This window comes from Phaseolus vulgaris, chromosome 3 (assembly GCF_000499845.2).
Source record: "Phaseolus vulgaris cultivar G19833 chromosome 3, P. vulgaris v2.0, whole genome shotgun sequence".
Taxonomy (NCBI): Eukaryota; Viridiplantae; Streptophyta; class Magnoliopsida; order Fabales; family Fabaceae; genus Phaseolus; species Phaseolus vulgaris.
The window spans coordinates 48,899,721-48,968,924 of record NC_023757.2 but is presented as its reverse complement, the minus strand read 5'-3'; the positions used below and the strand labels follow the sequence as shown (position 1 = coordinate 48,968,924).

Here is a 69,204-nt window from a genome sequence, read left to right as displayed (position 1 = left end):
ATTAATGTATAATCCTATACAGCATTTACAAATTGATAATTTTTGTGATATATCATTCCCCAAAGAATAAGATATAAATAATTTGTACCTGATATTGATTGCATTAAATTACAGATTATGTATATTCATATGATTTTACACTTAATGTATTTAAAATTAAATTGTACATCAAATTGTTTAATTTCTAAAATAATAACAATAACTTTTTTATCTATTTAAATTTACAAAATTATAATGATTTATACCAATTTATTGTCTAGTATAAAAAATGTGTTGAATACAGATGATTTCCCCCTATTTTGTCGTTAAAATGTATAACTATGTGGATTAAAGTAACTGTAACAATATAGTTCTTAATTTGAACATTCAAACTAATAATATAATTTTGATTTAATTAACTTATTCGTCTCTACATGGTAAAAAAAAAATGTTTATGTGACAGAAAGAGTGTGTTTATGTGAAGAAAGATGTGAAATTGATAGTTATTATTATTATTACTATTATTATTGTTATTATTATTAATAAAAAAATAAAAAATAATAATAATATTAACATTAATAATAATAATAATAATATTAATAATAATAACTTTCAATCTTACATCTCTCTCCACATAAACACACTCTCCCTACCACATAAACACTCTTCTGTCTCATAGATATTTTCTCTCTCTCTCTCACGTATGCAACACCTGCCCTTAGGTGGAATTTAACGAAAATGATCAATTTGGATACATTTTAAAAAATATAAGGACCAAATTGATTTTTTTTAAAATCGCGGTACTAAATCGAATATTGACTCTAAAAACGAATAAGATAATTAAATCTATAATTTTATATTTTCATTCAAATATATACTAGATTCATTTCACGAACACAAAAATGTATAAGAAAAATTAATATTCCATATATATATATATAACATATTCTTTTTAATAATATTTTTTTAATTTATTTATAACGGATTTTTTTTTATAATAAATATAATTCTAAATATTTTCTATGACTAATATTTCTTATATAAATTGTACATATATTTAAATTATATCTATATGACAATATGTTTATAAAGTTATTTTTTAAGACACAAATATTATTATAACGTCACATTTAATTCTTGTGCTAATATATATGGTAGTTGTATATAGTATATGTATTCCACTTTATTATTAATTTTATTATTATTGATATTAATATCATTATTATTATTATTATCATTATTTTTGTTGTATTTACTATTAAAATAAATAAATACAAGTCCAAGGAGATATTGTTTTTGTGATGCAGTCACAAAAAATCATCTAATGATGTGTGATAGAAGTTTATCTTTTTAAATTTCTAACAATGAAATAACTGTTAAAGAACTTTTAAGTTTCAATTCCGTGGCAATGAAGAAGAAAGATGAAAGCTGTTGAAAGATAAATAATTGTTTGAATAAAGAATAAAAAGTACTTTTATAATGCAACACAAGGTCACTTTACTCACTATTAACAACATAACTTTTTCAATGGAAAGAACTAAAACCATGATGAAGACTAGAAGGATTAAAACAATAATTTTTTTAGTGTAGAAGCTAAACGACAAATATTGTGTCATTACCAAATTTAAAATTAGTGGAAGTACATGAACTAAATCGTAAATTGCAACAGATGTCAACTTCTTTTAATGATGTTGTTTTTCTTACATATGGATAAAAATATGAGATTTTTTAAGTTTATGGATTAAAGAGTATTGGTGCCCAATGAGTAATTTTTTCTTTAATATTATTGTGATAACTAAGAATTATAAATTTTAATAATATAAATATTATGTTAATTAAGATTAAAAAATTTGTAAATAGTTCCTTTCATGCCAAGGGTTGGAGATTTCAACTCGTAAGACTAAAATGTTATAAATTGAACCATTTTATTGTTTGATCGACAAAAAGATCTACCAAGATTTTAGTTTTATCATTAAAAAATTTGAGAATAAATTATTGTCTCCCCAATCGAAAGATCTATCATAAAGTTAGCCTTTTTTCTTAAAGAGTTTAAAACTCTATGTGCTTAATGTTTGGTTTGGACAAAAAATAAATAAAATGAAATATAAAAAATTTAAATTAAGAGAAAGATAATAAAAAAAAATGAAAATTTTATATGTTGTAAAAAAGAAAAATAAAATAAAAGTGAGTTTTTTTTATGAAATACGCATTATACCCTTTTCATTTAATTTTATTTAAACTTTAATTTTAAAACATATTTTGAATAAACAAACTTGCATTTATAAGATCTTCCTACTATTGTCTTCAATCATTTTATCTGAAAAGTTAATAATCACCAACATTCATTTATATCCTTTAACTTAAAAAAATATTAGAATAAAATATAATTAAATATTACAAATATTATATAATCAGTCATTTAATTTTTTTCCAATTTTTCAATATATATATATATTATAAGATTAATGTTAGATATCACTATGAAGCCTGATATCTCAATTAGACTGACATCCTAAACTTCATCAATCATGTGTCATCTGTAAGGATTGAGAAAAATAGTCTTAGAGTAGAAATGGTACAATTAAAATGGCACCTGAATATTTTATTATTAAAGTGAAAAAGCTATATAAATAGAAATTTAGTTATTCAGGTTTCATTTTAAAAAGAACTATTATCTCTCTAAAAACTCCTTTTTCCTTTCCTCTGCCTTCTCTCTAAAATCCCGACCTCCTCGCTCATCTGTTTGACGATCGGAGTCCACCATTGGACTCCTGGCAGCAAGATCTACAATATTGACCGATCAGAATCTTTCATAGAGTATGTTCATTTTTGTTCCCTTTTCCCTTTCCTCTCCCTTCTTTCTTAGATTCTGACCTCCTCTTTCGTCAGTTTGATGATCAGAGTCTGCCATTGGACTCCTGGCAGTGAAATCTACAAGATTGACCGATCAAAATCTTAGATAGAGTAAGTTCATTTTTGGCTCTTTTTCCTTTGAGTTAGTTTTGAGTTGGTTGGGTGGCCTTTCAATTTAAGTTTGCATGTGAGGTTTTTATCTTCAGAATTAGTCTTTGTTAGCTCAGGGTCCTAGTGATGTAGTTAGATTTGTGATCAGGACTCTGTGGTGCAGGTTAGGGTATCCTTAAGCTTTTGGTGGGTTTGGAGCTCTTAGTGAGCATCTGCTAAAGTCCAGGTAAGGGAAGCTAGTTTAAAATCTTCAATAGAACCCTATGTTAGAAGATTTGAATGTGAGTGTGACGTGGTCACCAATTCCAAATTTTGTTGCAAGATTTCTTGTTTTGAGTAGATTGTATTGAAATTGAAAGTGTTGTGATTGAGAATTGGTTGTTTGATTTAAATGGTTGTAGAATTAGAAATCATATATATGTATAGATGGAGATAATAACTCAATGATTCAATGAGAGTGATTGTATCATGCTGAACAGGAACTACCAATGTAATGTGTAGATTTATAATTTATGAATCGAATGAGATGTTGATTTATAATCTGATAGGTATATTAAGTTATGCAGAATTTTCTGCATATTTCGCCCAAGCTAGCAAGTTCTAGCTCAAGCTAGAAAATTATGGGTGCTCTCTGGAGGATTTTATCTCAAGCTAGCGAATTCTAGCTCAAGCTAAAATTCTGGGTGCTCTCTAGAGGATTTTAGCTCAAGCTAGCGAATTCTAGCTCAAGCTAAAATTTTGGGTGCTCTCTGGAGGATTTTAGCCCAAGCTAGCGAATTTTAGCTCAAGCTAAAATTTTGGGTGCTCTCTGGTGGATTTTAGCTCAAGCTAGCGAATTCTAGCTCAAGCTAAAGTCTAAAAAAAATAATAATAATAATAATAAATAAAAATAAAATATATATTAAACTAATTTTTATTTGCTTTTAAAAGATTGATTTATTTATTTCTATATTTTTTTTTATAAAGTATGTAAACTTTTATTTCATGTATAGTTAATTGAAAATCTCTTTAATTAGACATTTATATGATTAGTCAATGAATTGTTGTGTATTTTGGAAATTTTTAAACATTGGTATGATTTGATTGTTTGATGGTGGATATTTTGAGGTTCAAAATATGAATTCTAATCAAGACATAGTATTTTCAGGAAAGAAAATACCGTGTTAAGATTGTTTAGGATGTGCATTGACTAGGGATTCGTCTAGAAGGAGATATCCTGACTCTCCTGAGATAATGGAATCATATAGATGAAGTTATTCAGGTGGTGAGAGTCGAAGGAGGTTCATATGAATGGGTAAGTTGTTTGAAAGATAATTAACTTGACCTGTTATACGAATTAACCCTGTCATACTAGGAGAGAGATGATATTGAGATTAATTATGCGCATAGCTGTGTGGATTTCACAGTGATGTAGTATGACAGGTGCAGATCTCTGAGTCTAAGTCAACACACGAGTCTTCCGGAAGTAGAGTCAAATATCTATTTGTTATGAGTCAGTAGAAGTCTGACATAAGAAAGATGAATATTGAAATTGTTGATAGACACTTGATGGTTATGTGAAATGCATGAGAAATGATGAATTTATGTGGATGTTTAAACTCATATTTGTGTTATAAGTTTTAAAAATACCTAGCTTACCCTTTGTTTTGTTTTGTGGTTGTTTTTCTTTGATCTGTGATGATCGTGTATTTTACACGGGAGCAGATGATGTTACAGGTGATAAAGTTTCTCGGTGAGAAGATGGATAATGGAAAATGTTTATTTTTCTTTTGAAATTTTGTTTTAAATTTTATGTAAATGTTTCAAGTCTTATGAAGAGAGAGATAATTTGAAACATTATAATAATGAAATTTTAGACATATTTGTATTATGTTTATATATTTATTTTAATATTTCATACAGATTATGGTTATAGATATGGGAAAATATAGGGATGTTACATCATCACATGAAAAATAATATAAAATGAAAAAAAAAACAAATATATATGAATATGTCAACTATTTGATGTTTATATAAATGACTGAAATAGTTTCCTTTGAATAACCTTACGAATAAAATAACAATCAATATTATATGTATGGATCTCATGATGGAGGGAATAAAAACAATATGTATGACAAATTTTCATCAAAGAAGATCATAGTCTATCAATTAAAACTTCACAATATTTGAGTGAGATTGTTGTAGCCAAACTACTTCACTGACCATTGATGACATGACATGATATTTTGATTCTACCAAAGATTTGGACAAAGTACCTTGTTTGACATACTTTTAAAAGAGCAAAGAGTCACTAAGAAAAACACAAAAGTCAACAAATGTCCTAGTGTGTAAACAATTGATATAGTATGCATCAAGATATGCTGAAAGAAAACATTTGTTGTTAACTGGGGAAAAAGAGACTTTTGACTTGGAATAAACTTCAAGTATTGTAACAAGTGATGAATTATAGTTAAATGTGTGATTAATGAATTCTTCATGTATTAACTTAACTTGTGAATTGAAAAGGTAATGTCTGGCATATAATTAGTAAGTACATAAGTCTTCCAATTCACCTTCTATATATAGACAAATCCTCAATAGAGTCATCATCATTAAGACTAAGTTTTAAACTGGAATCCATAGGTAATCTAACTAGTTGCTACCTAAGAAAGCAGTATCATCAAAACAAAGATAAAATATATTTTCTCTGATTCAAAAAAATACCTTTACTAGATCTGACAATTTCTTAGCCTAAGAATTATTTGAGAAAACAATTACGAACGAGAAACTCAAAATCAAAATATTACTCGACCTTAACTACTAAAAAAAATATTGTGAGACACGAGCTACATTCCAATTCATACAAAACAATGACTCCAAACCCACAAAATAAATTTCCACTCGAAAATCAAATTGCGACAAAACTCTCTCCGATTCGAAAAAACTACACAAATATTTTGCGACCTCTTGAATTTGTATATACGAGCTCGTGCAAACACACATCCTCATGTATCTATCCACTTCCAACCTTGATAGCAGACAGATTAACTCATTTTAGCTTTAAATAAATGACAATGAAGTACATGTAATAAATCATCACCATTGGAAATCGACCAAATTGGATTGTCACCAATGAATCTTATCCATAATTAAAGGTGGACAAACAGCAATCATTACACCTTTATCTTGTCTTCTCAAGATATATACTTAAAATATTATATTTTTCGGAGAAAATATCATGATATAAGAACTTGATAATAATATAATCCACAGAATTCTAAAATATACGAGACGAAAATCTAGACAGTTTAATTATAAATATAACAGTGCATTGATACAACTTCATTAACATCTTATACGGAGGAAGATTTAAACACAAGGGAAACAATGTTATATTATTGCATCAACACAAAGGAATAGTCTCTCATATATTGCAATGACAAGGATTTCAATGAGACTGTTGCTTATGATTTGTTCGATAGACAGTGAATTCAAATTTATTGGTAATCAAATTATTATGTTTGATCAGTTTTCTAGAGGTTATTCTAGAGGTTCTACTTATTTGTTGATAAAAGGGTTAACATGAATAATTATAACAATAGCAACCATGAAAGCGCAGAAAAATAGAAAATAAGATAAAGATATGTAATTAGTTGTATTTATTTGGTACATGAATTGTTTAAAAAGACATCATTTGTTAACTATAAAGCCTTTTTGTCTTTCTTCTTCTTCTTGTCACGATGCATTACCTGTTGCGCTTCAGTTGATTTATCAACTAATGCAGACACTCCACAATGACATCGCATAACTTATGATAATCAAACAAAACTCTCATTTGCACACACCACCGATTATAATTTTTTCTATCAAGGATAAAAACTGATAATGAACTGATAATTGGGTAGAGTTCATGATAACAGATGCTCTAATACCAGTTGCAGAAACTAATTGAAGAAAATAACAAAAGGTTGTAGAAACTGACTGAATGTAATCGTACAAAATTGCAAAACTGCTCTAATAAAATCTGAATTAATAACCCATTTAAGACTAATAACTGAATTAATAACCAAGTGATACTGAGTAATAATTATCGTTTAACAGTCAAGTTAATATGATCTCTAAAAGGAAAGGTTATTATAAAATAGATATGCCATTCATATAATAATAATAATAATATATATATAATAATAATACCTTTTATTTCTATTATTTTTCCATCATATTGTATGATATTTCATAATGTTCTATATATTTTTTCTTTTTATAAATAAATGTGTTGTACAATTTACTCTACATATAACATTTTTCATTATAAAATATCTTCTAAAATATCGACATGGTTATGTATCTACATACATTATAATTCAATGAATAGAAAAAACTTTCAAAATATATAAATAAATATAACGGTAAATTTGTATATAGTTAGATAATATTATTTTTTACTATTCTTTCTATGTTTCAATAATATTAACTAAATCATATTTTCCCAAAAATAATTATTCAACAATACCAAAATAAATTACTCAACTATACTGAAAAGAATTTAGAATACTTTAATTAACTCAAATATACAAACAAATACCTCATATTTTATTATTTAAATATTTTTATATATGATGGTAAATTTGTAAACTTACATTTTACACCTTTTAAAAAATTAAAAAATTTCTTACAACCATCACATTACTTACAAACTTTAATAAATTTGTCTCACAAATTCACTCTAACATACCCTGATAGCTGTCGTTTTGCTGTCAAATTAATATGATTGTAGCGTAGACTTGTCTAACATTAGAGAGATGATAGTATAATTGTGGACAAATGTCCCCAAGTCATCTCCCAACGAATGCAATAGTAAAATCAGTTGATCAGGTTTAAAATCTATCTACAGCAATAAAGATGAAAAGGGGGTTTGAGATAGTTGTGCAGAAAATATAAAAGAGATTAAAATAGCAAATAAAAAGCGGTTGATCCCAAGTTCTTCCACCATTGAATTCTTCACAGGTTCTTAGTGTCTAATTTCAGTAATATTTCATATTAAAATATAGGCACTTATGAGGATTTATTGCTAATTTACATATAAAATAATCCCTAATTTATGAATTTATACCTTTTTTACATTTTTTATGATCTTTATTTGAATAAGAGTATTTTATTCCCAAATTTGGTGTTAATTGCAGATTTCTAAGGAAGATTGGAGATTTGGATTAAAGATGAATGATTTGAGCTAAAAAGATAAAGATAGAAGGTCCCAGAATGGAAAAAGATGCAAAGGAAGATTGGGCCTTTTTTTATGTTTTATCATTTAGCCCATTAGCGCGACACAATAAACAACCTAACCCTAGAAAACTAGGATAAATAGAGGGCTAGAGGCTCAACCTTAGTGTGCCAGATTGAGAGGAAAACACCATAGAGTGAGTTGTAACCCAATTGGGAGAATGGAAGGTGATAGAAGTATGCGTGGCTAATTCTACCCTTTGGGATTGAGAGTAATCTACTCAAACTCTTATGTATTGAGGTGATATTTTATATATTAATATTCAGTTCTTGATTGATTATTGGTATTGTTGTTTTACTTTTAATTTTCCGTGACAAATTGAGAATCTTAAATCTGACCGGGAGGTATTTTTAGGGTTCGGACCTAAACAACAATACTTAACATATTTAAGTGCTAGAAATAGACTTGAAATGTTAATTGCTATTAAACGTCTGAGCTTCGTTCTAGGTTGTTCTTATAATTATGCGAGGGATCGATAGTTAGGGGACATTCTTAAGGATTTTATATGCGAGGAATCGATATAAATGATTTTTATATGGGCATCAATTTCAATCAAAGAACTTAATATTGACATGCTAATCAAAATACTTGAGAGTGAGAGAGATGAAACTAATCCTTATTTTTCCAATTGAAACAACTAATTCTTTGTTTGTTTTCTTATTGATCAGTGCCAACACAATTAATTCAAAACTCTTTTAATTGTTCTGTTTTTATATTTAGCGATTATTGTACTCGATAATTCACTGTTCCTTGTGGGATCGATATCCGTCCTTAGGGACAATTATTACTTTTGACAAACACGGTGCACTTGCCGTAAAAAGTCATCAGTTCTCTAAAGATTAATCTTTCTCAATCCTCCAACAGAGCTAAACCAGATTGAACATGCGCCGATCTGATTCAACTGAAACTCACCAGTAAAGCATGCGTCTACTAGTTTAATCAATACCCATTTTGTTCCATGCGTATACTCCATGGGAATGCTTACCTCCTCTCCCTTGAATCATGCGCCCAAGAAATTAATTAGAACAACAATGCGAACTAGCTAAGAAACCAAAGTTTAAGATAAGGAAGACTCTCAATCATGCGTTCAAGTACAACCTCTCACAAAAACCAGTTTTCCAAGAGATTAGACAATAAAAACAACTACTATAGAGAATTAAAAATCGAAACTTTTATTGAACAAAACTTCAAAACTCAATGGGGAATTACAAAAGAATCAACCAAAAAGGTTTAGTCTTCCATGCGGAGGCAAAACAAAAGAATTACTAAGAAGAAAATAAACTAAGAAAATCCTATGAAGCTCTCCCTTTTCTCCTTTATGTGTAACACTCCGAAAAATACATCTAACTATTACAATACAGGTTCTACTTATTTCTATACAAGCATAAAGTTTTTCAAAACATTCCTAATACATGATTAGGACATATAGAAATACAAATATTTACAATATAAGTTTCATAATCAACGCCCTAAAACTCTTCTGATTCGCAGACACCTGTAAGATCATCTGCTCGTGTACGTAGTACAGTCATCGCAGTTCAAACACAACAAGAAAAGCAAGGGTAAGCTAGTGAAAATAGAATTTTATAATATACACAATTAAATCAAAAGAGAAAACCAAGTTACATGATCAATTTCTCAAATTATTCAATCTTCTTCAAATCTCAACAATAAAACAATCACATGGATCTACACATCCAAGATATTCAACAAACAACGTCTTCCGGAAGACCCGTATTAAGTAAGTCCTACCAGAGACTAACACCTGATCCAAAGATTACCAGCGAATCCAACAAAAAGGATCAGGGTAAGTTCAATACAACCCAAGCCGTGCATCTCATATGTCACGGTGTGCATGAACTCCCCCATCAGCTTCTCACCACCTGATATCTTAGTCTATGTGACTTAGATCATCAGTGAAGCTCGGAGATCTCTGTTACCACATAGGCATCAATACTTAATACACAGCAAACATCAGTCCATACATTATCCCGACATCAATACTTAATACACAACAAACATCAGTCCATACATTATCCCAAATGTATGAATCCAATTTCATACCATTTCGTCATACAATATCATTCAAAAATTTATCCACAATATTCAAAAGTTTATTTGACATAAAAAAAATACACTTTAATACTAAATCATCAAAACCCAATATTTCCACAAATTTAAATAATATATAAACAAACAACCCAATATAAATAAACACACAACATCCCTGCAAGAGAAATTGAATATTGGGACCACGTCCCTTCCGCATTCAGATCTTCTATCCTAGGGTGCTATTAAAAATTAAATTTAGCTTCCCTTACCTCAATTGCTTGCTTTCCAAGCAACTTTTAGAATTTTATTCCCCACCGTTTGGATAAGCTTCAAGATTTATAGGCCTAATGCAAATTATCCAAACAGAACAAAAATTAAGTATATAATAGAATAAGTTGAGAGGATTAAACTTCTCAACTGATCCCACCAAGATTGATGACTAAATCCTAAGGAAAAACAGAGAACAAAGGATATTTAGAGTAAAAATGAACTTACTCTGTTTGAAAATCTGATCGGGTAGAAATGTTCCTTAACTCCTCTGCTACAGCGTGGTATGATCAGATTCTAAAATAGATGAAGATTGGGAGAGAAATTAAGAGAGAGGGAGAGAAGAGAATTGGAGAGAGAGAGAGAAAAAGAAGAAAATGAAAGGCACTGGTGGTGGGGGGGGCAAAGCTTCTGTTGGTGTTTTTTTTAAAAACACGCTGTTACATTATGCTTGTGTCCTTTCATAGACTTTTTTATATTTTGTTAACCGTTTCCAAGTTTCCATCTTTTCAGAATTCTTGTATTTTGCAGAAGATTTGCTTCCAATTCTGTTTGTGAGATATTGTAGATTTTATTTTCTCTTTCAGAATTTGTTTTCTGTTTTGGTTCAAGAAGCAACTTGGACTTTTGCATATTTGGCCCTTTCACAAAGGTAGATGCTTCCTCCGGATAATTTACTCTAAAAACACAAAATTAACAATAATAATAGTTAAGGCCCAAATAAACCCAATTATAAGAATATTAATTAAAACAATGGATTTATTTATTATTATAGTCCAATAATCTATGAATAAGGCTAGTGAGTGTGAATAAATATATGCTCGTCAATACCTCAATCCAACACACTCACTTTCTTCACAATTTTATTTCAAATCCTCACACATCTAATCTCTCAAATCCTCACATATTTCATCTCCAATCCAAACGCAACTTAAAACATTACTCATGTAAATGTTTGGTAAATGTTTGGGGTACAGGTAAATGTTTGGTCTTGGATTTTTGCAAAGTCCTGTTGTAATTCTTTTACGTACCCCAATTGGGTTTTGAACCCAGTGGATTGTATGAGCCTGGTTGTTTAATGCTTTCTTGAGTTTGGTTTGGTTGTTCATTTTTTAAGTTGGAAGGTGTCCCTTGGTAGGAGGTTGATAAAACACTAGTTCTTTATGTATAAGGGTTAGACCACCCCTAAAGTGGTTTCCATTTATTTATTTCTTATTGTTGATAAAAAAAAAAATTACTCATGTAACTATGCATGAACTTACTTGAAAAAAAATAGTGACATTGTGGATCCATACAAAATTGTTGAGAGTAAATTTTGATAAAATTAAATAAAATTAAAATAGAAATAATTGTAAAAAATTTAAGAAAAACTGTAAATTTCATAAAACTTAATAAAATAAATCAAAATTAATTTAAAAATCTATCACCTAATTAAAATTAAATATAAGATTGCACAGTACAATATGGCGAGAAAAGTAAGTTAAGTTACATTTAATTATTCAGCATTCTCGTAGGATTCTTTGTAAATTATCTAACATTATCATTACATCTAACAATATATATAAAAAAATTCACAATACAAGCCAAACATAAAGCAAAAATCAACACACATAATTGATTATTCACCACCGACTAATTAACCTTTAGAAAAGAAAACTCATAATCAATTTATATCTCTTTTCTCTATAACCCTCGAAATAAAGTAAAACTAATTTCGTATTTTCCCATATTTTTACGTAACTTTTCTCCTTTTTTCTCAACTGATGAACGACAATTTCATATATGAACATACACCATATTTTTGCCTCATTTTCTTCTGAGAACACTTGAGCAGACATAATATGTCCCACAATTTGATATTCGTATATAATACATTACTTGAAACAAATAAGCGATAAAGGGAAAAATTGAAAGAATGAGTATGTTAGGAGATGGGCTGCACGTCATTTGACTAAGAATCAGCGTCGTTCGCCGCGTGCAACTTGATGCTATGTTAATCCAAGTCATGTCATCACCAACCCATGCAAACGTGTAACTAATGGGTGCACCTTATCTTCCTAACAGTGCCCACTTGCAAGACAAACTCCACCTCCTGCATATCCATTCTCTGATAGTGATATAATTGGGTGCTAAGAATCAGAAAAAAAAAAAAACTTTATTAGGTATGATAGCGATACATGCATGTGACATGAACGAGAATGTTCCAACCATTTCAAGAATCCCTGTTTATTGACCAATAAACAAATATATATCTACACTCTTTCATTGCAATTTCAATTATATTTTACATAAATTTTTAGAAAATAAAGTTTGCATCAATTTACATTTGAAATGGTCGCTAGACTCCTCTTCCATCTCACACATAATGTATAAATTATTCTCGAGTTCTATTCTTTTCCTTATTAAATTATTCTTGGTGATTAACTTATTTTCCAATACCCTCTAAGCAATAACTTGGACCGAAGGCAAAACCTTAGTCTTCGAAAACTTTACATACACAGTATTGATCCCCCTTCATGCTCACCCCTAAAGAAAACATAAGTAGAAATTGACAAAGTAAGAATAAAACTCTTTGTCCTTCCAGACCCAGCCATCATCCAGATCCAACTCCAACCTCAGTCCTTTGAGTTCTTGAAGAAGTTGACTCTCTAAAGCCTTTTCCCACTTAAACAAGTTCCTTCTCCAAGCTAATTTCCACTCCCAGACTCCATCAACCCAATTCCCAAACTCAACCAACTTAGACCTAAAAGGAATGCTCAAAAAGCACAACCTTGGAAAAACCATTTTCAGGTCACCACACCTCGTCCAATTGTCTTCTCAGAAACTTATTAACTTCTCATTACCAATCTTCAACTTGAAACGATCTTCAAACCTCCTTTCCCAATTCTCCGAAGCCCAAACCCCCTTCAAATCTTTCCACCAAAGGGACACTTAGCAGTACTCCTTCGTTCCCTCAGACTTCTCCACCCTCCATATTTCGACTCAAGAATGTTCTTCCACGAATCGCTTGTCTGTCCCCAAACGCCAAATCAATTTCTCTAAAACTACTACTTTAAAAACTTTCAAATCAATAATACCAAGACCATGAACCTCACGATACTTGCATAAGAAACTCATTATTAGTAAAAACAACTAATAATAAAGTAATTGATATAAAATGTTTTATTATTACCTTTTGTTCATTTTTATTTTTATTCTTTTTCCTTTTTTTTAATGAGCACGTTCTTTTCTCTTTCTTTTTTTAGTCTGTCTCTTTCACCTTACTTTGTTATTGTAATCACTTGCTTTGTGTATCGTTCTTTTCTTTGAAAACATATTTTGGTTACACCACACCAGCTTGAAGTTAATGTCACCGGTGTTGCGTCGCAACCACCACCCTTAACTTCTGTTGCACTATCACCACTTGCAAAAGGTTATTATCATTACCATTTTCCTATCATTACTTCTAAAATATTATAATATTCGACTATTTATTTTATATTTTATAAATTAGATAAATATTAAATATTATTTTAATTATAAATTACTTTTAGTTGTCATACTTATATATTAATTAATAAATCTTAATATTTATTATTTTGATTGAATATTAAAAAATTATTTGATTGAAAAAAAAATTTATAGATCATTCAAATTATATGTTGAGAAATACATTAATGGAACTTAAAAATAAACTACATATAGTACATTATACTATACAAAAAAATTATTAATAATAATCAATTTTAGAAAAAAAAAATCTTATATTGATTAAATTTGATATTATTTTAATAATTAAAAAAATATTTGTATTATTATTATTAAGAATTTATAAAATAATTTTTAAATTGATATCTAAATTAGCTACCAAGATCTTAACTACTAATATTTTATATTTTAAATTAATTTTTAATAAAATATTAATAAAGGCTAATTTAAAATATAAAGTAGTAAGAACTAAAATCTTAATACCCAATAATTAAATACCGATGTAGAAATTATTTTAAAAAATTTATTATTAATAAAAATTATTTTAGATACTAATAATTTTTTTTAATTTACAAAATAATTTTTAATTTAATTAAAAAATAACTAATTATTTAGGTATGTAAAATTATAGTTTTTATTTAATAATTTTATTGTAATGTTAGTTAAAACTTGAAATATATATATATATAAACATTGTTTCCTCTACATTACCAATATTAAACTTTAACCATGTAGAAATGTATTTTGATTTAATATTATATTATTTTTATGCAATTTTAGGGAATATATAAAATCGATGTATCACTAATAGATGTTATACGATCCACTTTCTACAACATAGGTTAAAGTCCTATATAAAAAGGTTTTTCCCTTTTGTTGGATGATATCTATATTGATTCTCTATCTTATGTAAAATGTAAAAATTAATCGATATTAAAAATTCTATTTATAGTAGTGTAAACTAATTCCATCGATATTAAATTAACTTTTTTTATATATCACTCACTTAAATTTTTTAGGCTATATTTTTTTTATATTCATCCGCACAGTACACACAGATATAAAAAAAAAATTAAACTAACCCAATGTTAATAAATGTCATTATATTAAAAATATCTTTAATTTAATTTAAAATGTGAATATCATCTGCACATCATTATTTATACAAACAAAAAGAAGAGAGCTTAATTAAATAGTATATTTATTTCAAAATAAAATTAAATATTTTTTATATTTATCTCAAAAAAAAAAAAGACCAGCTAGAAGCCTATTTTACACTCAATCCATATCCTCTAAAAATTAGAACTGGATGAAATATAATTCTTTGCCCATCTAGCAAATGTAAAATTGAAGTCTTGTTCACACACACATTGATGTAAGCCCAGCCCAGAAGCACAAATACATACTTTTATCCTCTAGAGTTTACTTACAAAATACTAGTTTCAACAAATAACGTTTAAGTTTCTTATGAAATATAATTTTTTATGAGCAATTAAAAATTAAAATATTTAAGGAATGTTTTATTTCTTATAAAAAAAAACTACCCTAAAACTAGTGTTTCTAGATGAATAGGACTCAATATTTTTTAAGACCATTTTCATTCTCATAATAAACTTTTAAAGAACAAATGTATAGAGAAATATATGACTTTTTTTTTTTATCTTGAAACATGATGTAGATTCCTGAATGTTGAGTTTGATGTGAAAAAAACACTTTGTTTTTCAATCTATTGCAAGATTGATTTCGTCCCTGATATTTAAGATATAGCTTGACAAGATAGTTATTATTTGAGTACTAGATAACCTGAAGATGTGAAAGTTTTGCCTTTAGAAGTGTTTAAAAATGCTAAGGAAGCGATTTTGAACTTTTTTTTATTGTAAATTAGTTTCCTGCCTTCAAAATTTCTATTTTTTATTTGAAAAATATGTGTATAGATAGGATTTCATAAGTGTTAAAATTTCTCGAAATATTTTACTTTTTTAAATTTTATAAAAACATCCTTATACATTTTAAGACAATAATTATTAAAGAATAAAATTGAAATAAAAGTTTTAACATTGAAAACTAAAAGCATTAGCGAATATATGATATTTTATGATAAAATAACAACAGTTTGGTTTATAAGATTATTGTAAAAACTAAATTATTTTAATCATACAGAATTCATTATTAGTTTGCTGAAAAGAAGTTTTAAGATAAAAAATGTAAAAAAATAATCGTAAGTTACAAATTTTAGATTCATGTAAATAAAATTATTTTTGAGAATTGTTTTCACTAAAGTTGATGTTCCGAATATACAACTTATTGTCTAAATAAACGATTTTTTTATATAAAAATAGCTCACATTAGAAAGAAATAAAAAAACAACTTTTCTTAAGATGTTGTCAATAAGAAATGCATAGTGAATCTTTTCAATAAATAAACATATATAATAGAGGTTGAAAATACTTTGTTATCGCTTAAAAATAATAAACTAACTTTAAGAGAAAAATATCACATTGCTCAAAATATTCAAGGTTGAATTATAACACGTAGGTCCACCGGGGCAGATAGGACAATTAACAATCTTGTCTAGAATGGTTATTAATACATGTATAGTCAACAAAAATTTAATGATGATTTAGAATCATAATTTTATTTCCACACACATCCAAATTTATAGTTGTTATTTTGTGAGATATGACAATGATTATAGTGGCAATAATCATAGTATGTCTTTTAAATTTTTTTAAAAATACACTTTCAATTATACTTTTTCTTAAAATTATTATTCACGATAATATAGTAAGAATTAGGCTCAATTCCCTATCTAGCACCATTTACATCTTTATTTCCCTATCTAGCACCCTTTTATTTTTATTTCCCTATATAGTACCTTTTTGTTTTTATTTTCCTATCTAGCACTCTTTTATTTTTTATTTCCCTATCTACACCATTTTAAAAATAAATAAATAAATAATAAATTATTATTTTTTAATAATTTTAATTTTAAATGCATTAAAAATAAATATTTTTAATGTTTAAAATAATTAGAAATATAATTAATGAATAAATAAATGAGTTTTTACAAAATAAAAACAAAAAAGTAATAAATTAAAAATGTTTAGTTTAAAATTATTATTTTTAAAAATGAAGAAAATAAAAAATTAAACTCTACAACAACATAAAAGTTGAATTTATAAACATACATTAGTATTTATTTTTATTATTATTGATGATGTAATCATGTTAATTTCAAGTAAAAAATACAGGACATATTTATAAAAAAAAACAAAGTCAATTAGTATTAATTAACAGTGGACACATAAATAATATTGAAGTGTTTACCTAAATGCAAAATTCTACAAAAAACTAATACACATGTTACACTTAATGCTTAAAAATGAGACAAAAAAATAAGTATAGAAAATAAAAACAACAACAATAAAATAAAAACAAAAAATAGATATAAATAAAGAATGACAGAAAAAAAATAACAACTAAAAACATAAAAGATATAAAATAAAGGCAAAACAAAATAAGATAAAGATAAAAGATATAAAAAAAATTCAAACGAGATAAAGATAAGAGATATAAAGCGATATTAAATAAGCATATGTTGATCATAAAAAGGAAAATAAATAAAAGATGATCATTCATTTGATATTTTCTTCATAGCGGTACATTAAATAGTTTGTGCAAAATGAAACATAATTAATGACGAGAATTGCACAATCCAGTAATTTTTTTTATAATTTTAATTTTGAATGCATTAAAAAAAATATTTTTAGTATTTAAAATAGTTAGAAATATAATTAATGAATAAAAACATAAATAGAAATAAATAAAGAATGGCAGAAAAAATAATAATAACTAGAAACACATACTTATTTAGTATCGTCTTATATCTCTTATATTTATCTTGTTTTGATTTATTTGATTTTTTTTATATATTTTATCTTTATCTTATTTTGTTTTTCCTTTATTTTATACCTTTTATGTTTTTAGTTATTATTTTTAATTCTGCAATCTTTATTTATTTATTTATGGTTTTTGTTTTTATTTTATTGTTGTTTTTTTATTTTCTAGACTTATTTATTTTTGCATTTTTTTCTTCTCATTTTTAAGCATTAAGTGTAACATGTGTATTAGTTTTTTTTAGAATTTTGCATTTAGGTAAACACTTCAATATTATTTATGTGTCCACTATTAATTAATACTAATTGACTTTGTTTTTTTTTATAAATATGTCCTGTATTTTTTACTTGAAATTAACATGATTACATCATCAATAATAATAAAAATAAATACTAATGTATGTTTATAGATTCAACTTTTATGTTGTTGTAGAGTTTAATTTTTTATTTTGTTCATTTTAAAAAATAATAATTTTAAACTAAACATTTTTAATTTATTACTTTTTTGTTTTTATTTTGTAAAAACTCATTTATTTATTCATTAATTATATTTCTAATTATTTTAAACATTAAAAATATTTATTTTTTAATGCATTCAAAATTAAAATTATTAAAAAATAATAATTTATTATTTATTTATTTATTTTTAAAATGGTGCTAGATAGGGAAATAAAAAATAAAAGAGTGCTAGATAGGGAAATAAAAACAAAAGGGTGCTAGATAGGGAAATAAAAACAAAAGGGTGCTAGATAGGGAAATAAAGATGTAAATGGTGCTAGATAGGGAATTGAGCCTAAGAATTATGGTTTTGTATTTAATTATATATGAAAAAGACTTTTATCAATTATTTATTATCGCACTTAATTAAGATTTATCTTATTTTAGGTCATATAATATCACATGTTAAGATAAAATCATATCTTCGAATAAAATCATATGTTATAATTTTCATTCGTTTCGTCTCACTACTAGTTATTTTCATTAATAAGAATAACAATCTAGTAGCTCTTATACTTGATTTGGTGGAAGTCATGTCTAAAGTATTTCAAAAAGTTATAGATAACTTATAAAAATGAACAATTACAAAAATTTGGAATCATTGGTTGAGTGATCACTTATATCACTTAAGTGCACTAATGTTGTTTGAGCAACATTAACTTTAAAGGAGAGATAATTGATTTGACTTACTCTAGTGTTCTCTAATTGAATGGACAACCAAATCCAAAGTAAAAAAGAATGAATATTAACTCTCCCTTGCTCAAGTGTCACGTTGTTCTTTGAACAAAGTGACTTGGTTTGCAAGCCACTAAGTTTTAGAACCCTTTCCAAAATTTTGATATTCTATTGCTTAAATGACCACTTGTTACTTAAGCAGTGAGAATTTCAAAGGAGAGAGAATTGTTTTGACAATTCTCTCTTTTAGGTATCAAATTATATCTTGATCGATAAACATTATTATTTAATCAACCACGTGACACTTGAGCAATTATATTCAGTGCATGTAGTAATTATACATCACTTAAACGACATTTGAGTTATAGTTCAACACTAAAATGAGATATGAAAAAAAAATACAACAATCATTTTATACAATAATATCAATCTTAAAATTTCCAACATCTTTTAACTAATTAAAACATCTCACAATGCAAAACTACTCATCCAACCTAAAACTCTCCACTCAACATTGTAATTGAGCCAAAATAACACATATTCTATTTATTCATACCATTAATTAATCTAATTCAATATATATCCTATGCATACCAACTTCCCAATTTCAAAAAGAAAATAAAAAATGATAAAATCAATAGTAGAACACAAGAATGTTGTCTGTATATCTTAATCTATACATGGTTGATTGCTCAATGTAATCTATTCAAATAAAGAAGGATTGATTAACAAGAACTTTGGAAAAAGGGTCTAGAAAAATAAATATTTAAAAAAAAATGTTAGTTAAAATGAAAAATAAATTATTTTAAACTTATTTATAAACTTTTTCAAATATTTTTTATTTTTATTTACTTTAAAATAATATCTTTAATATAAATAAAACAGCTCTTACAACAATATTTAACCACATTATTAAAATAATTATTTAGTCCCTAAATATACCTGATATATTATTATCACTAAATTTAATTATATAGTATTTTAATCTATTAAATGTTAATACTTGTTTAAATTAATCACGAACATAAATAAGTTATATAAATTTAGAGAACAAATTGATAAATGTTGGATACGATAAATTATTTATAAAATTTTATTCGAACTACTCTCAGGAGAGAACAAATTAAGATTTTATTCTTTCATAATTCCCTCTTTCACTTATACCCTACATGTTTCATAGAATGTCAAACCATATTATTACTGCAAATTTAACTTAATCGACCCTCTGCAAAGGTCATGCACAATTAATCCATTGTTAAGAACGTTAGATGCATTAAAAAATAGTTATAGTACCTGTGAGCTTTGTTTAATATTTGTTAGTTGAGGAATGGTAGCTACAACTTCAGCCCCAAAACCAATCAATTCCCTCTTTTTCGTAAAAAGGAATACATAAATAAAAAACAATGAAATTAGAAAATATATGTAAAAATAGATTAAAAAAACAAAGTTAAATAAAAATAAGGAAGAAATATTGTTACTGACAGACTTAAAGTAAGTTACTATGTTTAATAATTTTAATAAATTGATGTCACTAATATTTATAAAATGTAAGTACATTTGGAGCTTTTACTTAAAATATATCTGTATAAAAAAACAGTAATAGAGATTAGAATTTATTTTTATCCATATTCAATACTTTTGTGTGGTGCACAGTGCATTTTTTTACTCGTACTTACGTAGGCCTGGTGAAATTAGATATAAGGAAATAATAAGCTACTAAACGCGGACCTTTTTTCCAGCCATCTAATTTTAATTTTTTTTATATTTAACTTAAAGTATCTTCGGCAAGGTAGGAGTATCTTTAAATTTAGAAAAAAATAATTAAATTTTAATATAATATATTTGTTTGTCTTTTTCTTTTATGTATTTTATTTTATTTAAGTATGAGTTTCAATCTTAATTGGAGGAAAATTTTAGGACTTTTCACTTTCTCCTCAATTTATTGGGATCTCCCCGAGGGAAAAGAAACAATACATTGATATCAACAAATTATATAAAAAAAATTTGGTTATATTATTATTTTTAATATACTTATTATTATTAATATAATTTATACATATTAATATAATTAATATTAATAATAATAAAATAAATTATATTCATATTATTAATATTTATTAATATTATTCGTATTATTCATATTATTAATATTATTAATATTATTAATAATATTATTATTAATATTATTATTAATATTAATATTAATATTATAATTAATATTATTATTAATATTATATTAATATTATTAATATTATATTCATATTATTAATGTTAATATTTTTAATATTGTTAGTATTTTTAATATTTTTAATATTGTTAATGTTATTAATATTTTTAATATTGTTAAGATTTTTAATATTATTAATATTTTTAATATTGTTAATATTTTTAATATTTTTATTATTATTAATATAATAAGCATAATAAAAATTATAATAATATTAAAGAATTTGTTTGGTTTAGTGGTTAAATTTTTTCTAGTTACTAAAGTAACCTAGTTTCTCACTAATTTTAATAAGAAAGTATTGAATTGCTTTTATGCCCATAAGTGTGAGATTTTGAATAAAAAGAAATATAAGGTGTTAGTTTTTGTTTGTGATCATTAGAAACTGTCTTCTATTAATATTAGATTTTCATTATGTAATAATTGTTAAAACTTATAAAGATCTACATAAATTTTCAAAACATAGTAATATTTAAAACTCGTGGTATTATTATGAACTATAACATTTAGTTAAAATAATATCTCATAATTCATAATTCAACAATTACATGTTATTATATAAAAATATTATAAAAAATTAAAAAACAAAAGTAACCAAATCAAACTCATGCTACATATAGACAAGTTACCTCAACATTCTTAATTATTTCATTATAATCATTTACATTCAAGTATCTTAAATTAATATTTACTTTTTAACTTTTCTCAATTATAATATCTTTATTTCTAAAGATGTGTTATCAAATTTAATTTATAAAGAATTAACACATGGACCCAATAAGACACATCTACCATGGAGAATTAGATATCTTTAAAGAATTTAAAGTGCTTATCATTACAAGAAAATCATGAAATAAAAAACAATTTTTAGAGACCAAAATAATTAGTTGTAATAGTAACTAAATTAGAAACCATTTTAGAAACTAAAAAAAAAAATTGTTTTCTAAATTAGTTTCTATTATTGTTAAATAGATCCTAAATTGGTATCTAATTAGCAACCAAAGTTTTAACTACCAATTATTTAGTTTTTAAATTTGGTCTCTAAAAACTTGGTTGCTAATTAGATACCAATTTAGAAACTATTTAGCAATAATAGAAACTTATTTAGAAACCAATATTTGTTTTAATTTCTAAAATGGTCTCTAATTTAGTTACTATTGCAACTAATTATTTTGGTTTTTAAAAATTGGTTTCTATTTCATGATTTTCTTGTAATGTATCTTATTTCTCAAATACTTGTGGGGTGCAGGAAGAAAAACTTAAGGGTACAGGAAGAAACTCTCAGATAATTTATTCTACTTTATTATAACCATATTCTATTATTGGTCCAAGGTCCAAAACTTATAGAGATATTAAACAACGAGATAAGAGATGGAAAAGAGAGGAGAGTGGAGACAGGGATGAAAAGTCACATTCTTTTTTCTAAATGTTCATGCATTGAATTTTCTTTTAAATTCCTTTTTTCCTTTTCTTTTATAAAACCAAAATACTCAATTTATTAAGGTGATTTAAAAAATGTGTTTTACTCAACCTTTGTTTTTAAGGAAAGACGTACAAGCTAAAAAAAATAGTAAAGCAAATGATATTCTAATTATTTCAACGAAGAAGGAATCATAATCATTTAATAATTAGCCCCTTACAGTGTATACATAAGAAAAAGAGGCAAATAAGGACTGTAATAAATTATATAGTAAAAAATAGTGATAAATATATCCTTCATTCCTTCCAAGTGTTGGATTTAAATTACTTTTTACCTTTTCAAAGTTTAAGCTGACACTAATTTTTTTATTAACCATATAATTATTTCATTTATTTAAAATAATTTATATTTATGTAGATATTGTGAAATAAAAATGAAAAAAAGTATGATAATTATTTTGTTTGTAGTTTGTAGCTAAAAATGTTGGAAATAGACCAGAAATAACGTAGGCCTAAAAACAGTAGAGTGTGGGGATAGATTGAGGAAAAGACTGAGAAATGAATTGATTTTACGAGAAAACTGTTCCATCCACTTATTTTGGGACCCAGTCGGAAACTACCATGCACTTTCCTTGCACCAACAACATGAGTTACGTAATCTTTATTCACATTTGGTTCTGCCCCCTCACCCACTTTCACAGCAACTCCATATCCATCACAGAACATAACACGTCTCAATCCTTTTCTCTGCCTCTTTCATTCTATTAAAACCTTTTCTCTGCCTCTTTCATTCTATTAAAACCTACTTCTACCCTCTCACTCCATATTCCATAACACTCTAATGGCTACTGATAGAATTTTCAAGCCTTCCAAGTGGTTCTCCAACAAAACTCTTAAGTTAAGCCTTCATCGCCCAACATCAAGATCCTCCAACTCATCATCACACTCATCAAATGCTTCTCCACGTTCCCCCATGTCAACATGCACAACCCCAAAGAAGAAAGAGGTAAACGGCCTCACGGAAGCTTTTCATCACTTGGATGGTGATGGAGATGGGAAAATCTCTGCCTATGATCTAAGGTCGTATTTTGGGTCCATTGGGGAGCACATGTCTCATGAGGAGGTTGAAGGGGTGATCCATGACCTCGATTCCGATGGGGATAACATGTTGGACTTGCAGGATTTCACCAAGCTGATGAAGAGGGGTGGTGGTGATGGCGATGAGGGGGATCTAAGAAAGGCTTTTGAGATGTTTGTGTGGGAGAAAGAAGGGTGCGGTTGCATCACCCCAAAGGGGTTGCAGAGGATGTTGCACCGTCTTGGAGATGACAGATCCTATGATGAGTGTGTTGCCATGATCGGTGCCTTTGACATTGATCACAATGGTGTCCTTGATTTCGATGAGTTTTACCAAATGATGGCTTAGTCAATAATCCCTTCATTTCTATGTGCTGTGCCTCTTTTTCATTTCAATCCAAACCGATTGCAGAGTTTAATGGATGATGTTTCAGAACTTCAAGTTTAAATTTAATGTAAATATGTAGATGGAGGCCATTCCAGCCACTACTTGTTCTATTCTGAAATAAGGCACGTTTTATACTCATTCTTAAGTGGTAATAGATTTTTGTTTTCTTTTCACCAATATACTTTAAAGACTAAATTATGTTTTTGTCTTTTATTTTATTTTTTTCCTTCATCTTTTAAAAATTTATTTTGGTTTTATAACTTTTATATTTGGATCAATTTTACCCTTCAAAATATTTATTTTTTCAATTTTGAATCCATTTTTGACTAATGTATACGACACGAAATTTGTTTCATTAGATTCCTCTACATAAAAACTATAGAATCGAACTGATGTTCGAACAAGAAATAGTATAAAAAATGTGAAAGTTAAGCAAGAGAACGAGTGTAAAGTAACTGAAAAATATAGTATTAGATTATTTTTTTTTCACCACTACTGATACGTGACTTACTTTTTCTTGGTCATAGTTATTTTTTAACATTTGGTGAGTTTCGTTGATAAATCTAATGAGACAATTTTCACTACTCTAAAAAATGGTTCAAAATTACAACTCAAAATAAATAAATAAACGACCACTATTTTAAAAATATTAAATTGGTCTAAATTTAAAAGATAAATAACCCATATGAATTTAAAAAATTATTTTTATTAAAGGAGTAAAAGTTTAATTCAATCCATTTTAAACTAATGGTATTTTTATCAAGTTCAACCTAGGATATTCGTCTATACAAATAGAAGGTGTTAACCATGAAAAATATTGCCAACACATATTATCACACGGTTTTTTGAATATATTCTTATTATTAACTAAATTTATTCAAAATTATAAAAGTTTATTACTCTTATTTTTTATTTAATGAGTCCTTTTATGATTTATAGTTTTTAACACTCAAATATTCATCTTAATTATGCTGAATAAATTAATCGCTAAAGGATTTGAAGCTCATCTGAAGAAAAAAAATGGTTGCAAGGCATCCATTGTATTTTTACCATTTAAAGCTAAAGCAAGGTGATGATAACATATGCACCAAAACTGAAGAAAATAACATGCAATGTCGGCTTTAATTGATTAGTTTTTTTTTTTTATCGTATTATAAGAATGAAACGTATTTTTATTTTTAAAAAAAAGTGATTTGATATTCTCATAAAGCTGAGTTTCAACTTCTAAGAATTAATTTAACCGAATCTTTTGTGAAGATCCACAGAATATTCATCTGCAGAAAATTTTGAGGCTAAGTTAGAAAAACTAGAAAAAAAACCTGTTGAATATAAGTAAAGGTAATAAGAGAATCGAAAAATACTTTCTATAAAATTAATTTGTATTTATAAATTTTTAAATCTAGGATGAAATATTTTTAAAATATTTAAAGTAAATAAATAATATATATATATATATATAATCACTCGATCAATTATAATCATATATATTTCATAAATATTCCAAATATATTTAAAATAAACCAGTTTAAGCTTTTTTTTTTTAATTATTAGCATAATTCATAGACAAATATTTATATGATAAACACTTATTCATTCAAAAATGAATTACTAGTTAGGTAATTTTCTGATAAAAAAAAGTATTATTCTTAGGTAATTTAACTATAAGAAAAATAGTATACTCTTTTTTATGATGATTTAAAATTGTCGTTACAATTGTAGACCACAATTCAAAAGCATTTGCTGGACATGTGAGCCATGTGCTAATAATGATTTACATTAAACATTATTGAGAAACTGGAACCAAAATCGAAATATTGAAAAAGTTATTCTATTTTTCATAGTAGAATTTGGGTATTTTTTTTATTGCTTTTAAATTTAAAAACAAACAAATTATTTTTTGTGATTTTCAATACAATTCCATCACAGTTTTTTATTTATTGTTTTTTTGACTAATGTTCTATTTGAACTTATTGTAAAGTTTGAAAAACACAGCTTTAATTTAAAACGGAGTCGCTGTTTTCTTTGTCAAAATAATTGCGAGTTCAAAGTTTGTTGCACCACTAAATTTAAATTATATGGTCCCACGATAAGGTTATCGTATTCACTTGAAGGACTAAAAGGAATTATTGTCATCGCATTCCGATGGAAGTTTACCTTCACTGAGAAGGAAAAAATATGGGTTTAAATCCTTTTTTATTATAAATTTATAGATGTTAAGAATTTCATTGATAAAAAAAATTATTGTTTATTAATATTGTTGTTAAATCAGAACTAATTTTTTTTTTCGACTTAGATACAAAATGGATACTTACGAAAGTAATAAACAGATAATAAAATGATATCGAGAACTTTTAACGTGAAAAACCTCCAAAGTAAAACTCGCGGCACATAGTCTAGAAAATGTTCCTATTATGAAAGTATGATTACAATATTTGTTTCTATCACCTTATAAGGATAACACTAAATCTTACACAACAATGATGAAATACAATGTCTCTCTAGCATCTAACTAGGATTTCTAATCTCACACTATGGTGAATATTCAATGGATTAATTATCAATATTCATTGATCATGGTTCTAATTAAAATAAGGAAGGATTCCTATCAATTCTTAAGTGATGACTTATGTTTGAGAGACTCATAAATGTTTTATATATTTATATAATAGAACATTAACCTTGCATTTTAATTTTATTTAGTATATCATTAATATTGCCTTTTTTTTAGTTAGAACTTTGTTTTGATAAAAAATTATACTAATCTAATTACTAATTATGAGTAGATTTAATGTTTTAAATCTTTGAACATGTTGTTATGTATTGTTGTAATGACATGGATTAAACCTCAAGTTAGGGGACGTGTGGACCGATTGGAAATGGTCATAATTAATTTGACTTTTAGTCTCATTGGCTTACGTCTAAGGCTAATAGGCTTTAGTGATATGGGCCAAGCCTGATGAGATATATTTAGGGGTCATTTGTCGATCTTATTTTAAAGGGTTTTTATGCCACATTAAGAATAAATCATGAAAATTCTGAGTAATCAGCATAGAAGTGAATGAGAGCATCTATGAGAAAGATGCGCCAGTTATAAGACCAGGCACAACGGAAGCAAAGAGAGGGAACAATATATATACCGAAGAAGATGCTAGTGAAGAGGGATCACACACTAATTAAGAGTGTTCTAGGTCTAAAGTTATCACGACTCTTGTCTGGAACAATTGTATTTTGTTTTAGAAACTAAAAGAATTGAAGAAATTTGATAAGTTTTAAAAAGCATGTTTTTTTTTGGAAGCAAAATTTTGAGCTTTAAAGTAAAAATAATTATTTTGATTGTTAAAAGTTTTTAGACTTGTGCTAAAGGACTCTAAAGTGAAATTGAACATGAGACTTTTTAAGACCGAAGGTGAATACTAAACTGCATAACAAATTGTCAATTTTTGGTGGAAGATAATGTAAGAAATTATGTAAATTAATTTCTATAAAGTGACTCACATGACTTAGAGTTTGGGCTTTGGGCCCAAATATGATTTAATAATAATAATAGAATTAAAGGCCCATTGGTTAATGTAAGAAACATATATCTGATGATATACCTAATGAAAACCTACATCTGATGGAGATTGGGTACTAAAAGCTATAGGGTTCTGTCTCTGCAAATAATAGTTGTCTCACTGCAAAGTGTGTGACAAGTACGGAATTGCTAAGATGCGAAGAGATAGATTGGGATAAAGGAGATAAAGTAACTGCTCAATTAGGATCACTCATGAATCAAGGTAAGTGTCTATTCCTTCTTGATTGTATGATTGTGTGAGAATCATGATATGATAAGATCTATATGTGAACACATTATTGTATGTGTTCAATTTACCATGTTTTAAACTTACATGTGGTATCAGAGCATGGTTGCTCATTTTTGTGATTCTCCATTAAAGTTTTTCCAAAATTGAAGAACCCTAATTTAAAAATATTCCCAATTTAAGAATCCTAATTTAAAATTTAGGATTTATAGATTAAGGTTTTCATTCCTCTATAACAGATCCCTAATTGTCCTAAACCATCCAAAATCAAAGAACCCTAATTTTTAAAAATAATCACAATTGAAGAATCCTAATTTTAAAATTAGGGTTTATGGATTAAGGTTTTCATTAACAGACCACTAATCTGCACCCAACGCCATTAACGGCGTTAACACCCTGCACCTCTGAACCCATTATTGGAGTCGCTGCCGGCGCGAAACCGCAAGCCACCGTTGCTCAAGTTTTTCTCCGCCACTGCTCTTCCCGGCATGGTGGTTCGTTGGTTAGCGCGGTGGTTTCAATTGTTAGTGGATAGGGATTACACACTAATTAAGAGTACACTTATTATTGATTATACTAAATGTTATATTATAAGTCTAAAGTCGTCACGACTCTTGTATGGAACAATAGAAACCGGAATAATTGAAGAAATTTGATAAGTTTTAAAAACCACAAAGCAAAATTTTGAGCTTTGAAGTAAAAATAATTATTTTGATTGTTAAAAGTTTTTAGACTTGTGCTAAAGTACTCTAAAGTGAAATTGAACATGAGACTTTTTAAGACTGAGGGTGAATACTAAACTGCATAACAAATTGTCAATTTTTTAATGTCTAGCGTGGAAGATAAAACTCAGAAAATGGGAAAGTTTTATGTAGCTTTAATGAGTTATGAGTTTATATAAAAAGGCTTTGAGTATTTTAAGGGTTTATGTGCCATGAGTTTAAATTTAGATTTTTTTTGGAATAGAAACTTATTATGAAATAGATAGAAGTTTGGAAAACTTCCCTTGTGCTTTCATAACTTCTTAATCAAGTTTTTTCATTTTTTTTTTATAATTTCTTCATCTTCTTTTGTTTGAGTTACATTTCTTTTTTTCATTGAGATAGTGTTTATATATATAATATCATCTTCATCAGTATTCAATATTATTATTGGTTATTTTTTTATATTTTATAACAACTCTAATATTCATGTAGAAAATCACTTATGTTTTTGTCTTTGTAAATATGTATGAAGAAATTCAGCTATCTATAATTTATGTTTTATTTGTATTGGAACAGGGGTGAAAAGGCAAAAAAAGAAAAAAGAATAAAAAAGAATATTGTTTAGATTGAAAAAAAGGTAAATCGATTTCAATGGAAAGAAAAAGTGAATCTATTCGAATGGAGAATAATTTGAAAGTTCGTAATAGATAGGATTAATATCACTGATAAAATTATGTTATATGAAAAATAACATGTTATTGATTTTTTATTAAAATGTATAATTTTTATTTAAAGAATGAATAAATATATGATAATGATTATAATAACTGTAAGAATTGTGAAAAGGTATTTAAAAGTTTAGTATAATTTTAGAATTAAATATTTATTTTTTTATAGATATTGAAAAAAATTATTTATATAATATATTTATCAGAAAATATTAAAATATATAATAAATAATAAATATGTTTTCTTTTATCCATTACAAAATTTTCATTAATTATACTTAAGAACTATGAAGTTCGGACACTCCTCTTAAATGACAGGTCTGTATATATCAGACACACGTATCAGACACCGACACTCGTAAGATACTCGTAGGATACGTAGTATCGGTAAACTGTCCAATTTAAAAAATATTTGTTAGATCTCTGACAATTCTAACATGGTTCTAACCCAATTTTAAAAAGAAGAAATACATTAATTTTCTAAAAAATCAAATTTATTATATAAAATTTTATTATAATTATAAAAATAAGGAACAAATTTTTTGAATCAATCATGAAAAATATTTTTTTATTAAAAAAAACTAAAACATATTTATGTAAATAAATTTTTATTAATAATTTATATAATTTATAATTATATGATATATAAATTTATATCCCCTATCCTATATTTTAAAAATGATAATATGTATATTATGTTCGTGTTGCATAGGTAAAATATAACTTAATAATGGACTGGTAGGTTTGTATGCATTAAAAAATTCCCACTAAATTAGAAATATAAAATAATTAATACAATTAAAAATAATAAAGTGTTTTTATAATTCTTTAGTAAATGTAATGAATTCATTGCAATTAAAGACAAATTAGTTGTACACATAAATTTATCAACTTTCATCTAAGTAAGAGGGAATCAAAATCCTAAATCCTCATCATTCCAAATCATCCCTGCCTCCAAGTACCCACCAACAATAAAGAATCCAATTCAAAGAGAGGGTTAAATATTAGAACACGAAAGTAAATTTGAGTGAAAGCGTGATGGCGCAACCGTGATGATGTGGCAGTTGTTGCACTACTCACGCCGCGTGTCGTCAGAGCTGCCACCTTGAAGTTCTGGAACCGACAACAAGCGCCACCTCCAGGTTGCTTCTGGTGGAGGGTTTACACTTTGAGCACCACACACATCACAAAGCAACCATTCGTTATGTAACCCAGAAACAATAACATTAATACAACAAATACACGAAGACACGTATCCTTTATAGAATGAAGAATCCAAAAATATAAATCTATATATTATATAATTTATAATTATATAAATTAATTATATAAATTAATAATAAAAATTAATGTATATAAATGTGTTTAAGTTTTTTAGAAAAAAATATTTTTTATAATTAATTCAAAATATTTGTTCTTTATTTTTAATCATTAAATTCATATAATAAATTTTAATTTTTAAAAAATTAATGTGTTTCTCCTTTCAAAAATTATATTAAAATTATTAAATTTAACAAATATTTTTTTAATTGATTGTCTTTCAGTATTCAACATAAACACACAAATGTCCCAACCTCATAACTAGCAACACACAATTGCAATTGCAAATCTTGCACCATTATCAAAACTCGCAAACCTAATTACTTTCCATTTAATAAATGGACGATTTTAATTTCAGTTTAATAAAAAGGATCACATTGTTTTTTTTTTAATATTAAGAAACTTGATTAAATTTTTTTACTAAAAGACCAAACTAATTAAAACAGTAAATAAAAAATCAAGAAATTAAGTCAGTGATTTGAAACTTAACTTCTTATCTTTTTCAATTAATTATTCTCTATATAATTTTAATAGAAGAAACTATACTCATCAATCCGTGAAGTTACTAAATAATACTATTTTTAAAATTTTAAAAGCATAATCACTTTCCTTTTATTAAAGTAACAGTCACTTATTTTGTTTTATTTCAGAATATCTAACTAAAACTTAAATGTTATAAAAATGAAAAATTTAAATTTTAAAAATAAAAATTGAAAAGAATTATAAACAAAAAATTTAAAAACACAATTTTTATAAATAAATAAAATAAAGAGGATGGATATTAGTTTATCAAAATCATAATATGTGAATATTGTTTATAAAAGATATAGATGGGAATCTATTTAAATTTATAAAAGAATTTGAAAATCAGTTTATTAAAGGTATACATAATAAATTTATATTTTAAAATTAAAAATGTAAATGTTATTTACCAATTCTCTTTTTAACATATAATTATTTCTAACTTACACTTCGATATTTCTGAAAGAAATTATCAATAACTAAAAATAAAATATATATCATTATAAAATATTTATTATAAATCTAAATATTTTAATCATATAAAATAAACATTTATTTTGTCCATTGGTTCTGACCCCTTGGCTCAATCTGATAGCTCATATTAAATAATAAATTTTGTTTTCTAACAAATTCAACATTACTACAAGCAGAACTTCCAGTATTTAATTACAAAACTTGTTTTATTCGGCAGCAGAATATCATGCATACTTATTTCTCACATAAAATTTCTTCTACTGTTGAAACCGAAATCTTAATATGCCATACACAACAATAAATTAATTACTAAAGCAATGAATAAGCCTTGTACACGAGAACCGACCCAATTTTTTAGATAGCAGTCAAGTTGATGGAAATAAGGGCATCCAGCAGGCCACCACCCAACAAAACAGAATTAAACCTGCAAGAAACTCGCATACTTTGCACCTAAGAAAAGCCGCTGGATGCAGAGTAGTGCATTCTTAGTAACTTCAGCATTTTCATGGTTCATAAGTTTCATAACCCGTTCCTTGGCTTTGAGGTCTGTCACAATTATCCGTCCAGCAGGATGGTGCTGGATAAACTGTGAAATGTCATAACAAGCAACTGCCAGAGTCCTTGGATCACTGGAAGTGTCCAAAATTGTAATTAGGACCCTTGGGATCTGCAACAGATGAAGTTAGTATTAATAAATAATAGATTACACTAACATCGTCTTTCCTTTCTAGCATTATCAAATGGCACTTCATATAGCATAATCACCCGATTTCGCTATAAAAATGTTTTTCCTTATCAATATGGATTGCAACGAAAAATTGTTTTATAGTACGCATGTCTCATTTGATGGGATCCACAAGCACCCTCAAAGGAAGAAAACATTTTAAATTTCATTTACCATATTTCGGTACAGTATAATGTATATTGACTTTGAGATGAATATCATATCTATCTACTTTACAAACACCATCATCTAACACGACGAAATCAAGTAACAATACCGCAACACAGAACCAATAAATTCTTTCGCACATCAGTTAAAAAGTTACTTGATTTTATAAAAGGAAAGATTTTGGACCACGGAATAAGTTTCAGCCGCAATGCCTTTAGGACTCACCATAATAATAATTATACAGAAATAAATTAACTAAACACATTTCATCTCTTTAGGCCATAACTTAATGACAGTAGAAAGAAAGTAGAGATCCAGTCAGCTGCGATCATCTATAATGTATTACACGCCAATCAAAAGTTAATAGATTTGAAGATATATGATTTGATGTCTCCAACCATTTGAAGATGAAGACGTGATGGAGTTTGCCTCAACCTTGATAAAGATTAGATGATTTTATTGTTGGAGTCTTATTGAGTTGTAATTCTTAGGTTTAGGGTTTGTTTGAGTGAGTGTGAAATTGTTTTCAGGAGTTTTTACATGATTTCACTTGGTTTAAATGAAAGTAAACAAATTTCAAATGATTAAAATCTGTTATAATATATTGAAATGTTCATAGCTTGGTAGAAAACACAAGCTTAAACATTTCAATTGATTAAAACAAGTTTTTAAAGACCAATTTCACACTGTATCAACAGATTGAAATGCGAATCAATCTATTAAATTTAAACCCACTAAAGAAATCAATTCAAGTGATTGCAATCGATTGAAACTCACTTTAACTAATTGAAAATTCTTTTAGAAACTCAATTTGCAATGTTTCAATCAATTGAAAAAGATTTTCAACCTGTAGAAAATATCAATTCAGCATAATTGATTTCTAACTTTTCTCTTCTAATAGAAAACTCAATAGTTTTTTATACACCATTTTTTTATACATTAGAATTCTATTTTTAATTGACTGAAAAACTTTCCTTGAGTTCTCATTCTGAAAAATCCTTCTAAAGATCAAGATTCAAGCGTTGCAACTCATTCTTGTTGAGAATCACCTAGCATTGCTTCTAGGGGGAGTTATTCTTTGAACTTAATTGTCAAGGTGATTCAATCCAAATTGTTTTCTTTGTTGTTGGTTGTTCTTGACTATGACTATCAAAAGAGTTTTCTTGAGATAGGATTTCACAAGGTGTAAGAGATCTGGTAGGGTTCAAGATATTGTATTGTATTTCTTGATTTTCTTGTCTAAAAACTTGATATTAATAGATTAGCTTAATTGAGGTGATTAAGCAACTAGATGTAACTCTCTTGTAAGGGTGAACCAATATAATTCTTGATGTTATTCTCTTTTCCTTATCTCTTATAACTCATATGAATATATTCATATTGCATGGTTATGGAATAAAGAACATTGAAAATAGTATTTATTGATTCAAAGTTAATAATTCATTCATTTGTAAAAAAATTCTAAATTCTTTGAAAGTTTAATTCACCCCCTCTTGAACTCATCCTTTTTTTTCTAACATAAGCGTCATAGCAGACACTAATTATCAATTGAAAAATCATATCATGTTGCAAAACATCATCCATTTTGATACTCTCACAATTACTATAAGAAACAAAACATAAATAGCTTGCACAATTATGTAATGCTAAGACTCAGACTCATTCGTGTGAGGGCATATTCTATCACGGAACACAACATCAAGTAATTCCATACTGTCTTGAAAAGAAAAGTATAAGAAGTGTATCACGGACACTAATACATACACCAAAAAAGGATACTGTAATACTTATAATCTTCAAGATGTAGGACAAAGTAATATATATATATATATATATATATATTGAACATCATTATTAATTATTTAAATTGACAATTAAAATTTATATATCCAAAATCATCTATAAAAGAAGTTAATCAAATATAAACCCTTGTTATTTTCCTCAGCCTAAATTTTCAAGTTTTCTTAAATAAGAATTGAATTAAAGCATAAAGGAAGAAATGTACATATACCTGGAAATCATTTTCTTCAAAGTTGGTTATATTTTCTCGCCAGAATATGGGATCTTTGTGCATGGGAGACCAATCTAGATGGCCAAGGAGAACTTCTTGCTTGTACATATCAAAAGAACTTAGTTTCTTAATATTATCCTTAAGCCCTTCTTCCAGAGAATTCAGTGCCTCCAACAAGTCCTATACAAACTTTTCTAATCAATAGAAATGTTGGGCTAGCAATACAAAATCAGGTATTTCAAAAGGAAATGTGGTAATAGAGGTTAAAAATAGCTATCCATTTTTGAGTTTGTAATTTAAGATAAAGTGATAAAGCTCCAGTAATACACACACACACATATAGTCCAATCATAGAGAGGTGCCAATTCAACCAAATGTAGGAGAGAATGGAAAAGGCACTTTAGAATAGTGAAAAAACGGATGTCCAGAATGTGTATTAAAGTTAGCAACGTGATCGGTGTATCATACATAAGGGTTCACGTACACTTGTGCATTAATGATTACAATGCAAACAGAAAACAGAGAGAATAAGTTACTAATGGCCAACATGCACGAGAGTCACTGACGTGAACCCAGGAAGCAATGCATCACAGATTAATCAAATTTCATCAACAATATTGTAATATCATCACAACTCATCTATTGAGTAACAATAAATATTTGAGAGGAAGCATCATATCATTCTGGTAAGTAAATTCAGCATTAACCGTCATTCTGACTTTCCTTTTCTATTAAATGCATGACATCAAATGCTAAGTGCCATTAAAAGTGTGATGCATCATAGAAAACAGAAAGTGTATCTAACTATTTAGTACAGAGGCCCTGTATAACAACGTAAGACAAGAAATAATATATAATAATGAAAAGGCCATGTTATATAAAAAACTATGATTAGGATGACAAAAAAACTAAAATATTAGTTCTGACTGCAAATACTTCAATAATGGCAAGATGCAAAAATGGGGCAACCTAATGCACAAGACTCCCCGGTGCACTAGATGGGGTTTGGGGAGGGTAGGCATAGGTGCATAACACCTAATCCTGCAAGAAGACACTGTTTCCAGGAATTGAACCTCTGATTGCAAGGTCACAAGACAGCAAATTTACTGGTAAGGCTCAAAATAGCAAGAGGTATTGCACACAAGTTCAACAGGACATTAACGTATTGTAGGTCCTAATTATCTGACCTCATCACTCCATGCTTGTGCTTTTAAACTCTGGACAACTTGTGGCAGCTGAAGATCAACCATCTGAGCACCCAATGTCCCTTTTGACATCAAGTTCTTAAGAGTCAAGACAATAACTCTAACCACCTTGTAAAACAAGTATGCCAACATTAGACTGATATGCCAGAGAAAGTTATAAACAATTAAATATCTACTTGCTACTATTACAGACAGAGATATAACAGAAAGTTAACACAACTAAGCAAACAACTATAAAAGAACAATAAGTCAATAACTACTAATGATATTGTAAGAAATAGAGAAATATGAACAACAATTTGTTTATAAGAGAAAAATGAGATGCACATAAATTCAACAAGTAAGCAATACCTTTTCTTTTGTAGAACTCTTAACAACATCAATAAGTCGAGGAAGGGTCCTTGAAGTAGCCAAATATTCAATTGCTGGCTCATAATAGGATAAGAGCCATATACAGAGACATGTTTCATAAAGAAGCTGTTACAGAGGAATTTGTCAATTAATTTCCCTTTGTTCCCTATAAAAGAAACCCAAGAAATCTAAAAAAATTCATCAATAACATTTCATTATTTTTACTGGTAATTCAATTTAGAAGCCAACGTATCTAGAATCAGATATCACTCTTTCAATGTAGATAAAAAAAGTATTATTTGGTAAGAAGCACCAAGCATAAGTTATCCATCTCTTACTAAATGCAATAGAGACTCTTCGATTTCTAGCAAGTATTTACAGACATAGCTAGATATACTATGCTTACCACCCAAGCACCTATCCTATTGGAATAGTCCAACTAAAGACAAATCCAATTACTCAATTTTCAGATTCTCAGAGGTAGAGTCCAACAAACTTACCTGAATGGACTGCTGTGTGGATGCTGGTGAAATCAATGGCACAAGTAACTTGACCCCGTCTGCCTGAACAAAGGAAGACCTAACCACAGGTTCCTTAAGCAGTGTTGATAGGCAATTGATAGCAGTTGGGACTCCACGAGTAGGATGAAAAGGTTTCTTCAACTACAAATATAATAAATCAATTATAGATGGGAGTAAGAAAGCATGCATATTAGATAGAAATGGATCCATAACATCTTTAGAATATTTCATAAACTTTCTATTGATCTGAGTTCATATATTTATGCATCTAGTTTTTAATGGATTCTGTGGTACAAACTATAACTTAGTGTTCAAGTTCAGAAAATAATGCCACTCTTGCAAGTCTAACTAAATTTTCATAAACGTCAAGTGATTCTGGCAGCTTCCTCCCTAAGTTGAAAGATTAGTTGCATTGCCAACATATTCGTAAATTACTCTTATCCGGTGAACATAGAGAGATACAAACAATTTTCAGTATCACATACCTGTTCACATAGCCATTTTACCAATCCTATCAAAACATCATCAATAGTGGTAAATGGCTTCTTTCCATCTGATGCATCTCCATTAGACACAACACCATTCTGATTTTTTGGCCTGACACTATATTCAGAAAAGGGTGAAATTTTTCAATAACTCGTAAGGTATGAAATGGAATCTGATATTTAATTCAAGTCTGAGAATTTTTTAATTAAAATGTGAAAAGATCTCGAGTTTGTATTACCTAACAATTAAAGCAAGGATCTTACAACTTTTCTCTTGTATGAACCAATTTCCTTTCCAGAGCAATCTGCAAGATGAATAATATTGTTTTTCTTTTTAATTTTTGTATATCATAAATTTGAAGTACAAAGAAAATGGTCAAAATCCACAAGAATCATGACATTATATAAATGACAAGTGTACATAACTTTTAATCTTCTGTAAAAGAAATGACAAAAAAATGTAATTCAAAGCGACGGACTTTCAGTTTTTGTGTTCATAAGAAAGGTATAATACTAGACTACAAATGACCATATAAAGCACAATCTTCCACAAGCACGTATTTTACATACACACATATACTATCATCAATGATTAGACTCCCTGCAAAGAAAACTCTTAAAACCGTTTGGCTGAGGCTTAAATAAGTTTTAGGTCTATATATATGACTAGTATTTGTTTTCAAGTACCCAATAAAAAAATTAAAATCGGGTACCTAATAATTTATAAAATTTTGATTTAAATCCCCAGAAAAAAATGTAATTATATTTTGTCCCTACAATTACATTGATAATTTTAACTGATCCCTAAAATATTTGTTTACTTCTATTTGATCTTTCAACTTACTTCTTTTATCATAACAACCGATATGTTTTCCATCATATGATGATGTATGCTGTCAATAAAGGAATTTAATCCATATAGCCCCCTCAATGGGATACGTATTTCAACTTAACAAGACATGTATTATATAGAACTGGTAGGAATCGGAATGGACATAAACCAAAGTGTTTAACTTGTTAAGTACCCAATTTGAAAAACAAATTACTGGGTATTCAATACAAAAACCAGTCATATGTGTGTGTCTAGTCTCACCTCCAAAACAAATAAATCTAATAATTATGAAAAAGAACATATTTGAGTAAATACTTAACTTAGGAAAGGCTCGTAAGTATCTTCATCTGCAAGGGTACTGTCATGAAAAAGTCTTCCTCTCTTAGGGTTTGCTGCAAAAGATTATAATTTCAAGGTTATGCCACTGTTAACAAACAAAAGAGAAAAAAATGGACCAATTTCAACAATTTACCTGCAAGCATTTCATCTATCAGTGCCAAAACATACTCTACAGTATCTTCCTTGAAAATATCACGCAGAACACGAACAAACACGCGAACATAAGAGGGACCATCCTGCCACACAAAGATCGAACTTGCACTTTCAATTCCAATGGACAACAAACTTGGGAATCACAAATTAAATCTACTTCAAATCAAAATTGCAATCAAATTAAGTTTAAAAACTCAGCACAACAATTAACAAACTAGGATTTACTATATTACTTTCCTAAAAAAATAATTTAAAATAAAAAATTACATCATCGAGCAACTGTGCTCTGTGACTCTCTGATCGGTGATCATAGCGCCTTAAGAGCTGAAGGCTCGTGCTAGAGATGAGCTTCGTGGACATGTAGGTCTCCCATGGAATGTCCCTACTCAGAACCTTCAAGAAAACACGACACAATGTCATTGTGAAGAAATTCAATCCACATCGACAATCAACACATTAAAATGCACGAGAACTAAATCCAAACGGAATCGAGCACAATCGGTTTCAGATCGAGGAACGAAGAAACGAATAGAGAGGAAACGGAGGAAACGGATCCGAAAGTACCTGTTCGGTGGTTAATTCGGCCTGGTCCATGGCAGTGGGGAACCCTAGAACTCGCTCTTGAATTTTGAACTGCTAATGCAAAAGCGAAATCGAGTGAAATGAATGCAAGTGACGGAGACATAAGTGAAATTGCAATGGAAAGAAAGTAAGAAAGTGATGAATCAGATGAGGATTATTTTACCTCGCAATTTGGAGGTTTTTGGATTTGTAGCAGAGAGACAGAAGTGAGAAGGAGAAGGGAAATAGATCAGTTTTGGCATCACATATTGCTAAGCATCTCTCGCCACGACCATGCTACAATCATGTTCATCCTGGGCCACGTGGCTGCCAATGAAGTTAAATTCTTTATTACCGATACCCATGTGCTTACGATAACAAAAAGTAAATAATTAATTAGTATAAAAGAATTTATTAAATTTATAAAAAATATGTTTACAAAATAAATAAATAATTCTTATAAAATAATTAACTTTCTTCTAAAAATTCTTCATCCAAACAAGAAGGTTAGTGTTTGAAAACCCTTATAGATTTGGAGCCTTTCAAATAACACAATAGAGTATATTATTTAAAGTTACTAATGTCAAATCTAGACATAACAAATCAAATACATATCTATTATGAGTCGGTATAAATCTAGATACAAACTATGATGGATTAAGTTAAAATTGTCTAAATTTAATATAGTTTTTTTTAATTTGATATACAAGTTCAACACTATATGACTATGAACTTTTTGCTGAAATTGTTTTTTCGTATTTTGGTTTAGTATATTTATTTTCTTATCAAAATAATTGTTGTATTAATACTTTTATTGAGATGTTTATTCTAGTACAATAAATAAAAGATAGTCATATTATTATATAAAAAAATTTAAAAACTATATTATGAAAATTATGGAATTCGTTATTAATATGAAAAAATGTTTTTATATTATAAGATAATTCATCTACCATTTTATACAAATTTACAGTGAGTGTGCCTATATATTTATTGATTTAGTTGTGTGAACTTGAAAACAGTACAAAAGTCTTCTACCATTCTTAAAATATATAGTTCAGTTTCATACAAATAGTATACATAAAAAAATAATACAAATAACTAAAAACATCAAGTGACCATTAGAGCTAGAAGATGAACATATATTCATCTAATTCTAAGTAAGTGTTCTTCAAGAATGAAATGTGAAACTCATTTTTATTTGGATGTGGTTCTTGTGTTTCTTTGTGATTTTTGTTTTGGCCTGAGTCATTTTTATGATAATTGAAACATATTGTTTCATTTGTTTTACATTTTAATATTATAATCCATTGATCAAGTCAATGTATCCATATATTGTGAATTGACAAAAAAATTTATAGGAAAAATAGGTATGGTGTCTTTATGTGAACCTTAAAGGGTTCAAAGTATCTTGTGGGGAAGAGAAACTCCATGGATGATCATCAGTAACTTGTGGAAGAAGGTTTGTTGTTTTTCATATAGTGAGGTTAGACATAAAGATAATTTTCCATTTAGGTTTGGATTTAAATGCAATTCATTGTGTAAAAGGAAATGCATTTCACTTTGTGAGTTCATAGCATTTTGAATTCAAGATAGACCAAGAAAGTTTGGTTTTGAAAGGTCAAATATTGTCTCAACAATTTGTGAATGGTTTATATTCAACAAATGAAGCACAAATAGTCTTTTATTAAGATAATCAAATCAATATTTGAAAGGACTTCTGTAAAGAGTAAATAGAAACTTAAAATCCTGTGCATAGCAAGGGTGGCTAACTAGTTACTTACATTACAAAGGTGAACAATCATCACAAAAATACTGAGGAACCATCTTTCTGAATTAAAGCTTCCAAGGGAAAAAATTCCAGAAAAGAAGAATATGAGCAAAACACAAAAATTACAATTTTTTTCACTGGTATTACTTGCACTGTTTTAATATTTTCAACTGCTGCAAGATGTTTTGTAACAGATATAGAATATAAAGGACAACATTTATCAGGAAATGGCAACAACAACAACTGCATATGTCATCCCTCCCCACTGCACCCCCTAAAAGAAATAAAAAACTTTTTAGCAACCTCAGACTAACAGGAGCCTTTTTTTCATTTCCTTATTTAGTCCGGTGTAATGTGAAAATTATATACTTTTGGAACCTTTGCATCCTATTTAATTTAAATGACAAAGCTGATATATCGGTTGATGTAGAGAAAAGAAAATTGTATCATATTTCTCAATTTGGCTAAAGTGAGTCCATCCTTTAGAGAGAAAAGCAAAAAGTCTCCCTCATTGATGAGAATAGCCGTTGATATGATATGCTTGTGCATACTAAATCATGATTTTGTGCAAATTTAACTCCTTAATCTTCTCATCAACAATTGAGATTCCTTACTTTTCTCACGAAGATGAACTGCTCACTCTGAAGGAGTCTAATACCATTTTTCAATATGGAAAACTTCCAGTCATTCGGATATGGTCAAGGGTCCTTTTAAGCCCATACTTGAGCACTGCCTGGTTACCCTCTCTGAATCCATCTCCATAAGCTGATGAACTATCTGACTCAATCTGGTGTTTGAAATATTCACCAAGTTTCTTTTCAAAATCAGAACGTTTACCCTTCTTAGATGATGAAGAGGACGAAGGTGACGAAGAGGATGAGGAAGAAGAAGATGATGATGATGATGCACCTTCATTCCCAGTGCTGGAATAGATCTCCGATTCTACCCACATATGAGCCAAGACTTGGCAAATTCCTTCTTCAACTTCTGGCTTCAGATTGCCATAGCCTGCCATAACCCCACAATCTGTCCAACTTAACACTATGAAATGAAATTACAAATTTTCCACATTGATCACAAGAAGGATGAGGGTACCTTTAAGTCTAAGCCACGCATGCATCATTTCGTGAGCCAGGATTGATCCAGTCAATAGCCTATGAACATAAAATTCGTTAATTGTATACAGTGAAATCCAAATGCAAACACTTTAGTTCATGAAAATAGTTGGTGTCAGAAGGATACCTGGGAAGACCATACAAAACAAGTATGGCTGTCACTTCACATCGGCGGATCAGTCTAAAAGGCTCGGTTATCATATCTATGAGCTGGTATCCTGCTCCTATCCTTGGCCTCCTTAAAATCTGGAATTACAAAAAAAGAAATTTAAACCACTGCTTGATCAACAGAGACAGTTTATTGAGAATTAAAATCATCAATGAAGACTGAAATTCAGAAGAGATCTCTACAGTAGGAATAGTTTGCTCTTCAGACAAGCAAAGTCCTCTAGTTTCAGGTAAGTGGTGATGACCCTACACTCAAAAGCAATGCAAAATCAGGGCAATAGAAGGGGTATGATGTAAAGAAGAGAAAATGGAAGGAAAATTTCATGAATGAATGTTCAAAACGTTAACATTTACATTCTTCTCTCCTTCCATGGCTTCGTTCAGTGCTTGTCTCTCAACCAAAAGCATAGGAATTTGCTGCTCTATCTTCATATGTAAACCTTCATAAAATTCTTGTATTTCAACATAGAGAGGTTGGCATTCATGAGTATCCATGATAGATGAGTCAAGACATTCCAGACACAGCTTTCGGCCATCATCAAGCAACAGATATTTGGCATCCACTGACTGCACTGATTGGAAAATTTCATATCAGATATGAAAAGGAAAAAGACAGAGAGAGAAAGGAATGAGAAATGGGATGCATCAACAAATGATGACATGTTCTGGGAGCTGTTATAACTGACCTCCATTCTTTGACAGCTACAACAACGAGGAGTACCATCTCGCTCATGCGATGGACAATATTTTTGTAGCCAGAAAGGATGTGCTCTATACTCAATGAGGCCAGCTGAGTTTGGTGGGATCTGCAATGAACAAAAATTGATCATTCAATTGTACTGTATATTTATAACTAGAATAATTGAAAAAAACAAAATAACATCCAATTTTAGATTCAGAAAAGGAGGGAAAGGATAACATGTTCACCCTTTCACTTATACCTTCGCCAACTTTACATTTATATTAATTCACTCAAACTCCTTTTGATTGAAGGCGTAGGGGTATAATATAATTTCATTAATGAAATAGTAGTAAAATTTCTTCAACCAACTTTTCAGGGAATTCCATGTACAAGTTGTCCACCTATTAATGGTAGATTGTAGTAAATGAAAAAATGTTTGATCTAGACTAGCAAACAAAATGGTTTCACTTGCTTTCTCTTGAAATCTTAATGTATTGTTTCAAGGTGTCTCTAGTCTCTCCAATATATTGGTTGACTGAGTATATGTCATAGCTCAAGAACAGGCTTATTTTAGCAATACAACATATTTTATATAAACTTCAACATGCACAGATAGAAAGTCTTAGATCACAGAAATTTTGAACAGTGTGTAAAAATGACATTACCTTATTGTAGCTGATCCATAATTTCTTGCAAATATAAGCAAATTATTACAATTAAGAAGTAATCAAACATTCAAACTTATATCTGAGTCATCAAGGGCACGCATGGCACAATATACGCAAAATATTCTCAAGTACTATTCTGATTTCTGGACTATAGTATTTTTTAAAACAACTCAATATCAGTAGTCGTCCAACAAAACATATGTAGTGAACTTTGTATGCGTATCAAATTTCATTGAAACCATTAACCAAAGACTAATTGACTAAAAATCTGTAAGAAAAAGGTTACTGCTATTACTTACAAAGTTATTGCAAACATCACATCTTGGATGATGCAACTCCTTATAGCAGGATTTATGATAACGGCGATTTCCAGACATGGAAAACTGTAAATGAATAAGGATGTAAACATTATTTACAGTCATATACATATTAATGAAAATAAAGCTAAAGATCTTCATTCATGAATTCCAGAAGAGAGTTTACATGTGTCCAAATTGAGTTTCATGAAGCATATAACAATGGACACAAGACTCTAACCTCATAATCAGTGATTGGAAGTTTGCAAGCATGACAACAAAAACATTCAGGATGCCAATAACCTCCCATGCAACTCAAAAATCTTCCACTGCCAATCTCGGCATTGCAGCCAGCACAGGTTCTGCAAGCACATTTTGCAACAAATAGGTTTAGCCTCTGTTTCTATAAGATTCAATAATTTATGAAAAAGAAACTTTATAGATGACTCCTATCTTGATCCATGTTTTTTTCACTAAGTTGAATATTTCAATTTTCTTAGAGCGCGCACATAAAAAATCCCAAGAAGGCAAGATATTTATTATATTCACAAGTGCTCGCAAGTTACCATAAATATGACACTAACTGACCTCATTATCAAATGCTATAAAGGGCTGTCCTTGCATCATTTTCATTTAATGGAAATGAAGACAAAAAATCAACAATCTTCTAGTCTACATGTCAACATTTCTTATATTAACTAAGAACAATTCAGAAATTCTTCATATTGAAGTTTGGAACATTATCTGTTTGGAAAGACTTTTTTCACTGCCAGTATTCCATTAAAGCAATTTTACTAATGAGGACAATCATTTGTCCCCCTTTATTTACCACAATCAGTGAAGTTCGGCAATTTCCATAAATGGTATTTGAAAGATAAAAGATGTCTTCTTTTCCACAGTACCTGTATACAGGAGGGAATAAGTGTGCAAAAGGTTGAAATAAAGAATCAGTGTCAGATCGAGGAGGAGAACTAATGCTCAAACTTTCTTGAATTGCCTTGGCAAGTTGTTCATCTTCCTCAAGTTGAAATTCATCAAGATTTTTGTCTTCATCCTGTTGAATTTGAGCATGATGGTCATCTTCATCTTGCTGAACTTCACCAACACATTTGTCTTCCTCATCATCAAGTGGACACAGTTCATCATCTTCAGATTCAGAGTCATCCTCTGGTTTTGAGAGGCAAAAACATGGCATTTTTAAATACTTGATTGAGCAGGGGAAAAAATGGGAATCCATTTTTTTTAATGAACTCTTTAATGGGAATCCATTTCCAAACACAAGTTTACCAAATGAAGTTTCAGAATTTCTTTAATGGACTCTAACCATATGAAAAATATGTTCAGTACTTTTTAACCAAGCATATGAATCAACAAATCCTAATAATTATGGTATAGACTAGAATTACACTTTAACGGAGAGACTTGATAACTGACACCAAGAAACTTAGATAACTATACAAGAACTTAATAAATCGATATGCATTATGTTTAGAATATACATTTTAGGTAACCATGCATACTGAATTCCTAATTTTAATAAGAAGTTACATAAAACAGCACAAGCATAAATCTCACCAATAACTTTTTTCCCTTTCGGATCTGCCTCTGAAAGAGAGAGTGCTATTGCCCGATCAATTTCTTCTTTCTCAATTTCCGTCAAATCATCCTGCTCTCAGTTTAGACTATTACAATTCATAACTTCAGACCAAATCCGAAAGGAACTAGTGCTATGTTAGGTTCAAGCAACTATCGTGCTAGAAAATGACATGATAAGTTGAAAGAATGGTCAATTTTTTACAAGAAGCAGAAAGTGTGTTACCCTTGAGTTATCATGATTCTCTGAATATCCGTCATCTCCATATTTCCCATGATATCTTCCTCCTGAATATTTACGGTTGGATCCCTTGAGCAATTTTTTAAACCAACCCATGCAATATTATTTTCTCCAAGTTGGTAAAAAACCTCTTCTGAAATAAGCCCCACGAGTAGACAAGCAATATATTACAAATTACACGAAGGGAATTCCACAGCTTAATTAAACATTTCAAGAAACTGCAAGAGCTCAAGTTCAATTCAATCTTTCAAATGTAGCATGATCATCTCTCTAGAACTAAAAAAAAAATTAAAAGATCATACGCAAATAAATGTTCCAGAAAGACATGTGATCCCAAAACTTTTACAATCCAGTGCTATTTGAGGTATTACATTTGCAATGGCAAAGCAGGTATCATGAAGAGCAGATAGATCATGGAATATAAAATCCATATCACCTCTTATTGAGGGAATCACGTGTAACCCAGTTTCTCAGGTCCTAAACAGTTTGACATTTACCAAGGAAAATGATAAAAGAAAAAAAAAGGGTGAAGAGAGAGAATTAGCATAACTTGTAAAAAAACTTGCTATATGTCTAATTCGCAAGGAAGAATGGCTGTAATGTTCTTCTGAAGACATTTTGAAGTGCAAGAAAAATTCTATCCAATCAGCATGATATTTGTATCAATGATCAAATAATTTTACAGTTTCTGCAATTAGCATAATCAATCAACCAACTCTTCAAACAAGGTAATAAGAAAAGCATTGAATTTCATATCAAACGTACGAATTAGCTCAAATATCTTCAGTTCTGCAGCATCGAATTTGCTCTTTCTTCTTTGTCTTTTTCCCTTAAAGCAACGCCCTATGGGGCTTGATAATGAATAGACTCAAATAGAATTGCTTCAAGAGAAATTCAAATAATTCCACATGCATAAAAGAAAAAACTTCCACCAACCCCACCATCTATGTTGTTGATTATAGATTGAAAACACCGCAAGCACAAAGGCCCCAAGATAGACAAAATTAATATTCCCGAGAAGACAGGGAAAAAAGAGGAAAAGAAAGTGAATTTATGACAGAAGACAAAGAAGAAAACGTACCTTAAAGAGATTATGAATCAGCAGAGACAAAGGAATCAGATGAATCCCAGTTGAAGTACACTTTCTGAATTCTTATTCCCATTTAGACACAGTCAACCACACAGAAATAGCTATTTCTCTCTCTTTCTCTTTGTCACAGTGTGTGTGATCCTGGGAATAGCTTTTTGAGTGCAAAGAGTGAAAAGGGGAGTGCTTGGATGACACGCAAATACAGGAAGGGCAAAAGGGGTGAGTGTATTTTTATCTTAAAGGAACACAGGAAAAGACGGATTGGAAGGTAGATATGGAGAATCAGAAGAAGCAGTTGAGTTTCATATTCAATGTCACTGTTTACTCTTCCATGTGGGGTCCTCTACCATTTTTTTCTGCCACATTCCACCAAAACATGAAGTATATACAACTTTTCGGTGGCTTCTTTCACATGCGAGACCCCGGAGGGTGAAAGATTCAGTTTTTGTTTTATCCTGTTGCTCCATGAGTTACTGCCAATTTCAGTGTTTATGCCTTGTGACATGAAGTGTGCTTGATTTCTTACTTTAACCAAGTAGCAGGTAGAGTTAATTGTTTAAATTTAAGTTTAATTAGATTAACACTCGATAATATACCATATTAGATTAATCAATTCGATGAATAATTAAATGCAATAAATGTTTAATTAAATACAATAAATGAAGTCTTTATGTGTCATGCGTCATCGTTACGCGTCCTTATACGCGTATCGTCACCCGTTCTTATACACGTCATCATCATCCGTCTTTATATGTGTATCGTTACGCGTTCTTATAAACATTATTGTCACACATTCTTATATGTGTTATTGTTACATTTTCTTGATATGTGTCACATATTTTCGTCATACATTTATGTTAAGTTTTATATAATTCATCTAATTTGATGAAAAATATATTTATGAAGATTTTATATAAGTATAAATATTGATAATACTTATGTTGTGTTTTGATTGAGAAGAGAATTTGTAGGAAAACAAGGAGTCAATTTGTGAGGATTAGATAGAGCATGTGATGTTGTTTGGATTGAGGAATGATAGTGTGGATTTGTGATGATGGTTTATTGAAATTTGTGAGTAATGTAATGGACGAAAGTGATTTTATAAATTATTTTAAAGATGTAAAATATAAGTTTACAAATTTATCATTGTTATTAAAAAATATTTGAATAATGAATTATGATATTTTTTTAGATTTGAATTAATTAAATTTTTCTAATATATAATATCCATAATTACTTGTATTTTTTAATAAAAAAGATTAAAAAATATAATAGAAAATGTTTTTGCTTTATATTGAAATAAATTTATTAAATATATTAAAAATTATAAAAATAATATTTATTATTACATATATTTATTGTTTTATATAATTATATGTGTGTTGTTGATATAATTATTTTATTTTATTATTTTCATTATTTAAAATTGTATGTTATTATTAATAGTATAATTAAATATTTTTGAAATTGTGAAATAAATTTATGTAATATTTAAATTTTTTATTCTTTCTCAATTATTTCACTCCTTCTATATCTATAAAATTCACTTTTCTTTTTCTTTGAAACTTCAACTACACAATATTTTTCTTTATGCAGGTTTTTTCACACAATGTATTGCATCATCGAAAATATAAAATTAATTTTATTGGATTAAATTATTTTAAGACACATATTTCATCAAATTCTCAAAATATTTTCTCTCTTGAACAATAAATTTGTAATTATAATAATTTTTTAATTATTTATAATTATCATTTAATATATTATTTTATTTTTTATTTTTTATTAATTATTTAATTAATATTTGACAGGTATAAGTATTAATATATATATATAATATTATGTTACTTTATATATTTCGTACTTTATCTAAGTATTACCATATTAATTGTTTAAATTTTAGTTTAATTTATTTAACACTAGATAATATACCATATTACATCAATCAATGAATTGACATAATATACAAATTTTAATTAAATACGAAAAATAAACACGTTATTTGTTATGCGTTCTCATTATACGTCACACATCTTTGTTATGTGTTACACGTTCTCGTTATGCGTCACGCGTTCTCGTTATGTATTATGAGTCCTTGTCACGCATTCTTATTACATGTCACACATATTTATCATGTGTCACACGTCTTCGTCACGCATCACGCATCTTCGTCTACATTACACTTCCTTGCTACAAATCTTTATTGTATATTACATGTTACACATTCTCATTAATAAAAAAAAATGGTTATAAATTATTAGTTACATGATATTTGAAAAAAATTAAAACTATGAGATAAACACAATAATAATGTGAGAATTAGGACAAAAGGACATAAATACTTTAATTGCATACTTTTGAACCTAATTAATCTATAATTGAATTTGGGGTTGACTACTTTATCTAATTTAGACAGCTATTGAATTTTGTAATGAACATGCACGATGCAACTACTTCCCCTATTAATGAAATTGACACCTAAACTAAGGGCTAAATGCAAGACAATCAAATGGCTGAATTTTTTTTGCCTGTCCCTCCAACAATAATTTATGCACATACCACACTAACTAGTTTTAATGATAACATTTTGTTAGATATATAAAATGTGGTACATCTTATTCAAAATCAGACATATCATTCAGAAATTGTTTGATTCGTGTTTTTATATTAATTAGTTATACTTGTATTGAAATTTTATATTTTATTATTCACATGTAAATTCATTGTTTAGATGCTTTGACGGTTAAAAATGTAGAACTAAAATTTAGCTAGTTATAGTCAGATTCTTTTTCCCTTGTTGACAGCCACTTTTTTTTTTGTTAAGATGTATAAGAAAATTATAAATTTACCATAAATAACCAATTCCTACTATTATGTACTTATATAGCCGAAACCACAATTCATGAACCTGATTTCTCAACATGCAATTTATTTTATTTTTTGCTAAAAATCTTTGAGAAATACGAGTAACCAAATTTTCATCGACCCCTTTTTATTATCTAAAAAAGATAGTTTGTTTAATTTATATTAGTTGAATTTTTTTTAAAAATTTAAACAACTATAACCAATTATTAATTTATAATATAACGCATTTTAATTAATTTTAAGAATTTGAAAAATATAGAAGTCATTATTGAAAGTTTAAATGATTATTTAATTTTCAAAATTATTAAGGATAAAATAAATTGGATAGTAATTAATTTTAAAATACTTATTTTATAAATAATGTATTAATTGTTAAATTTAATAATTATTACGACTGTATGTATTGCTAGATTTTGTAATATGGGTATATATTGTTAAATTTATGTGAGACGTGGTGAAATAACTAAATAAAATATTGAATTGTGTATTAAGAATTTTTAAAAAAAAATTACAAAGTTTCATCTCATAAATATGAATAGACAAAGTTTAATGTTGAACATACACATTGTTATTGTCAAATAAGTTTCCTAAAAGACGGCATCTAATAAGTAAACAAGTCACTCTTAATTCCAAACTACTTCTAGTTAAACACAACTATTGTTTGAAATGCTTTCACTTCTATCTAAACATGAGTATTATTTGAAATAAAATATTTGTTAAACTCAACTACTCCTAATTAAACCACACTTTGACACTCTTCTAGCTGGCTATGAACAAATATAATGTTCTTCCTTGAACATAAAAGTTGAGTATTGTTTTGAAAACTTGAAGACATTTTAAAAGGTAAGTGTTATATAAGACACAAAATGTCTTATTTATATATTTATAAGTTCCTTGCACCTAATGCCACAAAAAAAAATGTGGGACTAAGAAGTTTCAAAGGTAACTACGAACACATGGTTGTATTTAGCACCTCTTATTGATCTAAAATTGGTCTCTCTCATGTGATGTGGGTCTTCCATGTTCCAAACTTCTTCTCCCTTCACTTGACCAAATTTTGATTCTTATCCAAAATCAAGATCCACATAAGTCTTTACAAAATCCTACATAAATATACACCTATACAATTTATACAAGATTAAATAGAAAGAAAAAAAATTCTAATGTTCAACTCTTCAAATATAAAACCTTTTTTCCTTAAAACTTCATTTTCTTTTATCCTTTAACCAAATATTTTGTGACCAGTGATTTCAATAAGGTAAAATGTAGGCATAAATTATTATTATTTTTTTCAAAATATGACTTAAATGAAGATGATCAATTACAATAATAATTAAACATTTACTTTATAGTATTTATAGTAGGTGTGTATAATATAAATTATAATATTATTATACATTACATCCTTACAAAAGTTCAAATCTTTTAAATTATATTCCTTTTTATTTTAATATTTTATACTCATGATATATATTAAAAAGAAAAGAAAAGGCTGCACTACAAAAAAAATCAGTATTATTTACGGATTTTTACCCACGGATCTAAGTTCGTAGGTAAATTCAGCATTACCGATGAATATTACCTACGAACAACATTACCTACGGACATTACCTACAGATTTTGAATCCGTAGGTAAATTCAACATTACCTACCAACTATTCGAATCTTATTACCTACCAATTTTTACCTACGGATCTCTATTACCTACCAACTATTATCATAATAATTATATATATAATATTAAAAATATTAATATAATATGAAAAATTATAAAAACATAATTCATATTCATAAATAATAATAATCATAACTAATTTATACATATTATCAATATTAATATAATAATTTAAATAATATAAATAGTATTATATTAATAATATAAATAATATTATTAATAATAAGACTATTAATAATATTAGTAATATAACAAAATTAATAATATCAGTAATAATAACATTAATAATATAAATACTATTAATAAAATATATATAAAATTAACATTATTTATAATATTAATAATATTAACACTATTTATAATATTTAATAATATTAATCATATTAAATAATATTAATCATATTAATAATATTTAATAATATTAATAATATTTAATAATATTAATAATATTTAATAATATTAATAATATTTAATAATATTTAATAATATTAATAATATTTAATAATATTTAATAATATTAATAATATTTAATAATATTAATAGTATTAATAATATTTAATAATATTTATAGTATTAATAATAGTTAATAATATTAATAGTATTACTAATATTTAATAATATTTAATAATATTAAACAATATTAATAATATTAATAATAATAATGATATTAAATATATGAAGAATGTTATTATTATTTTTTATTAATTATATTAATATTGATAATCATACTTATAAATATAATAATAATCATAACATGACAACAAAACTTGACTGGTGTAGTGGTTAAAGTTTATGGATATTTCTCAAGGGACCTGGCTTTGAGTCTCATCTACTGCATTTTAGTTTTAACACATATATATATATATATATATCGTATTTGGCCATAGTGCAGAAATGATGCAATAAATAGTTTGGAATCCTTTTGGTGGAGAAAAGCAACAAGAAGAAGAACATGAATTTGGTTCAAGAAGGAGGAACAATAGTCTCGCCCTTAGCGTCGCCACCTTGAGGTGGCTGCAGTCGCGAAAAAGCTGGTTCCCAAGCCGAAAAAGGATCCCATGAAGAAAGATCGGCATCATCAACCGTGATTGCGAGAGGAGCCTCAAGGTCCACCATATTCGCATGAGAATCGGAGGAACACTGCTCAATCATCTTTTGCATAACCTCTGGGCCCACGTTTTGGGCCACTTCCCTTTTCGCCTTCTCTAGCTTCTCTTTCAGGATTCGAAGACTCTCCTCCTGCTCGCATATCACCCCAACGCACCCATGCACCGGGTCTCTCACACGCGCCTCCGCTTGGTACGTCAGTGCCCTCGCCGTCCACTTCCGCAACTCCAGCTTCGTTGACTTCAAAATGTTACTCACGTTGCCCCCGCCGAACACATGGTGAATGTACGCGAACCGCTGAATGCTCTCTGCCGGAAAATACGGCGCCATAAGGCAATCCGCCCTGCACCTTCGCCGTTGATACTTGCACGCGCCACATGGGGTCATGCTTGGGTTATTTGTGTATTTCTTCTGCAACAAAGATGTTCTATGAACAAGTAAAACAAAAAATCTCATAAAATTGTTAATTTATATTCATTTATTTATTTTAGAAAAAAAATAAGTTGTAAACTAATTTTTTTTTTAAATTATATTATAACTTGGGAAGTTATTATTCTTTTTAAAAAAAAACTGAAGGTAGCAAATCTCATAAAATAATTGATAACATCTAGAGAACGTATGCACCTTAACACCAATTTCTACATTTCTTCGTAAATTGGATAAACAACAAAGAGTTGAGAAAAAAAAAGCAAAATAAAATAAATGATGCAAACAGAGGATAAAAATAAGTGACACCGATAGAGAGAGAGATTATTGTGGTATGAAATGGAGGAACAACAGGAGGAACATGAATCTCACAACTCTTCTTCACTGTGTTCTTATGTATTCTTTCATGTGTTGTATTTATACACTTTCACTTTTGTCAATATAAGAATACACAAATATTTAATATTGATTACACACACATGAAATTAAATAAGCATTTATTACTCTAAAGTTATAAATAAATAATTATTTAATAAGTTTAAATATTTTAATTAATTTTTTGTTACAAAATTTATGAATTGAATTGTTAAATTTTTTATATATTTTAATTAAATTTCCAAAATTTATTTTTTTTGGTTAACAGAGTATGTAACTCTTATATTATTAATTATTTTGTTTATTTATTTGTCTCTATGTATTCATACGAGGTTTTTGTCGGATTATAATTTTTATGTTATTATCCACAATAGTCACTGGAACATATTGTCTTATGGTCGTGTGGGTAATTGTTAAGATACATTTAAGGTGTTTTTTTTTTATTCCGATTGGTGTCTCGAACCTATTGTCTTTATAAGCACTATGGCCAAATACGTTAGTTTTTGGTGTTCAAAATATGCTTTAAATGAAGATGATCAATTACAATAATAATTAAACATTTACTTTATAGTATTTATAGTAGGTGTGTATAATATAAATTATAATATTATTATACATTACATCCTTACAGAAGTTCAAATCTTTTAAATTATATTCCTTTTTATTTTAATATTTTATACTCATGATATATATTAAAAAGAAAAGAAAAGACTGCACTACAAAAAAAATTAGTATTATCTACGGATTTTTATCCACGGATCTAAGTCCGTAGGTAAATTCAGCATTACCTATGGATATTACCTACGAACAACATTACCTACAGATTCTGAATCCGTAGGTAAATTCAACATTACCTACCAATTATTACCCTCGAATTCTGAATCCGTAGGTAAATTCAACATTATCTACCAACTTTTACCTACGTATCTCTATTACCTACCAACTATTATCATAATAATTATATATATAATATTAAAAATATTAATATAATATGAAAAATTATAAAAACATAATTCATATTCATAAATAATAATAATCATAGCTAATTTATACATATTATTAATATTAATATAATAATTTAAATAATATAAATAGTATTATATTAATAATATAAATAATATTAATAATAATAATAATATTAATGATATTAGTAATATAACAAAATTAATAATATCAGTAATAATAACATTAATAATATAAATACTATTAATAGAAATATATATAAAATTAACATTATTTATAATATTAATAATTTTAACACAATTTATAATATTTTTTAATATTAATAAATATTATTAATATTATTTAATATGATTAATATTATTAAATATTTATTAATATTAATAAATATTTATAATATTAATAATATTTAATAATATTAATAATATTTAATAATATTAATAATATTTAATAATATTTAATAATATTAATAATATTTAATAATATTAATAATATTTAATAATATTAATAATATTTAATAATATTAATAATATTTAATAATATTAATTGTATTACTAATATTTAATAATATTTAATAATATTTAATAATATTAATAATATTAATAATATTAATAATATTAATAATATTAATAATATTAATAATATTAATAATAATGATGATATTAAATATATGAAGAATGTTATTAATTTTTTTATTAATTATATTAATATTAATAATATTAAACATTATTAATAATATTAATAATAATGATGATATTAAACATATGAAGAATGTTATTAATTTTTTTTATTAATTATATTAATATTAATAATCATACTTATAAATATAATAATAATCATAACATGACTTGACTGGTGTAGTAGTTAAAGTTTATGGACATATCTCAAGGGACTTGAAACGTTCTTGAATTATATGAATTTTTAATAAATGTTATGTGATTGAATGATATGTTTTATATATGAATGATGTGAATTGTATGAAATTGATGTCATACATTTGAGATAATGTATGAGTTGTGTGTTAGTGTTTGGTAAGGGCATACTTAATGAGTATTCCGGAAGATGAAGTGGGATTGAAATGAAATCCAATTATTGTGATTGAAAATAGATCCATGTGTGGTTTATATGAATGCTGAACTTGATATTGAAATTTTATATGACAACATTTAAAGAAATGTTTTTAAATGATTTGTTTGATTGGTTCTTTTTGCAAAAAAAATAGATAAGATATGAAATTTTTTTTCACTAGCTTACCCTTGTTTTTCTGGCTGTGTGTTGAACTGCACTGGCTATACTATATTTATATTTATATTTATATATGTCTTAATCATGTATTATGAATGTTTTGAAAAACTATAATTTTATACGTAGAACATTTTAAATAGTTAGATGTATTTTCGGGGGTTACAAACGAGTTTTAATTTTGTTTCAAATAATCACACTTGAATGTTGCATCATGAGAATCATTAACAAATAATAAATTTGTTTATTTCTATTTTTTAATTAAATTCTTATTAAAAAATGTATTCTATTAATTATTTAAATTTTTTAATTTGTATATTTTTTAACTGAATCTTTATTATTTAACTATGTTATCAATGAAAGTTACGTAATCATTAACAAATTATAAATTTGACTATTTTTAATTTTTAATTAAATTTTTATTGAATTTTTATATCTTTATATATATATTTTTAATTGAATCTTTATTTAATTTTGTTATCAATTGAAGTTATGTAACCGTTAATTTGTTTTGAAAAAAATCATATTAACTAAGTTTTCAGATTGTCATAAATTTAATATAGATATTTTAATTGAGTTTTTATTAATAATTTTTTATTTTATTAAGTGTTTTTTAATATTTAATATTTTGTCAATTAAATATTTTTATTTAGTTATATCGTAAATTTGGATAGGATGATTATTTGATTTTGTAGTCTCACATATACCGTCACAAATTTATACAAAAATTAGAATGAAGTTATAGACTCAACTTGTCTTAAAAAATAATATTATTTGAGATTCTCACATGATTGATTTTTATTTTTTAAGTGTTATGTAAAATGAAAATGCAATGTCACACATTTAGCGACAAATCAATTGTAAAATATAAACTTTTTAGGTACTCACTATAATAATTTTTTTAATAAAAGTTCAATTGAATATCAAAATTTACAAATGATTTAAAACTTAATTAAGTTATTCTTTTAAATTTCCACGTGGAGACGCCTAAACAATGTTGATATACAAGGCAGCAAGCACATTACTAAAAATAAAATAAAATAAAATATCATTTGAGATTCTCACATGGTTGATTTTCATTTTTTAGTATTTAAAAATCTAAAGAAATAAATGTTATCATTTTTGTAAAGATAATTATGATTTTAAAACCTTTTTTATTGTTTAAGCTTTTAGTGTTGTACAGTTAAATGAAAATGCAATGTCACACTTTTAATAAAATCAAACGATAAATCAATTATAAAATATAAACTTTTTAGGTACTCAATGTAACAATTTTTTAATAGAAATTTAATTCAATATTAAAATTTACAAATGAGTTAAAATTTAATTAAATTATTTTTTTAATTTCTACGTACAGACGCCATACAAGGCAGCAAGCACATCACTCCAGTTAAAAATAAAATAAAATAGAAAAAAACTTACTTGAAAAATGTAAAAACTGTAGACACTTTAAAAAATAAAGTATTTTAATAAAGAATCTAAATTAAAAATAACTAAATTTATAATAAACCTAAATCTTAATTAAGAAAAAAAAATACATTCATAGATAGATATTTAATAATAGAAAATTATCTAATTACACGATAATATATATAATCAATTTAATTTATCTATATGGTTACTTTTTCTTAAATTTATAAATAAATTATAGATTTTTTTTGTAAAAATAATATCATGATTCAAATATTTTAAATATATTTATAATTTATTTTAATTACCAGTATAGTTTAATTTTTTATATAAATATTATTATAGACAGAGAATTTATGTTATTAAATCTATTCCAGTTTTTTATTTTAAAGAATATACACTATAATTATGTAATAAGATAATAGTATGTAGTTATGATATGATATTACATTCTCTAAATACGGTTGTGACTTCCGACAAAATAAAAAGGCTCCTTATTAACAATATGGCAGTTGATTAGTCAGTTCTGCTACTTATTGGAAGGTCACTCATCATTTTCCAAATTTCTCTTGGTTGCAACTTGCTAGGTAGGAAAGAAAGGAACACTTCTTTTTTTCAAAAGAAACCCAAACATTATTGACCCACCATTTATTAACACATCCATTGCCATGTTCCATTCAATGACCTCAATTTCTTTATGCGTTCATTGCAGAGTTAGACTCTATTTTTTCTTAAAATAAACTCTATTTATCTTAATAAAACCTTTTCTTATAATCCAATTGCTAATAATGTCTCCATGCTTTAACATCCCTCACATGTCAATTATCAACACTTTCTTTTTCTATTACACAAAATGTCTAAGACTTGTTACTAGGTTTATTGAATTTGAAAATACCGTAGCTTTATTGAATTTGAAAAATCGGAATCAAACACCCCTTTATACTAGGTTATGCATTTGTGTTGATTCACTACACAATGGTCTCGAGCTGGTCCCTTCTTTGCTTTCTGATGTCGGTTATATATTATAGTATTTGTTTTTATGCAGAATTCAAACCATACTTTCTGCAGCTGATCTGCTTTTTCAGTTTTGATGACGTTTCACACAATCAACTTTCGATGCGGATTAAGTATGATGATATTTTTAAAAAAAATAGTTTTTAATTTTTTATAATAAAATAAATAATTAAAACACGTTGGTCGGATCAATTGGGTTGGAGTGACTAGTGAGTGGGTTTAAGACGTGAAAACTGCGACTGTTTCAAAGTTAGGGTTTCGCAAATGCAACAATAATATTTCAAAGTTAGGGTTTCGCAGGCTACAACAGCGTCCCAAAGCTTAGGATTTCACGGCGGTGTAAGGAGAAAACTCCTAGATCTACTTCACGGTGACGGTGACCAGCGACAGTGGTGGTGTGGAGCGCCAGTGCAGTGAAGATTGCAACCAGATTTTTTGATGAGTGATTTTGAGTGATACAATTTTTATGTTCTTGATTTTATTTTATTTTAAAAAAATTACCAAAATCTAAAATTAGTAGTACCGAATATCTCGTTTAGTTATTTGAGATGCAAAATACCGTGAATTGAAAAATTCAATGGTACATGGATGAAAAATGCAAATTGAAGATTTGCTTTGATGTGGCAAAGTTGCATGCTAAAAAAATATGGCAAATTTACATTATACAAATAAGATATTTCATGTTTAAATGAATCTGGTTACTTTTTCCTAGCACTGGGCTTTAGCTAGTGGACAGTGACGATGGAATCACGTGGCTTTGGTTAGCCGCTTAATCGTCTCACAGAGTAGAATAGCAACAAATCTGTCACTGGCATGCCAGGAATTATGCCATGTCATCTTCTTCATCTCCTTAAAGTAAAAAACAAGTCTTACACATACCATGAAAATGAACTGCATTTGTCTCCTCCCAAATAAAAATGCGCATGCATATTCCTGAAATCGGACTTTTGAAAACTAACATAATGCAGAGCAAATAAAAAAAGTAGAAAAAAAACTCATTGCAACATAAAATACTCATATACGTACCTTCTGCCAAAATCAATTTCGAGGGAAACAAACGCCAATCATTTACCAGACGCTAGGTATACCAGAAGCAGTATTTTAAGTTTTTCCACTGGCTTGGAATCATAAACCAAATTGAGTCAACGACCATGTCTTTTTTTAATTCAGCATGGTTGTGCTGTCAAAATGAGTTATTGTTATTTCATTTTTTTAACAATTAATAAGAGTGATATTCTATTAAATTGCAATCTTAATGTAGTTTTAGTGTCTAATTATGTAATCATGGTATTTTAATTCTTTAAATTTCGGTCATACCAATTTTGAAGTATTATAAATATATGATTTAATTGGGGAACGAATTAATGCGAGGATGTTGGGAAGAGGTGTAAAAACGTGTGTATAATTGTGATTTGATAGAGTAGATGTGATTATGATATAGTCTTAGATGTTTTAGTGGTTAGAGTGTGTTGTTGGAGTATTAGAGAGAATTGCGATGTAAGTAATTAGTTAGCGATAAGAATGTGTTTGTGGGTAATTCTGAGCTACCTACATGGGCCTCACTCTTTTAGTTGTGGTAAAGGTTATCCCTTGACTTGAAAGTGGGCTAAAATGTCACATCTCGGTGATATGATAGTTTTAGATAATAATTTGAGGGTGTTGCAGCATCTAGTGTATGATGTGGTTATGACTTTTTTTTCAGTGTGTTGTTATTTTAATTCTTATTAATGTTAATAATAATATTATTATTAATAATATTTTTTTTATTAATATTATTATTATTACTAGCAAAAAAAACTGGTATTGATCTGTGTGTATCCATATTTTTTTATTTGTATGCGTAATGTTAATATGATACATATAAATCTAATTGCTTCACAGTCTTATAATGAAAAAAAACAACCATTTTTTCATTGCAAATGCAAATGACAAAAACAAATAAGTTATAAAATTGCAAACCTTAAATTAAGGTACAATTATAATAATGCAAATGCATGACCTTATTCATCAAACTTGAGTAATCGTATCTGAAGCACATTGTTCTCAGTTTCTCATGTCTCAATTCCTCACAAAATATGCAGGTTAATAATTGATATTATAGGTACCTCAAAAACACCAAGAAACACCATGTTACATGGGTTATAATTATACGAAAAACATGACTATTATTTTAGTCTTTGACTAATAAGGTACGATCTCCAATCGTCTAATGATAAATAACATAATACTTAACATGGATATCACTAAACATTAATCCTTCAAAACTTACCAATCAAAAGTTGTTTCACTGTAATTGATAAAACCCACCTAATATTTGTTTAGCATGAATTATATTGAAAGGAACTAAACAGAGTCTCAAGAAATTTTTCAATTCAGCGTGACCAACCTTAGCTAATACTCCATAAATCTGAATTATGAAATAATGTTTAACGGTCATATGACAAAGTAGAGGCTTTTACAATAATAGCTAATAAATAAATAAAAAATCCTTCATTGAAGAGCAAGATATTCCTATGTAATAGTTCCCAAAGAGAGAGGGAGAGAGAAGCAACAATAAATTCCAAAAGTAGAAGAAATCACCAAAAGTAAAACACGTGGAGGTTAATGAAGAAGTAGGGAGCGGTAGTTAAAAGGAAATGTTACATGCGACAAGTACAAAAAAATGGCTCAACGATCCAACCCACTCAATAAGGTTTTTTTTTTCTCCCAAACTTTTCCAACACCATTAGTATATTTAATATATATATATATATATATATATATATATATATATTGGTTACCATGTGTACACGTTATGAGCATGACCTATAAATCATTAAGAGTTCCAACATTTAAAAAGAACTCCTATGAAATTTGTTTTTGACATGTACTTCAAACAAAACTCAATAACTTCTTTTATAATGTATCTTTCAACAATAAAAACATTTAGATGATATTGATTCTTCACATATCATTTCAAAATTTTAACATAGAGCTCAATTGGATACATCTATCTTAGATATACTAATTGGCACAATTTGACTTCTTTTACAATATAAATATGCAAGTGCAACATGATGTCAAAAAAAAGGATAGAGGAAAAAAAGCTTTCCAATTGACACAAGATAACAACAAGCTTTTATCCTTGTTTTTCCAACCACTTAGGTTCAACGACTTTACTACAAATCGAATTGAAATAAACACAATTTAATTTATATTATACATGTATCAAATCTTTATGTAAAATTTCACAAATAACTACAAACATTAATTATTCCATAAAAATGTGACAATCGTCGGACTTTAGGTCAACTAGTTTAAAATCTTACATAGATACAAGACTTTTAGCATTTGAAAAAGTATATTTGTGAGAAAATCATAGCATGTTAGGAGTAAATATGTAATTATGTGCTCTTATATGTGCTAACTCCTCTCACATATTCATTTTAATCAAATCCTCTCAATCAAATCCTCTCATTGTTTTAACAATGTTCCACTTAAACTACATAAAAAAGACATTATAATATGCACATTTTGTCCTAATGTGAAATTTTAGATGTTATAATTTTGTAATTTTAATTATTTTGGTATTGACCTCATATTAACTTATAACAATTTTAGAAAAGTGAAATGGTCTTACTTATAATACTTGAAAAAATCAATTGATATAATGAATAATTGTCATACTGAAATTACATATTTATGATACTGAAATATCAAGATTACTATAACTGAAAACAAAAACATACCTACCTAAGCATATATTATATTTATATGATATTGTTTAACATTTAGTAAACATTAACAAAAGTTTATTGCGTTTATATTTTAGCTTAAAAATAACATTTTTATTGTTGTAAATACTTATTCTTTGTCAACTGCTATATTAAATTTTATAATAAAAAATGGGTTCTTTTATATTTTCTCTGCCGTCGAAAAAAATATATAGAATTAGTATGGTGCTTGCCCTAGATGTCCTTTGGCAGAGTCAAAGGGAAAATGGGGTGCCCACACGCATCATCATCTCAGGTCCCTCCACATAGTGTGTTGTTTTCCTCACATATTTCTTTCTTTCTTTTTGTCTTCTACCGTATAGCTATACATATCAAATTTTATTTTTATATAGTTGTGGGCAGAAATCTTGATAACACTCGGATAAATAATATCAAATTCCAAATGAATAAAGGCTGAGGAATGAACTTACATTTGTGGAAATGCAAACTTTGTGTTGGACATCACAGATTGACTAGAGATTATAGTCTTTTATGGTATATAAGTGAGTGCAAATCTCATAAAATCGACTCTTGATGTTGAGTATAATAAAAAAATAATATCAAGAGTCGATTTTATGAGATTGAGTTAAACTTTGTCCTAGAAAAAAAATAATATCTCAAAAGTTCAGTATAATAAAAATTAATGTTATTTTTAATTGATATAACAACGTTTGAGGTAAAAGAATTCTATTTAATAGGAATCACTATTTGGGAGATTGCAAATCTTGATAATTATGATTTCTTCTATAAAATATGTTTGGTTGGTGTAGAAACCATATATAAAAAATCATTATAAGGTTGATCGAGATATTACTTTTGATCATGAGTCAATCTCTCATACTCATTTGGATCTGTACGTGTAATTTGGTAATATACATACTTTGACAAAGTAAAGATGTTCCAATAAACTCTTAATATATCAAAAGTATTTCTTATTAAACTATACTTCCTATATTGTGGTTTCAGGATAACTATGTTGTAGTTAGGTTAATATTTCCTATTAAATTGGACAATGTAGATCGTTATTCTTAGTAACTAGGAAATCAAGAAATACCTTGGGAGTCAAATTTACTAAACGTGTTAACCTATAAGCCTCAGACACTTCTTTAAAATGGGTGTATCCATGTCGGACATATGTATTGGTGTCGACACTCGTATGACACTTGTAGGACACTTATCAGTGAAGTGTTCAATTCAAAAAATATTTGTTGGATTTTTGAAAATTTTAGCACGGTTCTAACACAATTTTAAAAGGTATAAATACAATAATTTTCTAAAAACTCAAATTTATTGTATAAATTTTTATTATGATTATAAAAATAAAGAACAAATTCTTTTGAATCAGTGATGAAAAATATCTTTCTACTCCCAAAAGAATCTGAAACATACTTTTGAATATAAATATTTATTTTCAATTTATATAATTCAAAATTATATAATATATAGATCCGTGTTCCCGTGTCCTACATTTTAAAAATTATACGTATCTTCGTGTCCGTGTCCGTGTCGTGTCAGTGTCCGTATCTGTGCTACATAGGTGTTAACTCCACTAACAAAACAAAAAAAAAGAGAACATTCTTTTTGTGTTTATGAATAGAGGAAAAATATGCATATTACTTTTTAATTTTTACAAAATTTATATAAATATTTTCAACAGGAGTGTTCTACCGATTTTTTACTCTAACAATTACAAAAAGTATAATTAAAAATATTTATGTAAATTTTGTAAAAAATAAAAAAATAATATTTCATTTTTACTAAAACGTGGATAATACGTTTTGGAATGTTTTTTTGGAGTAAATTTTTTTAGATGAACTCTGGAAAAAGCTTTTTAGAATGAGAATGAATTAGATGGTACACTTTGGTCATTTCACATATTTGATGGGGTGTAGGAAGAAACACTCACTTTTTTTCATATCTGTGGAGGTGCTAAACGAAATTATGGGAATTCCAAAAGAAGAAACCATTTTGTCAGTCCATTCTGCTGGGCCTGTCCTCGAATATATAAAAGACTGTTTCTTCCGCACCTCCATATCTTCTTCTGCCACCTCCATACACAACATGAAAATACATTTTTATCCTTCTTCTTGTGTCACCACCATAGAATAGTTTACAGATTATGTAATCCGGAAATTCATTAAAAAAGACTTCCAGATTACATAATCTGAAAGCTAAATAAAATTTCTAGATTATGTAATCTAAAAAGTAGTCATGCATCTGAAAAAAGGCTTCCAGATTATGTAATCCAAAAGCTAATTACAAATTTGAAAAATACTTCCGTAATCCAAAATATTATAAAGGGGCATTTTTGGAAATTCGAAAATTTATTGAGGTGAGAGAAGAAGGTATGGAGGTGCAGGAAGAAATAATCTATATAAAAATAGCCCACATAATTTTCTTATAGCTGGAGTTGATTGGCGAAGTTGGGCCATGATATATGGAGTTGCATTGTAACTTTGGTTTTGAGAGAGTTTCTCCTGCACCTCACAACTTTTAAAATTCCCGAATTAATCTTGACATTTTATTTGAAAAGGGTACATGAGTTGCTTTGTCACTGTTTTTCTTCTTCGTTCATACCAGACGCTGGTAAAACTGATTTCATAAGCTAATTGCATCAAAAACTAAAACTTGAATACATATAAAAACTAGCGTAGAAACTTGAATCTACTGAGTTTTTCTTAAGAGGTGGAATTGACTTGACAAGCACAAAGTCTCATCCACCCTAAAGAGTTTAATACAAATTATTAAATCCCATTTCAAATTCACAAATATGGATAACTTTTGGACACACCTATAAAAAAATTTTCGGATCACTCAATTTGGAACTATATTACAGAATCACATTTTTAGAAAAAAAAAAAAAAAAAAACATTGCAGATTGGCTGGTCCATAAACCTAACATGCGGAATGCTCTGTCTGTCTGAAACTACAAGAGACGTTTTGTGGAAATGACAATCCACAAAAAACATAACTACTAATCCGAAAATAATAATAAAAGAATTAATTACTTTCTACTTCGAATCCAGAGCCACCACATAAACACCATCGAACCATCACCAAGTTACTAGAGATACCACCAAGCAAAACGCGTCTCAAGTTGTCGGTTCCTGTGCGAAGATAATGAAGCCGCGTGTGCAGAGAAAGGTGTAGGCCTGTGCTGTGTGCAAGGAAGAAGAAATAGTAAAGTGAGTAGTTTGGTGTGTTTTAGGGTTTTTAGAAAATATCAGGGATAATTTTGTCTTTGTATATCATTGTAGGGTGCAGAAAGGAAAACGTTGGGTGCAGGAAGAAACTCTCTAGTTTTGATTGACGAAGCTGGCCCATAATATGGATCAAAGTACACGAATATGGTTGACAGAAGTCCTTCAAAACATCTCACATAGCCTCCTCAAAACAACTCACATTCCGTTGGGCCATATCCAACAAAACCAGCCGTCTTAAGAATATATATGATTTTTAATTAAATTATACAAATGATTTTTTAAGGTAGTTACTTTTCTTTAAATAATAATAAAATACATTTTTTAAATTATAAGTATTATTAATTTTTTTAACAAACTATGCATATAATAGTTACGTGTTTTAATACTTTAATTCAAAATATAAATATTTGAGTTATAGTTATATATTTTAAGTATTTCAATTGAAATATATTTTAAATTAAATATTCCATTTTAAGAAAACATATGCAATGAGAATAATTCTTTAGGTGAGAATGAGAATGCTGAATCTTAATCCATAAATTAAAATCAAATGTATTCAAATATAATAATAATAATAATATTATTATTATTTTTATTATAACATAACAATGATTAGTTTAATGATACCAATAATAATAAGATCATTTTATAAAAATATAATTTACTTATTTTGTGTGTATTTTAATGAGTTATATTACTTTTAAGATATTTTTGTAACTTTTCTTCAATACAAGAGTCTTATAAGATTTACATTTTAATTGATGTTATATTTGGTTGTTGGTATAAAGATATGTTTTCAAGACAAAAATATTTTTTACTTTTATAATCTAATATTTAAGACCCAAAATCTTAAATTTATATTATATTAATATAACTTAATAGAGATATTTTTATAAACTATGTGTATGAGATTCAGATCTTTAATTTCTGACTATGTTTATAATTACTAGAATAAAAATATCCTAATAATAGTTATAAAAAATAGTTTTTTTTCTTACTATTTATAAGATATAAATTTAAATTTGTTTTAATGAAACTTGATGTTATAATTTTTTTTAATAATAAATTACAATGATATGCCTTTTTTAGACTGCCCATAATTATTTTTTCCAATAATTACCTTAAGAATTCATGTTGTAATGTTTTTTAAATAATTAAAGGATTACTGTATCATATTGGGGATGGGTATAATGTCCTTAAAACAATTGAGGAGGTTTTTCTTAGGTATTTAAACAAAAATTATATTACATGAAATCGAAAAAGAAAACATCCAATATCAATGTATTTTAATATTAGCAAAGTGAAAGTACATTGATTTGGGTAATTTTTTTTTTTTTGAAAATTTATTCTCATCTCCGTTTTGTTTTTAATAAAATTATATTCATATTTCTATAATTTTAATAAAGGATATTCACCTAACTTATTTTATTTAAAAATAAAATTTAAATATATTTGTAATTATAAAAGGAAAATAATTTTTTAAAAAATTATAAAAATTAAAGAAATTTTGTATAAATAAAAAATTTAACATTTTATTTGCTGCAAAATATATTTTCTAAGGTTTTACTAGATATTCACAGTTTCTGAAATTGATATATGATATAAAAGTTATGGCTATTTATTTTATATTAAAAGGGGTATGAGTGTTATTTATCATAACTTTAGAAGTGTAATTTTTCCATTTTTTATATTTAGCGTTGACGATTATAAGTTAAGTTTTCTTTTGCCTTTAAGTCAATATTAATTCACTTTTGTCTAAGGTAGTTTCTCTTTTTTTGTTCAGTATGAATTTTAAAATTTAGTTATCTTATTAGAGTGAAAGAATATCCTTTTTCAAAATTTTCCTACTTGGACTTGCTGATATAGTCTTTTTCTTCTTTTTATTTTTCTACATTAATAAATAAAATAAAATTTAACAACAATCCAAAACTAGAATAATATTGGATAAAAGAATGTATTAAATACATTATTTATCATATCAAACCTATCAGTTTCCTTTTTTTTTTTATTATTTTTTTTAAAATGTCGGCTTAGAAAAAAAATTGCAAGAACTTTTAGAAAAATAAATAAGAAAGAAAAATAGATGAGTTTGTAAGGATTGAGAAAAATAGTTTTAGAGTAGAAGTAGTATAATTAAAATTATACCTGAATTTTATTATTAAATTTAAAAGAACATATAAATAGAAATTCAGGTTCATTTTAAAAAAAATCATCATCTCTAAAAACTCAATTTTCTTTTCCTATGCCTTCTCTTTAAGATTCTGACCTCCTCGCTCATTAGTTTGATAATCAGAATACGCATTAGACAGCGAAGACTACAAGACTGTCCAATAAGAATATATGATAGAGTAAGTTCATTTTTGTTCCCTTTTCCCTTTTCTCTCCCTTCTCTTTAATGGTGTGTTTGGATTAGAGGGGGATTTGAGGAGTGGATTTGGAATGATTTGAGAGGAAAGTGAGGTTGTTTGGATTGTGGTATATTAGAGAAGATTTGTGAGGAAAATTTATTGAAGTTTGTAATTGATGTGATATTGTAAAAGAATTTTTTATTTTTTAAAATGTATAAAATGTAAGTTTACAAATTGGATAAATAGTAAATTTTTAAAAAATTATAAAATAATTTAATATAAAAGATTTTAGAAATATAGATTAGAATTAAAATAAATTAAATTAAAAAATTAATATTAAATTTAATAAAAGTATGTATTAATAATTAAAATTAATATTTTATTTATTATTTATTTTATTATAATATGAAAATTAACATTAATAATTAATAGAGAAATTATAAGTGTTATATATATATATATTAAAATATAATTTGCATACATAATCAGTATATAATTTATTATTTTTAAAAAAAAATATGTAAAGCATCTTTCTCTACAAATCTCCTCATGAATGAAAAGAAAGTTTTAAACAAAAAGTTGTATCATTTTTAGTGTTTTCACTAATTTTTTTTTCGGTTTTTCAACTTTCCTTACATTCTTTCTTTCGAAACAAACAAGTTCTAAGATTCCGACCTCCTCGCTTATCAGTTTGACGATCGGAGTTTGTCATTGGACTCTTGAGAGTGAACTCTACAAGATTACCCAATCAAAATCTCAGATAGAGTAAGTTCATTATTGACTTGACTCCTTTTCCTTTGAGTTATTTTTTATCTGGTTAGGTTTGTTTTTAGTTTAAGTTTGCATATAATGCTTTTACCTTCAGAAATAGTCTTTATTAGCTCAATGTCCTAGTAGTATAGTTAGATTTTTTATGAGGACTCTGTGGTACAAGTTAGGCTACCCTTGAACTTTTGGTAGTTTGGAGCTCTTAGGGAGCATATGCTCAAGTTCAGGTAAGGGAAGCTAGTTTTATTTATTTTTAAATAGAATCTTAGGTTAGAAGATATGAATGTCGGGGTGACGTGGTTTAGAAGATCTGGATGTCAGGGTGACGTGGTCGGCAATTCCAATTTTTGTTTGAAGGATTGTCTCTTTTGAAGAGTAAAGTAATATATTGATTGAAATTGTTGATTTTGAATATTTTATATTGATTTTAAGGTGAATAAGTTGTTGAAAGTGTTTGTGATTGACAATTGAAAGTATTTGAATGATAATATAAATGAGATGAACTATTTTTTAATATTTTGTTGAATCACTTAAATGAGATGTTGGATGAGAAGTGGTTGTTTGATTTTAGATGATGATTGATTTACCTAACATATATTTGGAACTTAATTACGTGTTTAAGTGAATTTTGATATATATTTGGATTGTTTAAAATATGATGTGATTGAATGATGTATTGATGTGTTAAATGATGTATGTAATGAGGTGAAAGTGTCATCAAGACATAATATTTTTATGAAAGGAAATACCGTGTTGAAATTATTATTAAGGTGTATTGATTTGTGAGTGTTCTGTGATTGAGACGATCCTGACTCTACTATTGATATAATGAAATCACATAAATGAAATTATTTAGTTAGTGAGAGTCGAAGGAGGTTCATTTGGCTGAGTGTGAGGTTTGAAAGAACTCATCAGAACATATCAAATGGATTTACCCTGTCATATGAGATGATGAGACGATACGATATTGAGATTGATTATACGCATGACGGTGTGAATTCACATATAATCTAAAAAGTAGTTTATTAAATATTTTTTTACAAAATATTTTATACAAAATATTTTATTTTTTAAATATTTATACACATTATTTTACTATTAGTCATTGATATAAATGTTTTAAAATAAAAACTAACGTATTTGGCCATATTGCTTATAAGTTAAGCTATGAATATTAGTAAGAAAAAACTCCAGCAATAAGTATGAACGATAACTAAATGAAAATTCATATATGAATTAGTAAATTAAGTTAGTAAAATAAAATAATATTAGGGATAATAAAAATTGTGAGAGTGAATAAGTTGAAATGAGTCTCATACTATAAAAGTTTTGTTATATAAGTTTCTTAAAGATATTCTAGGATT

The 69,204-nt window shown here is 27.4% G+C and overlaps 4 protein-coding genes across 7 annotated transcripts; 1 reads left to right on the top strand and 3 right to left on the bottom strand.

Moving 5' to 3' along the window:
* Window positions 1-23,334: 23,334 nt before the first annotated feature.
* On the top strand, window positions 23,335-24,311 carry LOC137808367 (probable calcium-binding protein CML41). The gene has a single exon (XM_068609442.1). The coding sequence runs from the start codon at window positions 23,550-23,552 to the stop codon at window positions 24,132-24,134; it is 585 nt and encodes a 194-aa protein (XP_068465543.1). The 5' UTR covers window positions 23,335-23,549; the 3' UTR covers window positions 24,135-24,311.
* A 7,537-nt stretch (window positions 24,312-31,848) lies between these two features.
* On the bottom strand, window positions 31,849-39,567 carry LOC137808366 (V-type proton ATPase subunit H). Its single transcript, XM_068609441.1, has 12 exons — window positions 39,256-39,567; window positions 39,075-39,143; window positions 38,778-38,903; window positions 38,491-38,593; window positions 38,340-38,410; window positions 37,426-37,493; window positions 37,187-37,304; window positions 36,681-36,842; window positions 36,181-36,306; window positions 35,812-35,937; window positions 34,625-34,804; window positions 31,849-32,388 (listed from the first exon to the last, which is right to left on the bottom strand). Exons 2-12 carry the CDS (start codon window positions 39,102-39,104, stop codon window positions 32,140-32,142), a joined length of 1,359 nt encoding a protein of 452 aa, XP_068465542.1. The 5' UTR covers window positions 39,105-39,143; window positions 39,256-39,567; the 3' UTR covers window positions 31,849-32,139.
* A 1,380-nt stretch (window positions 39,568-40,947) lies between these two features.
* On the bottom strand, window positions 40,948-47,157 carry LOC137808365 (protein DA1-related 1-like). Of its 4 annotated transcripts, none has more exons than XM_068609438.1 (13): window positions 46,687-46,941; window positions 46,371-46,549; window positions 45,591-45,738; window positions 45,347-45,437; window positions 44,674-44,938; window positions 44,013-44,133; window positions 43,775-43,858; window positions 42,812-42,931; window positions 42,480-42,692; window positions 42,309-42,371; window positions 42,085-42,203; window positions 41,938-41,996; window positions 40,948-41,850 (listed from the first exon to the last, which is right to left on the bottom strand). In XM_068609438.1, the coding sequence occupies exons 3-13, from the start codon at window positions 45,699-45,701 to the stop codon at window positions 41,507-41,509; spliced, it is 1,590 nt and encodes a 529-aa protein (XP_068465539.1). In that variant the 5' UTR covers window positions 45,702-45,738; window positions 46,371-46,549; window positions 46,687-46,941; the 3' UTR covers window positions 40,948-41,506. The 4 variants fall into 4 exon arrangements, with proteins under 4 accessions (XP_068465539.1, XP_068465540.1, XP_068465541.1 ...); XM_068609439.1 differs by having other exon boundaries at window positions 46,371-46,456; XM_068609440.1 differs by having other exon boundaries at window positions 46,371-46,448; window positions 46,687-46,898.
* A 5,041-nt stretch (window positions 47,158-52,198) lies between these two features.
* On the bottom strand, window positions 52,199-52,729 carry LOC137805690 (LOB domain-containing protein 24-like). The gene has a single exon (XM_068605629.1). The coding sequence runs from the start codon at window positions 52,727-52,729 to the stop codon at window positions 52,199-52,201; it is 531 nt and encodes a 176-aa protein (XP_068461730.1).
* Window positions 52,730-69,204: the final 16,475 nt, after the last annotated feature.

Bases quoted from the DNA above. Each gene is read 5' to 3' on its own strand.
- LOC137808366 (XM_068609441.1), bottom strand. From the start codon at position 39,104: ATGGACCAGGCCGAATTAACCACCGAACAG. The intron at 38,594-38,777 runs GTAATTTTTTAT...TTTGTGTGGCAG, and splicing joins GAGCACAGTTGCTCGATGAT to GATGGTCCCTCTTATGTTCG. The intron at 38,411-38,490 runs GTAAATTGTTGA...AATCTTTTGCAG, and splicing joins GATAGATGAAATGCTTGCAG to CAAACCCTAAGAGAGGAAGA.
- LOC137805690 (XM_068605629.1), bottom strand. From the start codon at position 52,729: ATGACCCCATGTGGCGCGTGCAAGTATCAACGGCGAAGGTGCAGGGCG.
- LOC137808367 (XM_068609442.1), top strand. From the start codon at position 23,550: ATGGCTACTGATAGAATTTTCAAGCCTTCCAAGTGGTTCTCCAACAAA.
- LOC137808365 (XM_068609437.1), bottom strand. From the start codon at position 45,701: ATGGGTTGGTTTAAAAAATTGCTCAAGGGATCCAACCGTAAATATTCA. The intron at 43,859-44,012 runs GTTAGAGTCTTG...ATTCATTTACAG, and splicing joins TTCCAATCACTGATTATGAG to TTTTCCATGTCTGGAAATCG. The intron at 42,372-42,479 runs GTAAATGTTAAC...TTTTGAGTGTAG, and splicing joins CCATGGAAGGAGAGAAGAAT to GGTCATCACCACTTACCTGA.